Source organism: Setaria italica, chromosome IX, assembly GCF_000263155.2.
Source record: "Setaria italica strain Yugu1 chromosome IX, Setaria_italica_v2.0, whole genome shotgun sequence".
Taxonomy (NCBI): domain Eukaryota; kingdom Viridiplantae; phylum Streptophyta; class Magnoliopsida; order Poales; family Poaceae; genus Setaria; species Setaria italica.
Genome location: NC_028458.1, coordinates 23,962,970 through 24,035,058, shown reverse-complemented (window position 1 = coordinate 24,035,058; position 72,089 = coordinate 23,962,970). Strand labels below are relative to the sequence as shown.

At 43.4% G+C, this 72,089-nt stretch overlaps 4 protein-coding genes across 4 annotated transcripts; 3 read left to right on the top strand and 1 right to left on the bottom strand.

The window, feature by feature from the left end:
- The first annotated feature begins 19,270 nt into the window (after positions 1–19,270).
- On the top strand, positions 19,271–23,789 carry LOC101783506 (mitochondrial outer membrane protein porin 5). The gene is made up of 7 exons (XM_004983202.3): positions 19,271–19,421; positions 19,563–19,630; positions 22,359–22,469; positions 22,552–22,638; positions 22,730–22,813; positions 22,880–23,088; positions 23,243–23,789. The coding sequence occupies exons 1-7, from the start codon at positions 19,376–19,378 to the stop codon at positions 23,547–23,549; spliced, it is 912 nt and encodes a 303-aa protein (XP_004983259.1). The 5' UTR covers positions 19,271–19,375; the 3' UTR covers positions 23,550–23,789.
- Positions 23,790–24,053: 264 nt separating this feature from the next.
- On the bottom strand, positions 24,054–27,015 carry LOC101783101. Its single transcript, XM_004983201.3, has 3 exons — positions 26,564–27,015; positions 25,844–26,080; positions 24,054–24,531 (listed from the first exon to the last, which is right to left on the bottom strand). Exons 1-2 carry the CDS (start codon positions 26,954–26,956, stop codon positions 25,910–25,912), a joined length of 564 nt encoding a protein of 187 aa, XP_004983258.1. The 5' UTR covers positions 26,957–27,015; the 3' UTR covers positions 24,054–24,531; positions 25,844–25,909.
- A 14,096-nt stretch (positions 27,016–41,111) lies between these two features.
- Positions 41,112–43,321, top strand: LOC101755427. Its single transcript, XM_022829717.1, has 3 exons — positions 41,112–41,253; positions 42,602–42,756; positions 42,872–43,321. Exons 1-3 carry the CDS (start codon positions 41,112–41,114, stop codon positions 43,319–43,321), a joined length of 747 nt encoding a protein of 248 aa, XP_022685452.1.
- Positions 43,322–43,486: 165 nt separating this feature from the next.
- Positions 43,487–43,936, top strand: LOC111258451. Its single transcript, XM_022829716.1, has one exon. The coding sequence runs from the start codon at positions 43,487–43,489 to the stop codon at positions 43,934–43,936; it is 450 nt and encodes a 149-aa protein (XP_022685451.1).
- The last annotated feature ends 28,153 nt before the right edge of the window (positions 43,937–72,089 follow it).

The window sequence follows — 72,089 nt, the reverse complement described above, 5'->3', positions numbered from 1 at the left end:
TTGGAGTGCATGAGTTCGATTGCCCGTTCGAGTTCAGGGCTAAGGCGCCTCGGCTGAAAAGATTAACACATAATCGCCTAAAGTTGGATCGGTTTAAAAGGATCAAACTAGAAGGGAAAAGGAATGAAGGCGGATCCCGTACCTAATTGATGAAAGAAGAGGAGAAAGAAGAAGACGAGGAAGACATTTCTGCGAGTATTCCGATGAAAAAGCAATCGGAGGGAAAAAGAATCGAGTGGAGCAAGTACCCTTGAAAGCAATACCAGGGCTGGTATTTATAGGAAGACAAAAGGCAAGGGTTTGGTAAGACGCATCCCATCAGAATAAAAAGGTAATAAATAAAGGGGCACCACGAAGGACGGGTGAAGTTTGAGTTCGGGTATCAAACGGTCAAAGGGTATTAATGTTCTTACAAAATGATCAGTACTTTTACAGATCATCCCAGAAGGGCATTAATAGCCGCAATCACTCATCGCCTGATCTGATCGGCCGAGTCTAAAACCCGTTGGTCGTCCTCCGCTGATCCTGGGACCTCTGGCATGTGGCGATGAAGTCTGAGGGCCTCGTGGGCCAAGTGCTGCCTCTCCTGCTTCAAATCGGCGATGACGGAGGGGAGATCTCAAAGTTTCTGCTCTTCGATGGCTATCTCGCTCCATTTCTTTGGCTAGTTCCGCCCTTCGGCACTTGAGGCGATCTATGGTGCCGACGATTCCGGAGCGGGAGTTCTCGAGGAAGTGGATCCAATGGTGTACCTCTTGGGCCTGGTGCTTGTACAAATCGTCCTCCTCGCGAGTCTTGGCCAGCTTGGCACAATTGGCCATATGGCGCAGAGCCCTAAACACCGGGACCCGCATCAATTCAATGTATGCGGCGGGCGCCAAGGCTTCTTCCACCTCTTCTAGGACTCGGCCGCAGACGTCACCAAAGAGCTGCCGAATCGGCGAGGCATCCTCCACTAATCGGCCGATATCTTCTTGGAGAAGGGTTCGTATGCTCTCCAGTTTGGCGCGAACATCGTCGGGGACGGAGCTCAGGGTAACTTGACGAGAGGCGACTTCTTCGTCATTAGAAAGTGCAACCACAAATGAGAAGAGGCTATTATTGGGAGTGTCCTATTCCTGCAAAAAGGAAAATAAGTCAGCCGACAATGATAGCGAATCGGCCAGTTCAGATAATAAAATTTCTTACTTCTTTGAAGCGGATTTCCTCTATCTGCGCCTGCGGAATCATTACCCTCGGTTCGAGGGCTGGTGCAATTGGCTCATCGGAGGAGGAGGATTCAACAATTATCGACGTCCAGCTCGGGCCGGCCTCTTGAGGAACTTCTCTGGCAGACAGCTGTTCGGAGGGTACAATTAGCGTATCGATAACCTGCATCAAAAGTGGTTAGGTCATTGTTTAAGTGTTAAAGGATTAAGGTAAAAGACCCTGTACCTCAGTGGGAGGAAGCACTCGCACTTCTATTTCTGCATGGGGCGTTGCCGATTGCTGTGGATCCATTGGGGCGGTTTGTGCGGCCTGGTATAAGGGAGGAGTCAGTGTCGGAGGAACAGTCGGGAGGAATTAAATAACAAGTTTACCTGAATAGATTCTACCAACAATGACGCGGCGGCCGCTCCGGCCTCTGTAGCAGCTTGGGGGTCAACTTCCTCAATGACTAGAAGAGTCGGTGCAGCCAAAGACTTCGCCGATGCAGCCGTGGATGGATCGGCCGATTCCGTGCGGGCGCGCACCCGGCGGCTTGATTTCTTTATGATTTTCTTTGGCGCCTGCTTCAATCGGCCGGTGATGTCATCAACGGAAGGGGCATGACAGCCGATGAGGGGGAACTCCGTGTACGGATAACTGTCTTCTATCGGCCGACCGCTCCGGTTGCACTTTGGAGGAGCTCGACTCTCAGACTGAAAGAAAAAAAAGAGTCAGTGGTATAAAAAAAAGAAATCAACAAATCGGCTAAGGAAGGAGCGATACCTCTGCGTTTGGATCAATGTTGTCGGGGTCAAGGATGTTGCAATATATCGCCGGAGAGGCGCAGAAGAGATGTTGTTTCCATTCTGCCCACCATAGCTTGAATTGTTGAACGGCAAAAGGGGCCACTACCCAATTGGTTAAATCTATGGTCCTGGAATCTGGGACCCGATCGTACAGTCGACTGTAATCAAGACCTTTGGTGAGCTCGTCTCGGAACTTTGCCCGGCCGGCAAAATATGCATAAATCGGCAGTTGGCCCAAGCCGAATTGTCGTGCTGCGACAGATGGATTATTAAATTCATAAGTAGGGGCATCTTTCCCCGAGAAGAAATTCGCCGACAGGATCCCTGGCTTGATCAGCTCATCTGTGAGGTCGTCATCAAATGTGTTGGTTGTTGAATTAAAGCAGAAGGGGAGCTCGAAGAGTGGTTCCGATCTCTGATACGGGAACCAACTGGTTGTTTCTTCACTGAAGCCACTGTAGAAGCATCTAAAATATTTGGCTACCTTGGTGGCAGAATATGGGCAACCAGAGAAAGCCGATGCTGCTTCGCCGAAGGAAGTGCACCGGTGCCGAACGATGGGATTTTCTGCCGATTCAATGTTGGGAAAAGTCATGTCCTCTAGTCGCTGCTATGAGATCTTGCTCATATACAGGTTGAGCCATAGGTTAATGAACCACCAGGGTCCACCTGGATTTCCAATTGGCTCTCCCTTGGATAACTTGACGCTGATCTAATGCAGCATATGATAGCCCGATCCTAGTAGATGCTTTCCGAGAGGAACAGAAGCTCCTATCGATAGTGCCTCGGCCAGAGCCTGTGTGTTAGAAGATGGACCAGCTGCTCTCCCGCAAAAGAGGTGTTTCTCCAGCCACATCATCAGGAAGGCCGCGTGCTCCCTCTCTGCGACTGTCCCGGTCCTTTTGTTGCTCTTAATAAACCCTTTCCACCCGCCGATTCCGTTTGTTTCCAGTCGATGGGACGTTTTGACCAGGTAGCGGAAAGGGGTGTCAGGAGAAGAGATGTCGAGACCGGTCAACATTACTACATTGGCTAGAGTGGGAGTCATAGGCCCATGTCCGAAGAGAAATGCGTTGAGAGCGTCGGACCAGAAATAGGAAGCTGCTATCACTAAAGGCTCGTTCCTTTCCATTTGGGACAAAGATAAGTCAATACATGGGCCGATTTTCGGCTCGTCCCATTGAACCCTTTTAGAGGCGGCTATCCTTTGATACTACTCTTTCCAACCGGGGGTTTCATTCAGCCATGATCTGAAGGTGCCTGACCAGTGATCTAGGTCCATGGTCGACTGCTTAAATGGAATTCTATGGGTTTTCAAGTTGATTAGATCAGTTGGATCTGGGTTTCCCATAGGGCCAAGACAGATAAGGCCGGGGGTTTCGGTGAGGCGAATGGTGATTCGGTGCCTAACCGCCTAAAAAAGGTAAAAAGCGAAGAAAATAAGAACGGATCTAAGGTAAATGTCTTGGCATCAAAAAGTGAAAAGGAAAGTTTCAGTAAGAACCTCCGGTATGAAGCTCATCGTGGTTGGCGGGATTGCTGGCGGAGCTACGGACGCTGAAGCTGTTGGTGGGGCCTCCGTCGTTGATGAAGCTCCCGCTCCCGCCGATGGAGCTGCTGCCACTGCCGCTGGAGCTACCGCTGGTGGAGCCGTCTCCGGGGCATCAGGTGTTGGTGAAGTTCCTGAAGGGGTCGCCATTGGGGAGGTGGAATGGAATGCAGATGGAAAAGGTCGCCGGAGGAGGAGATTGGAAGCTAAGGAGGCACCGGAGGAAGAAGGAAACCAGTGCGCCAAAGAAGGAAGACGTGGGCCTGTGAAAAAGAAGTGTGGGACGTGCTGATATTTAAGGACGACCTGAGATGGGGTAAAAGCGGGATTTTTACCGCGTCGTCGATGCGATTTTTCGGGAGCAGTGGTTGTCATAGGCGCCCGTTTCGAAAAGATTGCAATCATCAGGCAAAAGACCGCGAAACGGAAAGATATTTTTAATGTGCTTGTTTCGGAAGGGAAGTTGAAAGGAATTTCGAAGTAAAGATTATGTTTTACTCCGAAACTGGGGGGCATGTGTTGACGCCAGATTTTGACACGTATGGAATCGGCGTCAAGAAAGGGAAGGATTAGCCAATGCGGTGAGATGAAAAGGTCATGATTGGGAATCGGCCGATTGGTGCTACAGTTGGAGATCGGCTGATTGGCGCTGCAGTGTTTTGGCGGATGGAGTTGGTGGAGATCGGCCGATTAAGAGGTTGAGGCAATTGGGCCAATATGGGCTTAAAGTGGATTACGAAGAGAAATTAAAAGGGGATTGGCCCACAAGAGTGCAACAACTCTGATACGAGTTATACTTGTAAATATTCATTTTTGTTTAAAATTAGAGATAGAGTCCTAGTCGGTGAAGAGGTTAGTTGTAACAGGCTATAAATGGCCATTTTTTAGAGATCTGTAAAAAACAACATCAAATCAATACAACAATCTACTATTTCCTTGTACTTTACTTTCAAGTCGGCGACTTCGCAAGTACTTTTCTTCTTTTTACGAGTTCGTGCAGGTTGGCGGGGCTGCATCGATTCGATCTCCGGCCGATTCTGTAAGTTCCGTTTATCGAGTAATATCTAAGCTTTAACTTCGGGCGCATCGCTGTCGTTTCGTTTAGATTTATTCATTAGTTATCCATATTTACTAGAATTCTAGGTTTTACTTTCTGTTCTAGTTTTATCATCAGTTATCCAGCTTGGAATTAGAGTTTTCGGCTTATTCATCTTTATCGCTTATCCACCGTTTTTGCATAGCCGATTAGATCTGTTTCAAGTATTGCTACTCTAGCGTTGTCCAGTTTACTTTGGTGGTTTGTCTTTACAAACGTTACCTAGAAGTTAGCTGCGCCATAGCCGATTTCCTTATTATAGCAAATCGGCCAATTCGCTGATAAGCTTCCTCGAGATCGGAACCTTAGCCGATCGTGACCTCTGGGATCTGACACGTTTCTTTCCTTGCCAATCAACAGATCAGATTGGCTGGCACGCCGCGTGAACCACACCAGGGCGATCACCCGAACAGGAGTTAAGCAGATTCTCCCGGGTCGTTTGTCCGACGCTGAGATTCAATCGGCTGATCTTTAGCGCCAACAGGCAGCAAGCGGGAGCATCGGCCCAAAAAATGCTCCAGAACTTGGTCTATCAGGAGTGCCGTGAGGACGCCGTGTACCTCGTGGTGCGAATCCTATGGAACAACATTGCGCTGCTGCTGGCACCGGGTTGTGGCGAATTCCCCTGCGATGGAGGCGGCTGCGGCTTCCCTAATTGCTGGGGAGAAGATATGCTGTTTTGCAGCGAGGACTACAGGCTACGCCATGAGCTTGCGGCGTTCGAACGGAGAATAGTTGACTAATTCAGTCTTTATATATCTATATGAAGCTGTGAATTATCATTATCTTTTGTGTTTCTTTTGCTTGTGCATGATGTCATCCAGGACTGGTTAATGTAATGGTAGTACTAGAGTTTGATCTAGCGTCATGTTTGATCTATGTTCTAGCGTCGTGTGTTTGATCTATGTCGTTTAGAGGACCACCAGCAGTAGGGGGACGATGCATGCAGCAACACCGGCAGTAATTAATAGCACCAGTGATGAATCTATGTCTTAGGTCAATGTAATAATTTACTGGTACTGAAAAAAACCAATTTACTTGCTTACATATTTCATGTTGCATTGTATGACCTTGTTTTGCTTACATCATCCCTTGGTCGTTGACACGAAGACCATAGTATATGATATGCTAGGTACGAAAGCATGCGAAAGCTATCTTCATAATTTATACTGATGTGTCATGTCCACCATCTACATATCAGGGCGTGTCATGTTTTGCTGTGTCACCGTGTAATGTCATGTCCAGTTTGGTGCTCCGGCTCTTACACAATTTTGGCTCCACCGGCCTGCATGGTTTGTGTTGGAGAAGGTGAGGAGAGAGAAAATAGGCTTCGATGAACAGTGTTGGTACAGTGTGTGAATAGTCAAATAGCAGGAGGAGCCAGAGCTCCAAGGAGCCGCACCAAAGTGTTGCTAGTCAACAGAGTTTTTGAGTACTAGGCCTGCGTCTTTGTGTAATGTCAATTGTAGTAGTGCGGCAGGCCTGCGTTATGCATGCTGCAGCTTGCGTGCTAAATCCCCTCAAGGACAAAATGGTGCACCAGGTAGAGCATCATCTTCCAGATAAATGTGGCCGTGAGTTAATGAGGAGAGAGGTAAGGGCAGTCCCGATGGAAGAAACTGACGCGGTTTCCATAGCACAAGAAAAATCATCTATAGCAGCTGCTACACTGCTGAGCCTACTGCGTGCGTGCTGCAACAGCTGCTGCACTGCTGTGTGCGGGTGTAGCTGCTGCCGAGCAGTAGCAGCCAGCCAAACAGGCTGGTGCCTTTGAGTAATAATTGTTTTTTCTTTCTCTCTCCCAACTCTATCTTCTTCCTCCAATGGGAGTGTGGCACAAGCCCCCTGGAAACTGGTGGTTTCTCCCCAATGGCAATTTCATGGTTTCTTGGTGTATTGGGTGAAGAGAAGACCTAATTTGTTCATGAGGAAACCATTTCGAGGATTTTTGCTCTCTTTCTTCATTAATTATGTTGCCATGTCAGCATTTTGCCTACGTGGCAAGTCATTTAATGAGGATAGAAACCATCATCAATACACCATTGGGACTGCCCTTAAGGGGGGTTTCATCTAGATGTAATCATGTATGCACAGTTACCAACACAATTTGTGTCTTGCATGTAGTGGATATGAACTACACCATGAAATTTGACATTATAAAGGTAGTTTCAAATGCAATTTCATTTTCATGTTGCTTTTACAATTCCAATATATATTTTCTTAAGTCCTAACACAATGTGCATGCATGACTGGAGATGCTGTCACAAATACAAAGGTAAGTGTATATCACTAGCTTGGTTTATCACAAATACAAATACAAAGATAAGTGTATCTTGGTGTCACGAACCCAAAACCTTGGTAAAGATGATGTCCTGCGAACATCAAGAAGGTTTGTGCGATAAATCCTATCATTGAGGAGGATGATTACCAATTTGCACCGAAACATTGTCTTAGCTCCTACATGAAATCACCTCGAGGCAAAGAAGGTGGGATATTGAACATGATACACCTATATCATATATATGTCATATCTATCTATATATTATGTATATATATATATATATTGAAACTTAAATACTCCCTCGGTCCCAAAAAGAATGCAACTATCACTTTTTGAGGAGTCAATCAATTTTTAATTTGACCAAATTTATACAAAATAGTATTAACATTAATGATATAAAAATAAATATCAATGGATTAATCATGTAACAATATAGTTTTGAACTAATTGATTTCGAGATATGAATGTTAGTACATTTTGTATTAATTTGGTCAAACATGAAACTGTTTGACTCCTCGGGAAGTGAGATCGAGTTGTATTCTTTTTGGGACTGAGAGAGTATGCCATACATATGATACACCTATACGATACACATTTGAAATCTAAGAATGCAAAGTAAACTCATCGTCTTTCGTACACACCAATTTTCCAAAACTACAGACTCAGATCAAGATCGGGATGTGAATAATTGAACTCTTGATGTGACATGGCATCTTGGTGTGTAGTAGTCAATAGACGTATAGTAAATACTTCATACTAGTACTCCGTATGTAGGCCTGTTAATATAATTGGGTTGGATTTATTGGTTTTATTGGTTTAGTTTCTATAATAAGCTCATTTGGGTTGGTTTGTAATGGATTGGCCTAATAGATGGTTTGGTTTGGGTTTTACAAATAAATAGTTTAGATGGTGTTTGGGGTGTGTGGTATTGTGTATTTTGGGGTCCAAAAGGCTCTTAACCCGGGGTTGAGACCCGTTAAGAATCCATAAAATCCTAGAGCCTCGCCTGTCAAGAGTCGGAGCCTAAAACTAAAACATCGTGTTCACACCTTAAAGTTTTAGAGAAATCGACCGAAACATGTGGGCTCCGTGTCAAGAGTTGCATACAAACTCAAACAAAAAACTACCTAATAGGTTTTTATTGGGTACCTAATGGGTTTTTATTGAGTTGTAACCATATTTGACAAGCAGTTTGTATAACTTATGCAATGGAAAGTTTGGGGTGGTGTGGTGTGTGATGATGGAGATTTGGTTATATTTATTTTCTTGTGAGAATGGATTGGTGGGGTTACAACTTGGGCTCTAACCCAATTAGTAGGGCTATACGTATGTCAAAATCACATACGATGCCTGTTCCCGGCCACTGTTGCCGATGCTTGCCATACCCGCTGCTCGATTTATCTCCCCGACGGAAAAGGGCTTTTAATTTTATAGCCCCCCCCCGACACCTCCTTCCACCCCACCCCCTTTCCTTCCATCGTAGCATCCGTCGCTCAAGCGTGTGTTCATGGTGGCGAACTAGCAACAACCATCGCTTGCAACACAACCGGTGGAAGTGCTCACTGACATCGCCATCCACAACGCTGCGACCACGGACCGGCCCATGGATGACCTCTGGAACTATATATGTGGTTAATGAAGATCGATCTTGTTACCATCCTATGCTTGTACGTGTTCTCATTCTAAATCTCGGTATAAACTGTGAATTTAGCGTATCTTTTGCTTGTTGCTGTCCACACAGTCACACGGTCACCTGTATCCGAGAAACAGCGGTGCCTCCTTATCTTCCCGTCCCCTTGCCTACAGTACGATGGGACGTGATTGAAAATTGAAATGAACAACAGCGGTTGTGTGCTCATGGGAGATGTGGCATCCTTGGAAATAGTACAATGAAACCTTGCACTATTTGAAGCATTCCGCGGCCACTCATGAGATAGCAAACCAAAATTGCTCAACATCGATGATTGTTGTTTTCTCAATTGCATTATAGTTAAATAAATTGCTTTAAGAGATATAGACATAAGCAATTACATCATTTTCTTTTTACAAAACACATACACAACGTATGCCTATGAATGCATGTACACATACACATGCATACACCATGCTAACTGTACCCCTTTGTATGCCTATGAGATTTGGATGGGTGCGGTTAATACTTTTGCTTCATACTTTTTGCAAGGCCGCGCATTATTATCGGACGGGACGTGATTGAAAATTGAAATGAACAGCAGCTGGACGGGACGGGATGTTGGGAAGTTATTGCGGGGCCTGTTCCAGCGCGCGGTTGCCTGCCATACCCGAGAAAAGCCTGCGCCGCTTGATCTCCTCATCTCCTCCGCTTCTTGTTCAGCAGTTCCCAAGGCACCGGCAGCGGGGAATATCAATAACTCTTCCTGTGCCCCTCTCCGTAGTCTCCTCGCCATATCGCAAAAAAGAGCTTTTCAAGAACTCGGCTTGTACCCCGCTGTCGCCTTCTTCCACCATTCCCCCTTAGATTTGGTGACCCTCCACCTCTCCACATTCATGGCATCGGGGAGGCAATGCCTATTGCTCATAGACCTCCCTATGGAGGTGCTCATTATCATCGCCGGCGACGTTGCTGTGACCTCCTTCAAGCCCATGGAAGACCTCAGCGACCTACGGGCAGTCTGCAGGGTCATGGAACGTGCGTGCGGTGACCCATCCATCGGACAGCGCGTGGCAATGCTACGAATCTACATGGAGGGTTTGGAGTGGCTCGATCCTGACAAGTAATACAACCTCCTCGCTCTTCTGGTTGGTGTGGCGAACCCGCAGGCCTGCACCCTCAATGGGATAGCAGATTTCTTCGCCGGCACCCACCCATCCCTCAACGAGCTCTCCCGTGCCACGACAGGTGGGCACAATGTGGGGGCCTATCTGTACGCTCTGATGCTGTACAGGAATAACACCGGCGCCGCAGATGACGACATCACGAAGATGTACATTCGTCGCCTCAAATGCGAGAATGATTCGGTGGCGATCAGGAGCGCAGGCCCAAAGAAGCTGCGCCTACCTAGTCAACTGTGTTACATGATGCATGCATGATGAACCGCTTCCACGGGCACTAGTTCATGGCGACTTCCCGTGCGCTCGAGGCGACTACGGCAAGGATAAGGGCTGCGAACAAGCTGCGCTATTTTGCAACGAGGACTGCAGGATACACCATGAAATTGTGGAGTTTGAAAAGATAATGGGGATCGATCAGTAATTTTGTCTTTGTATGCAGGTGTGAAGTAGCATAGCTTTATCATTTCTTTTGCTTTTTTCTGATGATGTTCATGACTGGTTGGCTCAACTTGTAGTGCTGCAACTATGTTTGTGATTAATTTGGCTCATTTCTCCTTCGTTTTCAATTGAGGGATCATAGGTACATGGTGAGATAGTCATGCATCCTCCAACTGACATTCATGAATAATAATTGCACAAATTCAAATAAAATTGTAGGTAGGTTTGTTGAAACCAAACATGAGTGCAAATTGTAGATAGGTTTGTTGAAACCAAACATGAGTGCAAAAAACTATGAAATCAAAAGGATAGGTGGGACCCACTACATCCCGCCAAGGTTGTGCCTCAAATTTTTAGTACTAGTACAATGTTTCCCTCCTACGTTTTTCCAAATCCTCAAATATCTCAACCTCCTTCCCACTTGCCCCCAAAACGGCGGCTCCATCCATGGCGACTCCTAGTGCAAAAAACTATGAAATCAAAAGGATAGGTGGGACCCACTACATTCCGCCAAGGTTGTGCCTCAAATTTTTAGTACTAGTGCAATGTTTCCCTCCTACATTTTCCAAAATCCTCAAATATCTCAACCTCCTCCCCACTTGCCCCCAAAACGGCAGCTCCATCCATGGTGACTCCTCCTTCCATGGCTAGCGATGGAGAATATCGTCAGGGAGGACGACGGTTCCTCTCTACCCAAGTGACTCCATCCATGGCGGCTCCTCCTCCTTCCATGGCCGGCGATGAAGAACGAAGCACACGACCAAGTACGACAGCTGCATCAGAAGGGCGATGGTTCCTCTCTGCCCAATCGACTCCATCCATGGCAACTTCTTCTCCTTCCATGACCGGTGATGCAGAACGGAGCACACGACCTAGTACGGTCGTAGTCGAGGAGGAGGCCGAGATTGAAGACTGACGTTACAGGTTTGCATCCACCTTTAACGCCTTGTAGGGTTAGGGCAGAAAATATCTAAAGAAATAATGCGTACAATCGATTTGATGCTGCCTCATTGGCGCATGCTTTTATAAATCATAGAGCTGATTACTACTAATGATTTTTTCACGTAGCACTAGTAGTACTGCATCTTCATTCATTGATGTGGGGTTTTGATATCTATGTGCACATACAGATCATGCGAGTTGATAGGTGACTGGGAGGTAACGGTACATTGCTTGGGGGCAGATGGACAATTAGTGCGTCGGGTTAGGACTAAATTTGATAGGAAACAAGTAGACTTAGTCTGGTTGTTGAGTTTGAAAGAAGAACTTGGATTTGGTCTGTGGGACTACTACTACTACAAGAAGAGAATAGGAAATGCTAATGCATCTATCCTACCAATTGATTCCACCAAAGATGTAGAGTGCTTGCTTGAGAAAATGAAATCATCTGAAGAAAGGAACCTAAGGTTGATAATATCAAAACAAGAAGTGGTTGGAGCTGCCAACATTACACCCCTGAAACGACCAAGGGTGAATGAGTCTAATGATGTTAGTGATGCTGATGATGATTCTAGTAATGATCGTGACGTTGATGAATACAAAGATTGGCTTGATGCCCAAGACCCAGAATGTGGTATGTATTCTATTTGTACTACACTATGCACATGTGTCTATAACTATACAATGTAGTCACATAATTGTATGTGTTGGTAACTTGCAGGTCTATACGATGAATACAGGGATGATACAATAAAAGCATACTCTAAATGGTTAAGGCACAAAGGCCTTCTGAGAGATATTTGTAAATCCTTTTGCCTCTGAACTAATTCTTATTTTTGATGAAAATTGTACAATCCATTAAGTGCACCTATTTTTCATTTGTTCAGTGGCTTATAATAGAGGTCAAGAAAAGCCTACAGAAGTACGTGAGGAAAACAATGGTAGTAGAACATGCCGCCACAACAATGGCCAACTCATGCTAGGAAACCAAAGTAGACAAAAGGTTGTAAATGCTTCACACCTTCTGCAGTTTTTTATGCTCTTATTGTGCATAACTTAATGTATATATGTTTCTATTTTTGGATTGTAAGTAGGTGGCAAGAAAGTTGGCCGAGGATGCTTGAAAGGGCTAGCTGCGGTGGCCAAGCGATCGAAGAGTGGCTTGGAGAATAAACTGAAAATTGAATTTTTCGAAAAAGTGGGTGGTCCCTGTGGAGATAATAGATGTACCTTTGTGGATGAGGTTGTTCTGTATACAAAGCAGAAGACTCCAATAATTGGAGTTAGAAATTGGAAAGATGTGTGTTCATCTGTCAAGGAGGATATCGCAGAATCTGTAATGGTATGTCAATGGCCACCTCATGCTGCATTATAATATTTTATATATATTAGTCTTGTTCCCTCTATTTTCTTGGAAACATATATTATGAATGTAGCATACATAACAAATTTTCTTTTGAACTAGGATAATTGGGACCTTGAGACCACTGGGAGTCCAAAAAAAAAGATATGGAAGGTTGCCAATGCACGCTACAAATGTTGGCGATCCGTTTTGCATTCTACATACAGGGCATACAATAGTTATGATGAGAGAATGAAACATAAGCATGAAGACATAGACATTGTGGAGTGACACTATTTGAACATGTACTATGCAACTAAGGACTTCAAGGTACGCCCTCTTTTGTAAGTAAAAGAACACAATCATGAGTTCAACTTCTCATCGCTAACCATTACTTTACGGGATGATTGTGCAGAATAAGAGCAGCACGAACTCTTCGAATCGCGGCATGCTGAGAACAACTCACTCGGGGGTTCCAAACCTTTCTCGCAGTGGAGTTGGGAAAAGGTAAAGATTTGTTTACTTATTCTCAAGTTTCAGTACATTACACAATGATATATTATTGGCGTTTAATGTTGCAATCATAGAGAGATCTAGTAACTGGTGTTGAGCCACCACTTTTGGAACTTTGGAAGACTACTCACACTAGGGAAGGAAGATGGACAAATCAGTTGGCTGAGAGTATTTATGTGAGTACTGAGTGCTAATTTGATCATAACATTGCCTGTACATTACCAGCTATTTTTTGTATGAAACCATGACCAAATTAATGTTACAATTAATTGTTTCTTGCCATCAGACTAGTACAAGCAGAAAATTATCTCTAGCACAATCAGATGAAGAAGAACAAGTTTTCCAGAGTAGTCACACTTCTGGACCTGCTAAGGAAGACCAAGTTTTCCAGGAAACGTACATGGAAACAACAGGAGCCAAATACAGTAGGTCACGTGGCCATGGTTACTTGTTGAATCCAAAACGAAAGCAGGCAACCCTTGAGGAGAGAATGATTCAGGAGAGAATAGAGTGGCTCGAAGAACAAGAACGTTAGTTACAGGAAAAATTGCAGAAGCATGAAGCTGAAAAGGAAGTAGAGAGAGAAACACTTAAAGCCGCACTTAGAAAAGAATTGATGGGGGAAGTTGAAACAATGATCGTGCCTTAGAGAAAACTTTTGCTCCAGCCAACTGATCAAATAGCAAACCAATCCTTCGCAATGGATACTTGTTCTTGATGGTTACTGCATTCACAGGGCAATAATCCACACATAACCTCAAGGTGTGATACTTCTTAACAAATATTGCTGGACAACCCCAAGGTGATGCACTACGTCAAATAAAACCTTTGTCCAACAGTTCTTGTAGCTGTACTTTTAATTCTGCCAATTCTTTATGTGGCATCCTATACGATCTTCTCGAGATAGGCACAGTACCAGGTTCTAACTCAATGGTAAACTCTATTGCTCTGTTCGGTGGTAAATCAGGAAGATCTTCAGGGAAAACATATTCAAATTCATTTACCACTGGTATGGACTCAAAGTTCACAGCTTTAGTTTTCTTTACCATCTGATCAAAACATGGGTGGGTGGGAAGTTGTATCTCAAAAGGATTGTCTAGCATATCCTTTAGATTAAGGGTCCGATTGTCCACATCAATCAGAACCTTATACTATTTCATCCAATTTACTCCCAAGATAATATATATGCCTTGGTCTTCTAAGATTAAGGGAGTAGCTCCAACTTTCTTACCATCTAATTTCAAGATGACATTCTAGCTATGTGGTCGGTGTACTGTGTGGCTCTAGTGGCTTGAATGGCATATTTCATATTCAAGGTATGTACCTCTAACTGATTCTTTTCCACGAAAGTTCTACTGATGACAGTATGTGAGGCACCGGAATCAAACAAAACAACAACAGTATGATCATTGATAGAAAACATTCCAGCCATGACTGGTTCACCTTCAGGAATTTCCTCCACCTTCATATAATGCACACGTCTAGTCTTGGCGTAGAGAAACTTTTTCTAAACAAACTTTTGACTAGATCCTTGTCCAGAAGTTCGAGCCTTCACATTTATGTTTCCTCCTTGCTTGGGTAAATAGCAGTCCCGAGAAAAATGACCAATTCTTCCACAACTATAACACGACTGCGGGTTTACTAGAGCAGCGGTGTTTTGATTTCCAGTAACTGGTGGATTCACCGGGCGTGGACCATTATATGGTTTCCTAAGCACCCATTGCTGCTGTGGTGGCTGTTGCTTAGGCATGTAAGTTGGCTTGGGAGGTCCTCGATAAATCACCCTCAGACGTTGAGGAGCGCTTCCCAAAACTTTGAAAGAAGTATTCTTCCTTTTAAGGGATTCCTCCTTTTAAGGGATTCGTCCAAAGCTCTCATCTTGTCCTCAGCTGTGATAGCCATACTCATGGTGGAACTAAAATATGCAAAGATGCTGGTTGACAACTTGTATTGCATCTTTTCATTCAACCCTTGAAGATAGTAGTCTCTCTTCTTAGGTTCAGTATCCACATGCTCCAGAGCATATTGAGCCAGATGATTGAATTCATTTGTATATTCCAGAACACTCTTGTTTCCCTGCTGAATCTTTTGGAATTGCTCCAACTTCATCCTCATAATCCCTTTTGGGACAAACTGAGCACAAAATGCTCTCTTAAATTCATCCCAAATGATAACTCTTCCAGGAGGTTGCTTGGCAAGATAATTGGTCCACCAAGAACCTGCAGGATCTTGGAGTTGAAGTCCCGCAAATTCCGTCGTCTGAGTATCTGTGCATTGAGGAATCACAGGGAATTTCTGCTCTAGAGTCTGAAGCCACTCATTAGCTTCGATGGGATGTTCAGACTTCAAAAAAGATAGGGGGATGAGTCTCCATAAAATTGGTGTAGTTGACCCCATGTTTTAACTCACATCGTCCATGTTGATTTCTAGTGTTCTGAAAAATTAAGCTTAGAAGTCGAGCCTGCTCAGCTCCAGTGTTCATGAGACTAGCGATTGCATCTATTAAAGTGGGATCTTGAGGTGGCACTTCACCACGAGCCCCTATCCCGAATGGCAAGTATCCTATTGGGTCCGACATTCTACAAAAAATCCAACAAGAATCCATTAAACTCCCTCCTTCGTCTACTTGTTGAAATGACATCTTCAAATTTAAGCCAAAACAACATCTTTAACTTAATTCCTAAAAATTCATCATAAACCACCGAAATCTCAGATATGCTTGAAACCTTGTCCTTCCATAGCATCTTAGTGAAGCTGGTTGCATCAAAGAATCCTAGATCTATCCATTTGGCTTGGTCCTTCCTTCTTCGGTCATCCATATCCATTGATTCTGACTACGTCTAACTTCTATCACACGGAATGGATTTACGTCTAACGAGACTCCCCCAACCCAAAACTTTTGAAAACATGTTATGCAAGCAGGATGCAACGGTTTCTACGTCCTTTCTGACATATATTACTCACACGCGTAAAAATTGGTGGTATCGTAGTATTTCGCTCCCTAATAAATTTCTAATGATACTAGCGACACGCAGCAAACAGCTAGCATCTGCAAAACAATCAAACAAATTAACACTACTGCCACCTATAGACACAACTATTTTATAATTTATAGAAAAATAGAGTCTCAAGAGTTTCAAAATTGTAATATTTGTTGATTATCCCAACCTATGGCTCTAATATCAGCTGTGGCAGAAGCGTCCAACTTAAACTAGCCTAAGTGCACCTAATCACTGTTGAACAGTAATTATTCACAAACGCACTTAAAACAGTTTAACTCCGGCAATCGGTCGAGTGTCCCTGGGACAACCCGAATCATCCATGTACAACTTGAATCTTAACCATACATCAGGATCGCTTCCACGATGGGAAAGCTTCAACAAACATTACCTTTTTACATAAATAGCTTAGAGGTACGAATTATTACAAACTATAGATTGAAACAAACTTAGATGCATGTTAAACCGTTCTAAGGAGTTTTGAACTTAAACAAGTTAGGGATAGTACCGTTACAAAACTTAACTATACATATATGGCTAAATTCTAGAACACTTGAGACTCAAAAGGTGTTCTGGTTCTTCAGGATCTCTTCCTTGGCACACTGCTACAGAGCTTCTGAAAAACAAAAAAGGAGGATCCCCTGAGTACGAAGGTACTCAACAAGATTGACCCATCTAACCAGTATAAAATAACTAAGACCTCAAGGAGTATGAAAGCTTTTTGGTGGATTGGCTGACTCAACATTTTGCGAAAAGCTTACTACTTGTGATTCCTTAGTTTTGTTATTTTAACAACAAATTATTCTTACCTAACCAGTCTAGGTGGATAAATCATTTTTCTGAAACAAGTGGTGCTAATCACCATAAAGCAATATTAATTAAAGGAAAAACATCATATTCAACTTATTACTTCTACGATGCTTAAGTAGTGATCAAGTGCATTCATAACCAAGAATTATGGCGATCCGGACTAATTTACATCCTGTAGGAGATACCTAATCACCAGCCATGCACAACTGCGCGGGTTGCACACAACGACCTCTCGATTAGTCATACCCAAAGACTGGAGGTCATCGGTGGGGGATGCAGGGTGAAGCGGTGAGGAGGCCATCGGCGTGTGCCAGCACAAAAGCAACCTCGCGGCGGAGCTGCAGTGCATGTAGGTGTCGTCGCTATTGTGCGCGTGCGTTGCACGTGAGGCCGCGGGAAGGAGAAAGGGGAACAATTTCCCCATGCCCGCTGACAAGTGGGGCTCGGCTGGCAGCGACTGCGGAAGAGACGGGTCTGGAAGGTGTGCCGGTATGCAGCGGGCTAGGCCGGTTGGCTTAGCAGGCCTCCGGCCGGGTTGGTTTCACAAGCGGAGCAAGCCGGCGGGGTTGAGGGGGCCAGCAGGGTTAGTGGGCTAAGGGGGTTTCGGCCTGGGTTAGGATAGGTAGTTTAGTTTTAATTCAGATTTGATTTCTAGAATTCAAATTTGAATTCACTCAATTAAAATCCAAATAAAGGCCAATAAAATCCAAATGGCACACTAACAATTATCCAATCCTAGGTTTTCAATTTAATTCAAATTAATTTAGAAAGTTTTAGGGAGAGAAATAACGAAAACATTCTTTTAGTTTGGAAAATTCTTTTACTCGACCATCCACAAAATTTTGAAATTCACATTTTTGCAAAAACAAACATCTTGTAAAATACGGGATGTTACACTCTTGGTTTGGGTGTCTCGTATCTTTTGATCCAAAATCTTGATTGGTCTTTCTTCATAAGTTAAATCTTGTTCCAACTCTAGTTTTGGATCCTCTAGAATTTCTTTAGGAACTGACACACTTCTTGAATTAAGATACATGAAACATATCATGTACAGAGGCAAGTTGGTCTGGCATTGAAAGTTTGTAGGCAACAGGACATTTTTGCTCTGAAATTTCATACCGACCAATATACCTTGGAGCTAATTTTCCTTTGACTCCAAAATGTTGCACTCCTTTTATAGGTGATACTCGGAGATATACAAAATCTCCAACTTTAAAGACCAAAGGTCATCTTCTCTTATCTACATAACTTTTCTATCTTGATTGAGCTATCTCCAAATGTTTACGGATCTTTTGAATTTTTGCTTCTGCTTCAATAACCAAATCTGGTCCAAGGTTTGCTCTTTCTCCTGCTTCTGACCAATTCAAAGGTGTTCTATATCTTCATCCATATAAAGATTTAAACGGTGTCATCTTGATGCTATCTTGGTAGCTATTGTTATAGGATAATTTTGCTAGAGGCAAACATTCATCCCATTTCATTGAAAAAGTGATGACACAAGATCTTAACATATCTTCCAATATCTGATTAACTCTTTCGGTCTGACCTCCGGTTTGTGGATGCTATGCTGAGCTTCTTATTAATGTGGTACCCATGGCTTCATGCAAATGCTCCCAGAATCTGGAACCAAACTGAGAATCTCTAAGGAAACTTAACTTACCACCTACGCTACGCTCAATTTACAATGCATGATAGCTGTATTTGAAATGGAAAAATCTTACAAAGTAGATTTTGACTTTTAATATAATGTCAATTGCTAAAGACTAATATCATCTCAAGACGACTTTGATTCAAATATATTGATGAGAATTTTGTACGCTACATATAGTTATAATTTAACTAATTATTGATCATAATTTATAAAGTTGTCTTTTTTTTTTATCAAAATACATCCATCATTAACGAAAGGAAATATAAGATTTTGAATCTAAGTTAACTTTACACATTAAAGGGGGTGTTTTGACACTAGGTGCTAAACTTTAGCAGTGTCACATCGGATGTTCGGATGCTAATTAGGAGGACTAAACATGAGCTAATTATAAAACTAATTGCAGAATCCCTTGGCTAATTCGCGAAACGAATCTATTAAGTCTAATTAATCCATCTTTAGCAAATGGTTACTATAACACCACATTGTTTAATTAGGGACTAATTAGGCTTAATAGATTCGTCTCTCCATCTGTGCAATTAGTTTTGTAATTAGTCTACATTTAATACTTCTAATTAGTATCAAACATCCAATGTGATAGGTGCTAAATTTTAGCGGGTTGTATGAAACACCCCCTAGATCATCTATAATAATCTAAGAACACGAATAGAGAGACGAAAGATGCTACCAGTCAAACTCAAGCAGGTGACTGCCAGGCTGTCATATGGGCTCATGGCTGACGAAACTTGACGGTTACGGCTTTTGATCGACCTTGGCGGGTTCTGAATGGAATGGGCACGAGGCAGCGCGCGGGAGAAAACTGGGGCCACCACAAAACCGTCACGCTCGTGTTGTCTGTGTGTGTCCTGTGCGCTTCCTGCTGTTGCCGGCCTCCACCCCGCTCAACTCCATCCCAAGCCGACGACCCCTCCTCTCCCCGCCTCCGCCTGCAGCCATGAAGGGCCCTGGCCTCTTCTCCGACATCGGCAGGAACGCCAAGGGTACGCGCGCCTCCTCCGCCTCCCTTGCGGCCCAATTTGTGTTCTTGGTTCGCTCGATTCGCTGCTCGATCTCCTTCCGACGAGCATTTCTTGACCCGTTTAATTTGCGCGTTGCTTGGGTGTATCGATGATCCGCCGCAGATCTGCTGACCAAGGACTACACCTGCGACCGGGAGGTTACCCTCTCCACCGTCACCGCCTCCGGGGTGGTAAGCGTGCCTCGCGCCCCTCTCTCCCCCACCTCCGATCACGTACGTTGCGGTTTTCTCTGTTATCCCCTTGCGCTTCGGGGCTGCTTACGTCTATAACAATTCGGAAGTTTCAAGGGTTCAATGTATCGAGGCTTTCTTGATTCTTTTACGGCTTCAAGGTTGATGGTGGTGACGCGGTGGCTGCTCTTGTCCTTAGTAGCGACACATTGTTGAATAATTGAATGCAGTTACAATGCTGCTGTCCGTGCCTTGTTGATCCTACGTTCTTTATTTTTTTCTTCTTCTTTTGAGAGCAAAGGCAGGAGCTCTGCCCTTCATTTAAGAAGGGAGCAGCAAAAATAGAAGTATGGCATTCTTGATTTTCTTTTCTGAACTAACCTGTTTGTGTTGAACCATGTGGTAGCATATTGGAGGCGTGTTTACTCTAAGATTGAGGCGTTTTTCATGTGATATGTCGTGAAGCACGGGGATTTAGTACCCTGTGCTCATTTCGTGGCTGCTTATGATTTTGTTGTTCTTGGTGCTGTATGTGGTCTCTGAATTTCTTGGGTCAATTGCGGCTTTGTATATTTGTTGCAAATGTTGTAGTGGTTTTGCATCCAAATGATAATCTTCTTATGCGTAAATGGATAGCATGATTGGTGCTAATCTGTGGAATATTTTTTTGAGAAACAGTGATCCAGGGCTATCTCTATGCAGCTTGGTTAGATTGGATTGAGAGATTCTTATTTGCATGCTAATGAGAGATAAATGCTGTTCTTATGTATAGTCAGCTATGCAACCAAACAGCAGGTGAATACATGATAAGATACTGGTCCATCTATCTAACTAATGCATGCTGCCATGCGTATCTATCTAACTAATGCGTGCTGCAGTGGCGGCTGGTGGTTCTAGGGATGGTTTTACAGCTATTGCTTCTTGCCTCACAACACAATAATTGTAACAGTACTGATGTTTCAACCATATCGTGCAACTTTTTCTAATTAGATAACAATATTAATCAAATCTCTTTCCTAAATAGTGTTTTCTCTTTATTTTGAACCTAATTAATAACCAAGATTCTTGTGCACTCATGATACAAATGCCTGTTGATGAGTGAGAAACTCATAATACAAATGCCTGTTGAGTGAGAAACAGTCTCTGTATACAAAAACATGGAATTATAGATACTGCAGTGCCTCTTCTATCATTTCAATATCCAAAAATATCACATGTTCTCGCAACATAAGTATGCTTAAGGCCAAAATCATTTGTGTAGTGTACTTACTGCTTGAGTTCTCATATATCTGGTAGACTGCTAGTAAAGCCGCTATGTGCTAGTACCTGCAAGCCTTACATAAAAGCCTGGGAAAAGTCTTTGATCCAAATGTCGTTACTAGTAGATATAAGTGTTATTTTTATAGAAGTTGCTTGCCTGTGTTCCCTGGTGTATCCCAAGTTTCAGCTGGGCCAGAAACTTCAGACATAGCCTTCTAATGCCTAAACCTATAATTTTGGGCCACCTAACACCAAGCTGGTCTTTAAGGTCGTTCTGGTATCCTAATTGCCCTTTATGATCTGTTTGTTTAATGCAATGGTGTTACAACCTCTGGTTACATAAACATGTTGTTATTTTTTACATACATCAACCATGCTTTTAAACCTTAAGCTACCCATACTTTTTAAAGTACGTAAATTAGGAATATAATAATGTGTAGATTTTCTTTTAAAAGTACTTACGTAATATAATTATTGTATTGGTTTTGATAAATACATAGTAGAAATTACTTGTCAAACTTGTCTTGGAGACCTTGTTTGCTTTGTCTGTTACCATGAATTGTTTTTTCTTCTGAGGAATGCAATAGTTCATGAAGATCTACTATGTTGCCCAACAATTCAGTATATTGTATATACACCCACCATATTTAATATTTGGAATTCCATGAGCATGTGTTCATAAATATATTTTAATGAATCTTCTCTATAGCTGTCATATTGTCCTTTCACCCATGAAAAAACAAGAACATGCATCAATTAGCCTTTCTAGCATTGATTTGAGCTTTTCCATGTCACACGTGTCGATAGCTTGCCTGAAGTGGCTTCTGACATAAATCTGAATTGCAAACCCCGATTGTCCCTATAAGCTTGAATGGCATGTTTCTAATTTGGAGAAAGCTATGCTTGGACATATATGTTCTAAACTATTTCGTGGAGGAAATTATATTTAGAGTCACATGTTGCTATCTTGCTTTAAGTGGTTGGCTTCTGACGTAATGTGAACTGCAAACCCATCTGTATTAAGTATTAACAAGCTTGTAGCATATGTCTCTATGCAGAAAGCAATATGAATTACACATATGACATATATGTTGCTTTGTGTTTCATAATACCTGAATAGCTGATGTTTCAGTTATTCCTTATTGCTGCTATTCTTTGTTCTGGCATCATGTGACTTCATACCCATAGAAAATTGTTGCTGAACTATTTTATCCCATAGTAGGATCATGTCAATGCATCAAAATTTGATTTTGCTTTTCTATTTGACTTCGGTGTTACACCTTTACATGGGCGCATATCTCTTTTTTTCTTCTAGCTGAAAGTTACTGCATTGCAATGCAATTATTTTTCTTTGCATGTGTAGTTTACCACTTTGGCTTTTTGTAACTTGAGCAAGCACCTTGCTACCTTTAATAGGTACAAAATGATAAATGAATGTTTTATGATGATTTTTTCCTGAACTTTTCAGGGTATCACCTCAACTGCTCTGGAGAAAGGAGGACTTTGTTATCTTGACATGAGCTCAGAGTATAAGCACAAAAATACGCTCATCAGTGTCAAAGTGGACACAGAATCAAATGTGAGTTCTTTGGAGTTCTCAGTTCACCCTATCTCCCATACTGGCACGTTGCTAACCACAATGCTTTTAATGATCGGTGCAGATCTCTACTACTTTGACTCTATTGAAAGCCCTGCCATCGACAAAGCTTGCGATTTCTGTTAAGCTGCCTGACTGCAATGCTAGAAAGGTGATCACTTTTTTCCCCATCTTTTGATGCTATTGCACTAATTTCTGACATTTCTTGCTAACAACAGTGCTTATTATTATTATTTGCACAGATCTCTACTGCTTTTAAAGTATCAGAAGCCCTGCCATACAGGAAGCTTGCAGTCTCTGTTAAACTACCTGATGATCCTTTAAAGGTGACTAACTTTTTCTTGATCCTCTTAATGTTAGTGATAAGTACTAATTGCTGCATTTCTTGACAGTTGAAGTTGCAATACTTCCATGAAAATGCAACTTTTGCTACTGTGGTTTGCATGAAGCCCTCCCCTGCTATTGAATTTTCGGGTACAGTAGGTGCTAAAGGTGTTTCCTTTGGTGCTGAATGTAGATATGACACAGCAAGAGGGAAATTTAGAAAGTACAGAGTTGCGATTGGCATGACTAGTAAGTACTATCATGCTGCATTCATTCTGTAAGTTGTTTACTCTTGATCGCTATATATTCACAGAGTTGTATGTTGGGCTAGCATTTCTAAATGAACTCTGTTTCTTGTAGTCATGTTGATCACTACATATTCAGAGTTGTATATTGTGCTAGCATTTCTAAATGAACTCTGCTTCTTGTAGTGCCGACAGAGGTGACACCATCAAAGTGTATGGCCTGTACCACTTTGATAAGAAGCAGAAGGCGTCAGCTGTAGTAGAACTTACGCGGAAGCTCTCAAAGAATGAGAACACGCTCACTGTTGGCGGCCTGTACACTGTTGATGCTCAGACAACAGTCAAGGCAAGGCTCAACAACACTGGAAATCTTGCCGCTCTTCTTCGGCTTGAGGTGAAACCAAGGTCGCATCTGATGATCTCGGGTGAATTCGACATGAAGGCCTTGGATAGACCTCCCAAGATTGGTCTGGCTCTTGCTCTTGTACCCTGATCAGGTGCTCTATGGTAGAGACCTTACAGAACATTGAGTTTTGTTTTTGGCGGCTTTGCAAAGCTGAGGGAAATGACTTGGTTCAGTAGACAGCGATTACTCCGTTGACGTCTTGAAACTTGAAAGTGGGGCAAAATACCGGATTTGGCAAGTTGTTGACCACATTTGTCTTGAAGGCATCAGACACTATGTCGCTCGCTGGCAGATGCTATTTCGCGATTGAACCACTGTCTATTATTACTCTATCCACGTGACGATCTAACCAGTCTGGGTTTGGGATGCAGTTCCTTTTGCTCTTCCTGTTTCAGGACCTAGGTCCCTGCAACAGATATGGTTTTCTTGCTATGAAATTTCTTCATAACTTAACGAATCCTTCCCTGATGTTGAATGTTTTAAGGTTAACCTTCGCACATAAATTCAGTATTGGACAGTGAAATTGTGTGCGCCGCAACTTGAGAGTTTTGTGGGGGAAGACAAGATCTAAGCGGCATGTGGCTAACAAAATAAGATCGTTATTTTACACTAGCAATATTATTAAAAAGGTATCGTGGGAATCAAACATCCTTGTGTCCATTGTTGGTTAAGAGGCCAGATATTACCTCAATTATCTATAAAGAACATCCTTTTGCGTGCAGCTGAAACTTTACAGCACAATAATGGCGCTTCTCTCTTATAGCGAGTTTAAGGATGAATCGAACCATGCTGCAGTGCTCACCTACACTCCTTTTACTTGAACTGTCATAGATAGGACCTTGGATGCTTCCACTCTTCTAACTTATCCCCTTAGAAGCTGCTCTTCCAAGTGATTGCGGAGCCTCAACGAGCTTCGTTGTACAAATTCTTGTTGGCGTCTGACATCACCAGCAAAATAGATTTGCTACACAGAAGTGGTTTTTGGTTTTGGCCTATGATACAAATCAGTATGTAGTCCTAGTAGTGATCACATTGTCAAATGGCCAAGGAAAAATAGCATCATCTTAGGCTGCAAGTTCCATCAGACAAAAAGAACAATTGTGTTAGTTTCATATCATCCGCAAAGAATTGGACATAAACAGTCAGGTCAATGCAATCCAAAGCAGAGGAGATAATAAACACTACATGGAGCACGCTACCAAAATTTCAGCACAGGTCACTGTACGATTACCCCGTTTCCAACACAACTCCTAATTGCAGCAACGGAATAAGTAGGCTAACAAAATCCTATGCTATTAAGACAGGAATTACTGTGATATTCTGAGTGTAAAATATCTAGAATAGAGATAGATAGTTTTGGGTTATTGAGATATATATCTTGTAGTTGTTAGATCTACTAATCGTGCATGTAGATAAATGCATTGTAATAAACTTGATCTTTGTAACCTAGCCGGTTGATGGCCCGTTATAGAAACATGACGCAGCCCTAAGCTAGGTTGACATTTGACAGCGCTTACACATTTTACATGGTACTAAGAGCCAACCTCTACAATACATTTACATGGGAGACTCTGGCTCATCTTCCGCTGGAGCGGTGCTTCCATCGTTGCTCAGTCTCCCGATCACGGACAAGCTTTCCAAGAACAATCTAGTTCTATGGCAGGCGGTGCCCAGCTGAAGGGCATCTCGATGGCAAGGAATCAGCACCAGCGAAAGAGATCAAGTTGCGGATGGGTTTAACAAAACTGATCACAGTTCGGCAACTAGAAGATTTAGACACAATCTCAACTTAGATAAGTTGTGATTGAGAGGGAATGTAAAATATCTGGATTAGAGATATATAGTTTTGAGTTATTGAGATATTTATCTTGTAGTTGTTTGATGTCCTAACTGTGCATGTAGATAAACACATTGTAACGAACTCAATCTTTGTAACCTAGCCGGTTGATGGCCCTCTATGGCCCTGAGCAACGGTGATAACACTTACACATTTTACACCGAGGGCTTGGGCTTTAAATGTGACATTTTAAATCATTAATTGGATATGAAAATGACGTGTACTTAAGTCCCTCCTTTCATATTGGGAAATTTTGGCCCCTACTCCTTTGAAATGCTAAAATTCTCAGAGCAAATTTGCTCATTCAAACACCCTCATGTTCATGTCAATCCAGAAAATGGGCAGTTCAATCAAGAAGTAGCTACTGCCACAATTTAGGATTTAAGGAGCTAAATCTTAGGAATGAACATTTTGGTGCATTGAAAACTCTATCGTAAATACAACTTGATATACTGATTACTGAATGACTGCAACATAGTATTGTAGTAAGATCTTGAAGTGAAGGAAATGCATGTCAGGACAGAAATTGAAGAAAGGCCTGTACCTCATTGTGTCCAATCAAGATTTGTGTGCTGCAAAAAGTGCAAGTCTCAACAAAACTAATCAATCTTTAGTCTTGAGGCCTGAATCTTTTTCCCCACTTAATGAGAAGCTCTTCAATATCAGCATCCATTCTTGTACCCCTACCTCCCCACACCAACATGTGAGCAAGATCTGTGATTGATGATCCATCCACTTCATGAACTGCTTTGAAGCCCATCCTTGTATAGAATCTAATGAGCTGAGAACAAAGAAAGCAAAGTTTCAAATTTGCTGATCAAACCTCCAATACTAAAAATATCATGTAAAATGTCAGCATGTTGTGCTGAGACCCAGCACTAAAATAAAAGCACCAATTTATGAATCTGAAGTTATCTAAATATAACAGTTGCAGATTGGTTTCTTCTCACAGCAAACTGCAACGCTCCTTGTTCTTTCTTTTTTGACTGCATTCCTTGCTTATTCTCCATGGGAATCATACGAGAGAGCAATCAAACTCATAGGCCACATTCAGTGTCAGACTGCAATGCTGTTTGTTTGATGCAGCGAACGAATTTAGTGTCATAACAAGTGAATTTTGGACACCACACTGCAAACTCTGAAGCCAATCAAGTATGCAAGTATAAGGAATTAAGGATTCCATGGTATGCCAACATCACCAAATCAGCAATGAATACGAGAGTTGTACATCTATGGAGATAAGAATTGCACCCCGTTGGTATACCTTGTCGTGGTAGAGCGGCGTGTCGTTGATAGCCAGCAGCTCGGCGCGCTTGCACCCAGCGTCGAAACCATGTCGCACGGCGACGGCGCCCAGGAACATCCCCAGCCCGAACAGCGGCCGGTCGGAGACGCTCAGCGTGGCGCGCGTCATCCGCATGGAGTCGAGGTGCAGCACGGCGCCGCCGGGCCATGGCCTAACGCCGCCCTCGGCGCGGCCAAGCTCCACCGCGTCCTCCCCCTCACCGCAGGTGGCCGTGACGCGGAAGAAGGGGCCGACCGTGCGCAGGCGCACGCGCAGGCCCTGCGCACGCGACGCCGCCATGATGTCTCCCATGGTCGGGAGGGGCGCCTTCAGGCCCGCGGCGGGGCTCGCCGGGGAGGTAGGCGCGGCCATGGGAGCAGCGGAGCCGGGTGTGGTGGGTAGAGTGGGCGCGTGTGCAGTCAGTTGGAAAGTTGGATATTCTCTCGATTTTTTAAGCGAAAGCCCACGGAAAAAAAAACCCGTATAAAAACATTTTCGTTTTTTAATATCCCCGTTTGGAACGTGGGAAAATTGTAGGAGAACTGGTCGAAACAAAACCTGTTTGAAATATTGGATATTCCCATGATTTTTTAAGCGAAAGTCCACGAAAAAACCCACATAAAAACCTTTTCGTTTTTCAATTGATATTAGTTCCCATTTGGAACGTGGGAAAATCGTAGAAGAACTGGTCGAAACAAAACCTGTTTGGAATGTTGGATATTCCCATGATTTTTAAGCGAAAGCCCACAAAAAAAACCACATAAAAACCTTTTTTTTTCAATTGATATTAGTTCCTGTTTGGAATGTGGGAAAATTGTAGGAGAACTGGTCGAAACAAAGAAATTTGAAAAAGGAACGGCTCCCAGACATGTGCTTTTGAGGAAAAAAAAATAATCTCGTAGCCCACGCCCAATTTGAGTTAGACTAATGTTTGTTGCTCAATATATTCGAGGAAGAGGCATAAATATATACGGTGGGATGGTAGAAATGGAATGGAAAAGGAATGGAATGATGGTGAATCCTAACGATTATTGCAAAAATTGTATACGTTGCACCTAAGTATGTATGTCAACACAAATCAACAAGGCCTACGAACTTAGAAGTTATAAAATAATAAGACAAGAGATTGAAGTGTGACAAAGTTAAGTGTGCAATTGAGTAGGTGAATATATTGTGCACTGCCAATAGTCATATTCAGTTACTAATGGATGGTCCATTCTTATATTATTAAGCTACATCCTATCATGTCTCTTTTTTATCAAAAAAAAAAGCTACATCTATCATGTGTTTGAAAAATTAAGATCATCCTATTTGCAGCTGCTACTTGTGCCACTTGACACTCTCAAACGCCTGCCTCTTGCTGATTTGAGTCATTATGGCTACATTTGCATGTCATGTTAATAAGTGGCACTACTGTAGCGGCTCCCTTGTCGCCTGCAGCAAACAACAGCAAAATCAGATACTTATATGGATTTATCAACTAATTCAAGTTAAAAAGGAATGGCTATAATATTGCTTCGAGCACAGGTGATATCCATGGATTGCTATACTAAGTTTTAAGATTGTGGATAAAAAAAGCATAAAAGTTTTCCTGACATAGAAACTCCAAGCATTATCCACACACCACCTCCATCCGTGTTGTCAATTTGGCAATAGCAACACTCCATGGATCTCAGCAGATAGTATGCCATGATCCCTCAAAATACATCCTCACAGTATCACAAAAATCGACCGGTAAATCTTACAGTACAAATGACCCAACTTCCAACAGAATTCTTCTGAATGTATTTTTGGGAGAGTAGAATCGAAGAGCTTACCTGGAGAAGACATGACCACCATGAGTGTGGCCTGATCAGATTAGCAGATTTACAGAACTCCCTTCAAAGTAGAATGATCAACAGAACTCCACCATAATTTGTTTGTTCATAAACAAATTGGATTCAAATTAGAATGTTTCACTTTGTTCTATATGAGTATGCAATAACAGGGGAAATTTTCTTTTTCAATACCACATGTGGATTTGAAGTGTGGGTTCTTAGGAACTCATATCTGCATGCTATAGAAAAGTAATTTGTCTATGTTAATGTTACATGAAAAACTAACCTAGCCAACCTAGCTTGTTTTTGTTTCTTCTTTCTTTTCCTATCCTTGTTATGATATGAATTGAGTAAAAAACTGAGAATTTCGCTTTAGATCTTGCAAATACAGCACTACTATGGAAATGGACTTACCATCAGATAGAACATTATTAATTGAATAAAAAATTGAGAATTTTTGTTTAGATCTTGCAACTACAGAACTACTATAGATTGGTAGATTGGTGTACGTAAATCCCAATGAAGGTGATAGATACTACCTTCGGGTTCTGCTGAACCATGTTAGGGGTGCAAACTCATATGATAGCTTGAAAACATGACGTGGTATTACATATGACACTTTTAGGGCAGCCGTAGAAGCGATGGTGTTTGTAGAAACTGATAAGTCATTAGATGACTGTGTGAATGAATGTGCCATGGTCAGGTTTCCTTGTTCTCTCCGAAGGCTTTTTGCCACTATTATGGTTTTCTACTAGTACGCAAACATACGCCATCTTTGGGACAAGCATTATGAATCATTGGCTGAGGATTTCCATTGTACTAATGACAACAACACTATCATAGAGCAGTTAGTACTACATGATATATCATGTCATCTAAAATCCATGGGAAAAGATATCAGACACTATGGTTTTTCAGAGCTGCATGAGTCAGGTATGATTGTGTTGACGCCGGATTTTGACACGTGATTGAATCAGCATCAACGGAGGAAAAGACTCGCTGATGCGGCAAGCTAAAAGCTACAGTTTCCGATTGAAGCTACAGTCTTTTGGCCGATTGACAACAGGGGTCGGTAAGGGTTGGCCGATTGGGAGCTAGAGCGGCTTGGCTAGTATGGGCCTAAAGTGGGCCGGAGAAAAGATTAGCTAAAGAAGGAGATTGGCCCGTGGGATATGATAACCAACTCCGATACGAGTTGTGTTTGTAAATATTTATTACCATTTAAAATTAGAGATAGATCCTAGTCGGTCAGGAAATCAGTTGTAACAGGCTATAAAAAGCCACCTCTAGAGATTTGTAAACAACACATCAATCAATACAACCAATCTACTTTTTTCTCGTACTTTACTTTCAAGTCGGTGACTTCGCCAAAGTACTTTTTCTTTCACGAGTTCGTACGGGTTGGCAGGGCTGCATCGACACGATCTCCGGCCGATTCTGTAAGTTCCATTTACCGAGTAATATCTAAGCCTTAACTTCGGGCGCATCGCTGTTATTTTGTTTAGATTTATTCAACAGTTATTGATATTAACTAGAATCGTAGGTTCTACCTGTTATTTTAGTTTCTATCACCTGTTATCCAGCTTGAGATTCGAACTGTCGGCTTTTATTGCTTTCTTTCTTTATTATCATACAACCGATTAGATCTATCCCAAGTGTTGTTTTTCTAGCGTTGTTTAGTTTCCTCTAGTAGCTTTTCTTTATAATCGCTACGCGGTATCGGCTGTTTTATAGCTGGTTACCTCTACAGTGATTTGGCCAATTCGCCGACACGCTGTTGAAGACAGATTGGAACTCAAGCTGATCAAAACCCCTAGAGTTTAATACTTTTACTTCCTTGTCAATCAACAGGTCAGATTGACAGACACGCCACGCGAACCGCAGCAGGGCGATAACCTGAACAGGAGTTAAGCATATTCTCCCGGGTCGTGTGTCCGACACTGAGGATCATCGGCCGATTTTCAGTGCCAACACACTTTTGGCATGCCCGGTGGGACCAAACAACATCCAACATGTCAAAGGCTGCCGAGATCTCCGAAGACAACATCATCGAAATTACTGAAGCAGATCTCAAGGACGACCAGAAGGAAGAAGTGGCAAGACATCTAGAAGAATACAGAAAAACATGCTTGCAATCCTTTAGTCGTACCAGAAGCAGAGAGACCGTCAAGAAAGCTCCTCTTCCAACTCCCCATCACATCACCATCGCTGAAGACTCGGGGAAGATATCTGACATAGTTCAACAGTCTGTTTACTAGGCTATGATTGACCAGTCCATAGTAATGACCAACACGGTATCAACGCCGTCATCAGTTCCTTGGTCAGCGGAGTAGCTAAGGGGTATTAGGGACCAGCTTACACCCTCGCCCATCATAGCTCCAATCAAAGGCTTCTCAGTGGTACCGAACGCGTCTCACTCGGCTCCTCAGCCGATACCGATGCAACATGGAGGGTAAAAAGCTTCAATACCCCTAAGATACAACGACGGGCCATGCTACCAATCACAAGTGCCATCTCAGCCTGCCCAAGTTTTCTCCATGCAATCGCTACCCTCAAACTCAGTGCCTTGGGGGGCACCAGCAACGACGCCCGGGCTGGATCAGTCAACCAGTTACGGGAGCTCTCCAGTCCAAGTATCATTCCAATCAGCCATCCGGTCAACGATCCCACAATATCAGCCAGCTACGCTAGAAACCGGCAGGAGGGCAGACACTGCAGAAACACTCAGGGGTGTAACGCCGATAATACTATATGACGGAGTGGCAGATTCCCTACGCCATCAACCATCAGCTGCCCAGCCGACTACACAATCGAAAAATCTGCAGCACGCTCTGATCCACCACCCACCCATGGCGCCACCGGTCCAGCAGCATGTACCGGTTCCTCAACCGGTCATACATCAGTAGCAGATGGATTGGACCACAAGGATAGCGGAAGTAATTCAAGATCAGTTCGGGTTGAAACCAAAGGTGCAAACCTATACATACAAGACACCATACCCACCTGCCTACGACCTGCTACCATTTCCCCATCGGTATAAGGTTCCCGATTTCACCAAATTCTCGGGACTGGATGACACGTCAACGGTAGAGCATGTGAATAGATTCATTATCCAGTGCGGGGAAGCCGCCACACAAGATGCTCTCCGAGTACGATTATTCTCGTTATCCCTATCCGGAGCGGCCTTCCAGTGGTTCACTACAGTGCCGCCTAATTCCATCGTTACTTGGGCCGATTTGGAGAAGCAGTTCCATAAGTACTTTTACGTAGGAGTCCATGAGATGAAGCTCTCAGATCTGACCAGCCTCAAGTAGAGGAGCGATGAACCAGTGACCAGTTACGTACAGAGGTTCAGAGAGATCAGGAATAAGTGCTACACCCTGGTCCTGACTGATGCTCAGCTGGCCGATATCACCTTCCAGAGTCTCCTGCCAGACATCAAAGAGAAGTACGCCTCCCAGAAGTTCGGCTTAAGTCAGATCATCCACCGTTTGTCTGGCCAAGAGGTGCGCCCTTTCGACCAGCAAAGGAATTTTCAGAAAAGGGTGGCATACCTGGAGGGGCCTGAATCGGAGGAAGAGGTCGAAATTGGCCTAGCAGAGTGGGTAAAAGGAAAAAAACTGATATCGTGCCCGTTTGGAAAGAAAGAACCAGAAGCATTCGGTTTTGATACGTCAAAGGCCCACAAAATCTTCGATTTACTTCTCAAAGAAGGAAAGATCAAGCTTTCGCCTTATCACACGATTCCATTGGCCAAACAGCTCAAAAAGATGAAATATTGCATATGGCATAATGCCACATCCCACGACACGAACGAATGCAAGATCTTCCGACAACAGATACAATCGGCCATCGAACAAGGGAGACTCAAGTTCAAAGTTTCGACAAAGCCAGTAAAACCAATGAAGATCGATCAGCATCCTTTCCCCGCCAACATGATCAATGCAGGAGGAAACGCAATCAAAACCAAGGTGCTGACGTCAGAATCGACCAGGAGAAGTGGCACTGTGGACTCTAGAAATCAGACCACAATCGAGGATGTCAAAGGAAAAGGACGGATCGAAGACGGGGGCGAAAAATCGGAGAGGTCACGTAGGCCTGTCACCTCCCAAGACCTACTCAGCAAGTACCAGCGACAGCAAGAAAGCTCGAGACGCCGTGAGGAGATGAGTGCAATGGTCAGTATCGTAGCGGTCGCCCGTTCAAGAGGTCACGCTCCAGGGATCGCGGACTAAAGCCGATCAGCAGATACAGGCGCGAACAAGAGGATTGGCACGTTTCAGTGTGTGATCGGTTGGGGGGCAGAGTTGACTAGCGTGGCCGATCAGCAGATACAGGCGCGAACAAGAGGATTGGCACGTTTCAGTGTGTGATCGGTTGGGGGGCAGAGTTGACTAGCGACGAGAGCCAGACTAGGAGTGTGCAAAACCGCCAGGTAAACCGGTGAACCCCATATGGTGCCCAGACGGTTTGACTAAATCCCAGAAACGAAGGGTCTAGCGTCTACGCCAATGGGAACAACAGGAAGAAGAACAGAGGCAGACGATGGATAAGAAGGAGGGCAGGTCTCGAGTCGGGCTCCCTAAATTGGTGAAGAAGACGACAATCAAGGATCGGCAGCTGACGTCAGCATGGTGTTCATCTTGCTGATGGAGTTCATGGCTTGCGCCGATTGAGACGACGCAACAGAAATAGAGGAGCAAATGGCACAATTGGCTTTGGAGCCAATTATAGCCACTTTTGAGAAACCCGAGGATGAAAAACGCCAGCATCTCAAGGCTCTGTTCCTCAAAGGACACATCAATGGACGGCCGGTCACTAGACTACTGGTGGACGGAGGCGCTGCGGTCAACATCATGCCGTATGCTATGTTTTGGAAACTGGGCAAAGGTGAGGAAGATCTGACCAAGACGGATATGATGCTCAAGGATTTCAAAGGCAATGTGTCCCCGACCCGAGGAGCACTCTGTGTCGACCTCACCATCGGCAGTAAGACTCTACCCATTACCTTCTTTGTTATTAATGGCAAAGGATCCTACAACATGTTGCTCGGGTGAGATTGGATACATGCGAATTGCTGCGTCCCGTCTACAATGCACCAGTGCCTCATCCAGTGGGTCGGCGACAACATCGAGATAGTCATCGCCGATTCTGCCTATAGTGTTGCCGCGGCCGACGCGCAACAATGGAGCTGCAAACACGTTAGGTGCATATCTGGCAGAACCTGGGACACCGATTTCCTGAAGGTGTCCAATTTTGGCCTACAGCCGATCCAAGCAGTCGACTCTAAAGAATCAGACTAGATGGATCAGTTCGTCCGAGAAGACGGGAAGCTTGGGCATGGATTTACGTTGGCCGATTCATTGGAAATGGTGGACTTAGGAGATGGTAGCAAGCCAAGGCCGACGTATATTAGTGCTAGTCTAGACCCCGAGTATAAGCGTGAATTGACGAGTTTGTTAAAAGAATTTAAAGATTATTTTGCTTGGGAATACCATGAGATGCCTGGTCTGAACCGGTCCATTGTTGAACCTCGGTTGCCTATAAAACCAGGGTATTGGCCGTATCAGCAGCCCACACGATGGTGCAACCCTAAAATCCTACCTGATATAAAGGCCAAGATTACAAGATTGATTGAAGCAGGATTTATTCGGCAATGCCATTATGCCGAGTGGATTTCCAATATTGTGCCCGTATACAAGAAAAATGGAAAATTGTGTGTATGCATTGACTTCAGGAATCTTAATAAGGCTACGCCGATGGATGGGTATCCAATGCTGACAGCCGATGTTTTGATAGACGCCGCCGCAGGACACAAAGTCATCAGTTTCATGGACGGTAATGCTGGGTACAATCAAATATTAATGGCCGAAGAAGATATTTCAAAGATGGCTTTCAGATGTCCAGGCCACCTCGGTTTGTTCGAGTGGGTAGTGATGACCTTCAGTTTAAAAAATGCTGGGGCTACATATCAACGGGCTATGAATTATATTTTCCACAAGCTTATTGGCATCCTGGTAGAGATTTACATCGATGACGTCGTGGTCAAGTCAAGAGGGCATCAGGAGCATCTGGTCGATTTGCGAAAAGTATTAGAGTGCACAAGGAAGCATGGATTGAAAATGAACCCAAACAAATGTGCCTTCGGTGTTTCGGCTGGACAATTTCTAGGATTCATGGTCCATGAGCGCGGGATAGAAATCAACTGGAAGATTATAGCTGCCATCAATAAAGTTGTGGCCCCGCAGAACAAAACTGAGTTACAGTCCCTAATCGGCATGGTTAACTTCATCCGGAGGTTCATATCCAACTTGTCCGGGCATATTCAAGCCTTCACTCCTTTGTTGAAATTAAAACCCGACCAGCAATTCATGTGGGGAGAGGAACAACAAAAGGTGTTGGAGGACATCAAGCAGTACCTCATCTCACCGCTGGTTTTGGTTTCGCCGCAGGCTGACAAGCCATTCAAATTGTACTTGTCGGTCAATGAACAAGCTATTGGGTCGGCACTGGTGCAAGAGTTTGAAGGAAAAGAACGAATAATTTATTATGTCAGCAGAAGACTCCTAGATGCCGAGACTAGATATTCCCTAGTGGAACGGCTCTGTCTGTGTCTATATTTTTCATGTACTAAACTCAGGCACTACGTGTTATCGGTAGAATGCATAGTTGTGTGCAAGACGACGTGGTCAAATACATGTTGTCATTGCCAATTTTGAAAGGAAGGATTGGAAAGTGGATTCTAGCTCTATCAGAGTTTGACCTAAGATACGAATCGGCCAAAGTTATCAAAGTCCAAGTAATGGCCGATTTCGTGGCCCAGCATTGTGGACCGGAAATCGCTGTCGTTGAGCCAGTCCCATGGACACTGTACTTCAACGGTTCTTCATGTGGGGCCGAATCAGGAATCGGCATCGTCCTCATATCGCCTCGGGGGGCAAGTTATGATTTCTCTCTACCGATAGAGGCGTCCGCCACCAATAATCCGGTGGAATACCGGGCTGTTCTAAAAGGTATCCAGTTATTGAGAGAAATCAAGGTTAATGCGGTGGAATTTTTTGGGGATTCCATGCTCATTGTCGATCAATTAACTGGGAAGTCTGATTGCAAAGATGATATCTTAAGGATTTACTATGAAGATTGCCTCCAATTATTGAAGGAATTCAAGTCCACGATTATTGAACACATCCTCAGAAGTTATAACGAGGAAGCTAATAGGCTCACCCAACATGCCTTTGGGTATCGGCCGATTCAAGGGGTTATGTCTCTGGAGCCTGCAACCGATGACTGGAGAAAGGAGATCGCCGATTACTTAAATGATCCGTCCAGAAAAGTGGATCGGCGAGTGCGTTTTCAGGCCATGAAATATGTGTTACTTGAAGATGACTTATTTTACCAGACGATTGATGGAGTACTACTTAAATGCCTTGGGACAGAAGAGGCAAAGGTTCTGATGGGAGAAATTCACAAAGGCGTATGTGAGGCTCATCAGGCAGCTCACAAGATGAAGTGGATGATTAGGAATAATGGTTATTACTGGCCGACGATACTTGAGGATTGCTTTAAATATTATAAGGGGTGTCAGGATTGCCAGAAATTTGGTAATGTGTAGCGTGCACCAGCCTCGGCTATGAACCCAATAATTAAGCCATGGTCGTATAGGGGTTGGGGAATAGAACTCATCGGACAGATTTACCCTCCATCAAGCAAGGGACACAAGTTCATATTAGTAGCCACTGATTACTTTACCAAGTGGGTGGAGGCAGTTCCCCTAAAAATCGTGACATTGGCCACTGTGATCGATTTTGTAAGAGACCACATTATTTATCGGTTCGGTCAAACCATCACAACCGATCAAGGGACAATGTTTACTTCCGGAGAGTTTGAAGAGTTCACCGCCGATATGGGAATTAAATTGTTGAATTCTTCTCCGTATTATGCTCAAGCTAACGATCAGGCCGAATCATCCAATAAGGGGATAATCAAGTTGATCAAGAGAAAGATAGAGGAGAAGCCCAAGAGGTGGCACACATCCTTGACTGAATCTTTATGGGCCTACAAGATGGCTTGCCATGGAGCTACTAAAATATCTCCTTATCAGTTGATATATGGTCACGAGGCGGTGTTGCCTTGGGAATTAAGGACGGGGTCCAGACGCACGTCACTTCAAGATCAGTTGACAACCGATGATTATTCCCTACTCATGAAGGGGGAGCTCGACGATTTGGCGGGTCAGCGATTGATGGCCTTGATTAGCATCGAAGAAAATAAGAAAAGAGTGGCCAGGTGGTACGACAAGAAGGTCCAGGTCAAGCAGTTCTCCCAAGGAGACTTAGTATGGAAGTTGGTGCTGCCGATAGGGTCTAAAGATCCCAAATTCGGTAAATGGTCACCTACTTGGGAAGGGCCGTACAGAATCGGCCGATGTGCTTTGGGAAATGCGTACATATTAGAGACCATCGAAGGAGAAGAATTTACAAGAGCTTTAAATAGAAGGTATTTGAAGAGATATTATCCTAGCATATGGGTGGATGCGTAGTCGACGATATGGCATGTCGAGTCATTGTGGCCGACTCCTATTGACTCATGTTCATATAGCCGATGCAAGGAGACATCGCCTTAAGGGCGAAACTTTTGACCAGTTTGGCCGATTAATTATTCGGTACAGCAATGGGATACATGGCCGACACGGTACAAGTCGCCCTTAGACTAAAAAGTACCAATACATTTACTGGGACACATTTATTAACCACATTTTAGCTGAGCTTTGTTCTTATTAATCTCTCTTTGGATCCGGCCTAGTTCTATTAAGAGACGGATGTTCTTTTCCTCCAAATCCTCCATGGCGGCTTCAATGGCAACTTGATGAGGAAGTTGGTGGCTTCTTTCGAGAGGCGGTTGGGAGGTTCCTGCCATGGCGTCCTCAAGAATGATTTGAGGAGGTAGCTAGTGGCTTTTCTCGATCGGCACCCGCCTGGAACAGTTGGTTTCAATATGATCCAAGATCTTTTGGACATGGGCAGGGATGTGATCTTTGAGTCCTTCGCGATGGGCATCGATCAGATCTTTGTCTGCCTGCGTCAGCAGTTCCTCAGAGTGCATAATCTCAATAGCCCATTCCAGGATAGGGTTAAGGCATCTGAGCTAGGAAGATAACAAATAATCACCCATTGGTAGATCAATGAGCGTCGGGCAGAAGAACGAAGGGGGATTTCATACCTGATTGACGGAGAAAGAGGAAGACATCTCGTTGCCTGGCTTAAGAGTATGGAAATAAGACAACTTAAGAATGGAAGGCTGGGCAAGGTGCAAATGCCCCTAGAAGAAATACGGGGGTCTCATACTTATAGAAGGAGAAGATGAAGGGTAACGGTTGGTAAAACGCGTCCCATCGGAGTAAAGGACTATTAAATGAAAAACTGCGAGAGAAGATAGACCAAATTTGAATTCGCACGGCAACAACAAAAGAGCATTAAATGTTTGTACAAAAGCATTCAGTGTCCATTACGTTCACCCGAGGAGAGTATTAATGGCCACGATCGCTCGCTGCCGAACCTGATCGGCTGAATCTAAAACCCTTTGGTCGTCGTCGGCCGATCCAGGGACTTCTGGCATATTGCGGTGAAGTCGGATGGCTTCATGGGCAAGGTTCTGCCTCTCCTGCTTTAGATCAGCAATGACGGATGGAAGGTCATGGAGTTTCTTCTCTTCAGCGGCTATAGCCTTCGTCATCTGCTCCATCTCTTTGGCAAGTTCTGCCCTACGTCGTTTGAGGCAGTCTATGGTGCTGACGATGTCCGGCCGAGAGTTTTCAAGGATGCCGATTTGCTGGTGTACCTCGTGGGCTTGGTGTTTATAAGAATCTTCCTCTTCATGCGCCTTGGCCAGCTTGGCATGATCAGTCATATGCCGCAGAGCCCTGAACATCGGTATTTGCATCGATTCGATGTATGCTGCGGGGGCAAGGGATTCTTTTGCTTCTTCTGGAACTCGACCTCTAATTTCGTTGAAGAATTGCCGAATCGCCAAGGCATCTTCCACCTGTTGGCCGATGTTGTCCTGAAGAAGGATCCGTATACTTCGGAGTTTAGTGCGGACTTCATCAGGAATCGAGCTCAGGGCAACTTGGCGCGAGGCGACCTCCTCATCATCAGAGATTGCAACCGCAAAAGAGAAGAGACTGTTGTTGGGGGTGTCCTACTCCTGGTAAAATAAAGAAACGAATCAGCTGACGGCGGTAGAAAATCGGCCGATTTAGACATCAAGTTTCTTACCTCTTTAAAGCGGATTTCATCTGTTTGTGTTGGTGGGAGCGCTGCCCTCATTTCAGGAATCGGCACGGTTGGCTCATCAGAAGAAGAAGATTCGACGATTAACGGCACTGTACTCGGACCAGCTTCCTGGAAAGTCACAAGAGGTAGATCTCTGTAAGTATGAAGCAATGGTTAAAACTGGTGATGAATGGAAATTTCTTTACCTCTGCGAGTCGTCCGGCCGATGGCTGTTGGAAAGGTATGATTGACGAACTCAAAGTGGCCTGCATCAGAAATCAGTCAGGTTTCAGTTAAGGACTAAAAGACTGAAGTAAAACAAATATTCTCTACCTCAGTTGAGGGGATTGCTGGTGTTTCGGTCTCTTCTTGGAGTGTGGTCGATTGCTGCAGAGATTGCTCTTGAATGATTTGCGCAGCCTGACAGAGAGTTGAAATTAGTACTGGTAGTGTACTTGGATAAATACAAGGCGTATAGAGTTACCTGAACAGCTTCTAACAATAAGGACGCAGCTGCTGATCCGGCTTCTGTAGCAGCTTGAGGGTCGACTTCTTGGACAATCGGCGGGGTCGGTGTGGCTAAAGACTCAGCCGGTACCACCGCCGATTGGTCGGCCAGTTCTATACGGGCGCGCACCCGACGGCTCGTCTTCTTTGAAGAAGATATCTTAAGATTTTGCTTCAATCGGCCGGTGGAGATGTCTTCGATGGATGGAGCCTAGAAACCAATGATTGGAAATGCAGTATATGGATGGCAATTCTCTATCGGCCTTCCGCTACGGCTGCGCGTTGGGGGGAGTTGGCTTCCAGATTGCAAGAGAACAAAAAAATTAGCGGTAATCTTGCAATACAAAAGGAGTGACGTTAAAATTGACCAAAAAGGATAGTACCGCTACATTTGGATCAATGTTGGCTGGATCCAGATCGTTGCAGTATGTTGCGGGAGATACACAGAAGAGATGCTGCTTCCATTCACCCCACCATAGCTTGAATTGTTGAACGGCAAAGGGGGCCACCACCCAATTAGCCAAGTCAATGGTATTGGAGTCTAGCGTCAAACTGTATAGCCGATTATATTCAAGCCTTATGGTAAGCTCATCCCGAAACTTCACGCGGCCAGCAAAATAAATCCTAATCGGCAACTGTCCAAGGTCGAATTGCCGTGCTACCACTGATGGGTTGTAAAACTCATAGGTCGGGGAGTCTTTCCTTGAAAAGAAGTTTGGTGGCAGAATCCCAGGCTTCATCAGGAAATTCGTGAGCTCATTGTCAAAGGAGTTGGTGGTTGAATTGAAGCAAGTAGGGTTTTCAAAGAGTGGTTCAGTTCTCTGGTATGGATACCAGCTTGTGGTTTCTTCACTGAAGCCAGCATAGAAGCATCTGAAGTACTTGACGGTCCTGGTAGGAGTGAATTTACTGCCAGGGAAAGGCGATGCTGCCTCACCAAAAGAAGTGCAACGCCGACGTACTGTTGGATTTTCCTTTGACTCATTATTGGGGAATGTTTTGATCTCAATTCGTTCCCGGGAAACTTTTGCAATGTATAGGTTGAGCCAGAGGGTAATGAACCACCAAGGGCCATCGGGGTTTCCAATCGGCTCTCCAGTTGATAACTTTACGGCAATCTAGTGCAGCATATGGTAGGCCAATCCCAGCAAGTGTTTCCCTAAAGGGACATTAGAACCCCTTGCTAATGCTTCGGCTAGAGCTTGCGTGTTGGATGAAGGGCCAACTGCTCGGCCACAGAAAAGATGTTTTTCCAGCCACATCATCAGGAAGGTTGTGTGCTCTCTTTCGCCGATGGTTCCGGTTTTCATATTCCTGTCAATATAACCTTTCCATCCACCGATTCCTTTTGTTTCTAGACAATGAGTTGGTTTGATCTGAAAGTCAAAAGGTCTATCGGGCGAAGAGATGTCAAGGCCGGTCAGCATCAGAACATCGGCCAGAGTTGAGGTCATGGGCCCGTGGCCAAAGAGGAATGCGTTGACGGCGTCAGACCAAAAATAGGACGCTACAATGACTTGGGGCTCGTTCTTCTCCATTTGAGAGAAAGACAAATTTATGCAATGGCCGATTTTCTATTCGTCCCATAAAACCCTCTTAGAATTGGCCATCCTTTGGAACCATTCCTTCCAGCCAGGGGTCTCGTTTGGCCAAGATCTAAATGCGCCCGTCCGCTGATCAAGATCCATGGGTGATTGTTTGAAGGGGATTCTGTGGGTTTCCAAATTGGATCTGGGTTCCCCATGGGACCAAGGCCGATGATACCAGGCGCATCCAAGATAGGGATGGTGATTTGCTGCCTAACCTCCTAAGGAAGATGAAAAGGGGAAACTAAGAATAGATCTAAAAGATGCGAAAAGTAAAGGGTGAAACTTTAGATATTTACCTCTGGAATGAAGCTCATGGTTGCTGATGGAGCCGCCATTGGGGAAGATGAATCAGGGTGGTTGGAGAATGGAAGAAGGATCATCGGAGGAATGCGGCTGGAAGGTGAAAGGGCGCCGGAATGTGGCGGAAGATGATTCGCTGGAGAAAGAAGAATTTTTGAGCTCGTGGAGAAGAAGCGGCGGCGGATGCAAGTATTTAAAGACAGTTCAAGAGAAAGGGTAAATGTGAGATTTTTACCGCGCCGCCTACACGAATTTCGGAGGAGAGGTTGCCTCAAACGCCTAGTTCGAAAAGGTTGTAATCATCAGGTAGAAGACTGCAAAACAGAAAGGGTTCTTTGCCGCGCTTGTCTCGGAGAGAGAGTTAAAATTAAGAAGAATTTCGAAGCAAAAGTTAAGTTTTGCTCTGAAACTGGGGGCATGTGTTGACACTAGATTTTGACACGTGTTTTGAATCGGCGTCAAGGGAGGAAAAGACTGGCCGATGCGGCAAGCTAAAAGCTATAGTTGAGAATCGGCCGATTGAAGCTACAATGTTTCGGCCGATTGAAGCTACAATGTTTCGGCCGATTGACAACAGGGGTCGGTAAGGGTTGGCCGATTGGGAGCTAGAGCGGCTTGGCCAGTATGGCCTAAAGTGGCCCGGAGAAAAGATTAGCTAAAGAAGGAGATTGGCCCGTGGGATATGATAACCAACTCCGATACGAGTAAAATTAGAGATAGATCCTAGTCGGTTAGGAAATCAGTTGTAACAGGATATAAAAAGCCACCTCTAGAGATTTGTAAACAACACATCAATCAATACAACCAATCTACTTTTTCCTCGTACTTTACTTTCAAGTCGGCGACTTGCCAAAGTACTTTTTCTTTCACGAGTTGGTACTGGTTGGCAGGACTGCATTGACACGATCTTCGACCGATTCTGTAAGTTCCGTTTACTGAGTAATATCTAATCTTTAACTTCGGGCACATCGCTATTGTTTCATTTAGATTTATTCACCAGTTATCGATATTAACTAGAATCGTAGGTTCTACCTGTTATTTTAGTTGCTATCACCAGTTATCCAGCTTGAGATGCGAACTGTCGGCTTTTATTGCTTTCTTTCTTTATTATCATACAGCCGATTAGATTTATCCCAAGTGTTATTTTTCTAGCGTTGTTTAGTTTTCTCAAGTAGCTTTTCTTTACAATCGCTACGCGGTATGCGCTGTTTTATAGCTGGTTACCTCTACAATGAATCGCCCAATTCGCTGGCACGCTGTTGAAGATAGATCGGAACTCTAGCCGATCGAAACCTCTGGAGTTTAATACTTTTACTTCCTTGTCAATCAACGGGTCAGATTGACTGGCACGTCGCGCGAACCGCACCAGGGCGATAACCCGAACAGGAGTTAAGCAGATTCTCCCGGGTCGTGTGTCCGACGCTGAGGATCATCGGCCGATTTTCAGCGCCAACAGATTGTTATTTAAATATGGTTATAATTGGCTATTGGTTAAATTTTGCCTATAACATTCCATATTTTCCTTGTGTGCAGATGAACTACGTATTAGAGACCATTACAGAGAGCTCACTAAGGAGCAGAATCTTGGTTATGAAGAGGAACAACTGGCGATCATAGATACACTAAATGCAGAGCAGATGGCAGATTTCGAGGAGATATTTGACCATGTTATGAATGGCAAGGGTCAGGTTTTTTTGGATGGTCCTAGCGGCACCGGTAAGACATATCTATATAAAGCATAGCTTACAAAGGTCCGCTACAACTGAATTTCTTAGGAGAGCATCTCTCATTATTTGGGATAAGGTTGCAATGACCAAGAGACAGTGCGTTGAGGCACTAGATAGGTCATTGCGAGATATAAAGGATTGCATGCAACCATTTGGCAGTAAGGTCATGTTGTTTGGAGGCGATTTCAGACAGGTTCTTCCTGTCGTGGCTCGTGGTATAAGAGCACAGATAACTGATGCTACTTTTCTCAAGTCATACATATGGGAAAGTGTTCGGTGCATCCAGTTGACCCAAAACATGAGAGCACAGTCCGACATGTGGTTTGCAGATTATCTGTTGAGGATCAGTAATAGCACTGAGGAAACATTTGGCAGTAAGTATGTGTTGTTGCCTGATTACATTTATATTGATAGCCCTTCAGAAGATATTTGTATAGATACGGTCAGTGATCGTGTATTCCTGGACCTGCCCGATAATCGTAGATCAGCATCCTACATGTGCAAGGGTGCTATCCTTTCAACATGAAACGAGCACATTGATGCGGTCAATGCACTGATGATTGATAGGTTTCCAAGTACTAAGCAGGTGTATTACAGCTTTGATTCGGCAGAGGATGACACGCGGAATAATTATCCCCTTGATTTTCTGAATTCAATAACACCAAACAAGTTGCCTCCACACAAGCTAACGATGAAGAAGAATTGTCCTGTTATCCTTCTACGTGATCTAGATCCTTACAACGGCTTTTGTAATGGCACCCGACTGATCATTAAAGGATTCCAGAAAAATTCTATTGATGCTGAGATTGTAAGTGGACAGCATGCAAGAAAGAGGGTATTCATACCAAGGATACCAATGTCACCTCCAGAAGATCTTTCTCTTCCCTTCAAGTTCAAGCACAAGCAATTTCCTGTCCGCTTGAGCTTCACCATGACCATTAACAAAGCGCAGGGCCAGACAATACCCAATGTTGGTATCTACCTCCCCGAGCCTGTCTTTGCACATAGACAGCTGTACGTTGCACTATCTGAAGGTGTTTCTTGTGAGACGACGTGGGTTCTTGCTAGAAAGAACAAGGATATGGACCCCACTAGAAGAGGAACAAAGAACATTGTCTATAGAGATGTTTTGGAGACTTAAGGTGTGTTATTTTTAAAAATTAAAATAATTATGTTCCAATTCTAATGTGCATTGTTGTAACTATAGGTATTGTTCATGCAGGTTTGCATGCTTCCATCTACGTGATGATCAGCTTATTATGCTACTGGCAGTGTCTCTATCAATGCAGGAAACGACTACCTTGTGTGTTTTTGTGATTTGTTAAGCTTCGGCTCATGTATGATTGATTATTTTTGGTTTCAGGGTACCAGCTGTGTATACACAAATTTTTTGTTCACACTTGTATTGATTCATTTGTTTGCAATCATTGTGAAATATTTAGTTAACAAGCAAGGTCAATTTTCTCAATGACATAATAAGAACTGCCTCCGGGTCCCCTTCCATATTGGGGTAGAAGATTGTTGAACAATCTAGGACATATAACGGGCCATCGACATGGGCTGTAATAATATTTTACCTTTCGACTTTGAAATGGTTGTAATGGGCTGTCGTTTATGTGTTTAAGTCCGTCGGTTAAATATTGGCCCATGGTTTATCAAAAAAAAATGCTAGCCTAGGCACAAAGAACATTGTCTATAGAGATGGCTTGGACACTTAAGGTGTGTTATTTTTAAAAATATTATGTTCCAATTCCAATGTGCATTGTTGTAACTGTAGGTATTGTTCATGCAGGTTTGCATGCTTCCACCTACGTGATGATCAGCTTATTATGCTACAGGCAGTGTCTCTGCCAATGCAGGAACGACTACCTTGTGTGTTTTTGTGATCTGTTGAGCTTCGCCTCATGTATGATTGATTATTTTTGGTTTTAGGGTACCAGTTATGTATACAGGAATTTTTTGTTCACCCTTGTATCGATTCATTTGTTCGCAATCGTTTATTAGAAAGTTCTGTATAATGTCGCTCCCTTCCCTTTGTCCCTACTAGGATCCAAATAGGGCCCAATTCATAGCATAGGATCCAAACAGGGCCCAATTCATAGCAGTTCAAGATATATAGCACATCCCAATTCATAGGATCCAAATAGGACCCAAAGTGATTCCATACATACATACATACATACATACATACATACATACATACATACATACATACATACATACATACATACATACATACATATACATATACATATACATATATATGTTTATATATACTGGTGGACACATATACATGTGATAATAACCCACTCCATTTCTTCTTCTTAACGACAACCAACTCAGTCTTTTTCCACATAGCTGTAGTCACCCATCTTCAGCTTCCGCTTGATAGCAACGCGAAGCTCCTCCGCCTTTGCTCGAATCTAAAATTTTACAAGGGGGTCAGTTAGCATGTGGATAAGATAACATGCATTCATACCACATATACTAGGAAGTTATTATCAGTTGGTACATTTATCTTGGCAAATTCAAAACCGAGTTTTCAGGAATTTCCCACATGACACAACATACAAGTACATTTACTGTCTACTAGATCAACCAAAAATAGCTCACAACATGGAACTAAAAGGGAAGGAACATAGTGATGATTACAGTAAGGGTAGGAACCTGACTAGAAGACATAACTGGTCCATTGGTTTCATCATTGCTCTCTTCATGGAGTATCATGGTACATGTCATCTTTGTGAATGCGATATCATACTTTATTCCTTCAGCCTTCATTATAAGCAAAACAGGGTCACAATATATAGAACATCATTATCAATGATTTACCATTCCACATTATGCTCTACAATCAGGTAAACATCTGCCTAGCTTACTCCATTTCAACTAAACATTATGAATCTAAAATTTTAATGAATGGAAGTTAAATCATTAGGACAGCTGTCTGGTTTATGAAGTGGTTGCCGTGACAGTCTGGTCTAACAACAGGATGAACTTAAAAACAATCATACTGGTCTGTTTTTACAAATTTGTGGTGTGCACTAAAGGTACATCAACGGTTCATGAGAACAAACAAGTTTATATTCATGATAAAAACATAAGGTTCCCATAGACCAGAGAAAACAGTTCTTTATGTGTCACTACTGGAAAACACGACATTAGTCTCGGTTGGTATTGGTCAAATATCCCAAAAATCCATCTGGGACTAATTATTCGAGACAAAAGGGGGGGTCCTTTAGTCCCACATCATCCACCCAGGACTAAAGGCCCCCTTTAGTCTCGGTTGGTGTTACCAACTGGGAGTAGTTTCCAAAACAAAAATAAAAAAATAGGCCAGCAGCCTCCGCCCACCTTGGCTCCGCCTCCGCCCCTTCGCCGCCCGCCCTCCGCCTCCGCCTCCGTCCACCTCCACTTCGCCCTCGCTTGCCACCGCCCACCTCCTCCTGCACCGCGCTCGCCGTTGGCCTTGCCCTCACCCCACTGCCGCTCCTCACTGCTAGTGAGGGGTGAGCAGAGGGGGAAGGGGTGGGGCAGCGCGAGGATTTTCTCGAGGACATAATAAGAACTATCAATCACGTAACTTGTCACACATACAAACATTCCCAGATTGAACTACGCTATGCACACATTGACAAGTTAACATGACATAGTCTTTCACTGCATCACATTACATGACTTTAGTTTCTAAAAACAGGTTTAGTGCGACCAAAATAGACCAGCAGAATGCACTCCCATGAGCAGTACGAGTAGATTATAGGCTTAAGAAGCCTATGGAGGTATATCAGCTTCTATACTAATGTAGAAGATTGTTGAACAATCTAGGACACATAACAGGCCAGGCCATCAACATGGGCTGTAATAATATTTTACCTTTCGAGTTTCTAATGGTTATAATGGGCTGTCGTTTATGTGTCTAAGTCCATCAGTTAAACGTTGGCCCATGGTTTATCAAAAAAAATGGTGGCCCAGGACTAGTCATCCCATGTGATGTGGGCGCACCAATGACGGTGTTGGCGTCTATTGGCTGTACTGCTTGCACAAGATTTTTTGTGCCCAACAATGTCCTTTCCATGTTGAGTGTACTAACTATTTCGGTATGATTATAGTATGTAATTGGAAATCGATATATTGATTACTTATGAAAGGTATTATACACCCGTTAATTCAGTATTCCTTGTCAGACCCTCTAATTCTGGCTTTCCTAATTCAATATTAATCGCCTAATATTGGATCCATTAACTTTTGGAAATAAATTGACCAGCCAATCACCTTTCAATATGAGGTACTTGGAGGTAAGAGGCGTTAGGTATATATACACCGAATTTCTACTGCATGACGCGTGACACCAAATTTGTCTCCATCTTCACGCGTAGGAGTACACACTAACGGTTGAGATTGAGAGAAATTTTGTGAAGAACACGATGGTTTCATGTGGCAGTTTCTTGACTATGCAGGAAGCCCCTGCAATGGAGCATGGATCCGAGGTAAGTTTGTTCACGGTAGTTGCTTCTGTTGGCCCGGTGACCCCAAGTTGCTCCTTTGAACCATACTGCAGAATGGAGATCTGCTTGAAAGATGCGAGGTTTGTTTATTCCATTGTGCTTAATTAACAGTTAAATTATGCCTTTCAATGTCATTTCAAATTGCTGTGTGGGTTGCAGTCACATTAGATTTCTACGCATCATATCTGACTACGATCATATGGCCTGTGGAAAACTCATTGGTGCTGAACTAAGCAATGATTTTTTGGTTGCAACAAGAGTTCATGTTAACCGAGATAGAAGTGCGTATGGAAATACATGAACTCATCAAGAGCTCACGTGTAGATCTGTGATCCATTTTCAAATCTGAGATTTTGCAGCTTGCTTCGAAGAGTGCTAAAACCACTACTAGATTTTATGACTATTGCCACGGCCATCATCCCATCAACTCAAATTACAGCCATCATCCCATCAACTCAAATTTCATTGCAACAGGAAGGGGTTATTGCAACAATTTTGAGTTTTCGTTGCAACCAATAGGCGTTATTACCACCATTTGAAAATTCGTTGCAATAGGTAGGCAATATTGCCATGTGTGTTTTTCGTTGCAATAATTAATTTTTTTCGTTGCAATATCGATGAGTTATTGCCACGAAATATGCAATGTTGCAAGGCTTTGACATTTTTGCAACGAATTTGTCATGTTGCCACATAGCCCAAGGCAACAACGGAAAATTTGTTGCAATAGGTCGGTGTTGTCGCAACGAGTTGAAAATGGTTGCGAGTTGCTGAACAAATTGCCACGTTTTTTGCGTTGTTATAAAGTTTTTTTTGCATTGCAATATGTAAGGGTTATTGCCATGAAATACGTAATGTTGCAAGTAGGAAGCAATATTGCAACGAATTTGTTACATTGCCACATAGCCCATGGCAACAACAAGAAATTTGTTGCAATAGATAGGTGTTGTCACCACGAGTTGAAAAATGGTTGCGAGTTTTATTTCAGAAAAAATTAAAAGATGCGCAATGAGGGAATCAAACCAGGGTCTCCAAAGTTTGGACTCGAGCACCTCACCACCACGCTATGCAATAGTTGGGTGATGGATAGGAGCCGAAATAAAAGAAATAAATTCTATGTTAGTTACAGAAATAAATTCTATGAAAATTTGTTGCAACAGGTAGGCAATGTTGCAAGGCTTTGACAATTATTCTAGTAACCTCATTCAATCAGTAATTTAATACTGTAAATGTATTTGTCAGCTACACCAACAGATTGATCAAAGGTAACATGACAGATGGGGATCATAGCAAACACATTGATCAAAATCAGGCTTATTAAGCAACGTTTTTCCACCATGCACACAGGCAGTCCAAAAGAACATGACAGATGGGGATCATAGCACTAGAGGTTATGTTACAGACGAAACTAAACACTTTGTGAACCAAGACCTACTTATTGTCTACCTTCTTCTTGCCAAGCGTCTTAACTGCTGCAACTAATGTTTTTGCCTTCTCTTTAGTTATGTCAAGCTTCTTGGCAAGATCATGGCGCTCCCGCACCACTTTGTTGTACTTTTCATTTGCATGATTCGTGTAGTTCTTGAAAGTAGATTTCAACTCATCGAAATCAGTCTATAATACATCAAACAGTTAAATAAAATCAGTCTGCAATACATTCTGACATTCAATGTTCAGATTCTTTTAATGTTCAATGATTAATGTTTTAGGGGTTTATGCATGATTGACATTCTGACATAGATACATAGATAAAAACATAGACATTCCCTTGTTCACATTCCTGTCATGTTCAATGATCAATGTTGAATTAGTCTCCCAAATATTGCCTAAACGTTCCCTAAATGTTCAATGGTTCAGGGGTCAATGTGCAATACATAGCTACATAGATAAATGTTCAATGGTTCAATGACTATCTTAACCATCTTTGAATTGTAGTACAAATGAGGGATACATAGATAAAAACATAGAAGAAAGTAAGAACATTATGATTTCATCAATGCACTGGTCGCACATGTGGTCAATATCGTCATCCATCTCTGTGTTGGACTCAGTTTCAGAGTTCAGGCCGATGATGTTTGCTGTTTTCATGGGCGCAATGATAACTACATCGGAATTGTAGTCAGAGTCGGCAGTTATCTTCACCTAAAAAGATTTCCCCGGGGTAAACCCCCTCGAAACCGACCACGTGGTAGGCCGCCTGTTCACGCCGCTGTGCAATTGTTGATGATGTGAGGAAGAAGCCTCACCACAGCGGCCCCGACCTCCCATGGTGTGGGCCTTCGATGACGTCTCCAACTTTATGACCTTGTTGCTCCAGGCAAAATGACCCTTAGCGTCATGATGGTACTCCTTCATTGACCCGGGCAGTGCGGATGGGGAGCGGCGAGGACTTGGGAGGGGACCGGATCTAGGGGGAGGTGTGCAGATCTTGGCGGAGGATGATAGGAGGAGAATGGGGAGGAGGACTTGGCTCGATGAGAGGAGGCGGATTGGACGAGGATGGGAGGGGAAGCGTCGGAGGAAAAAACGGTTGGGTTGGGCTTTCATTTTTTCATGGCACTAGGCTTTGCATTATCTTATGACCTTGGTCGTTGTGTTAGGATATTATTACGTTCGTGCCTGTTGGCTGGGGGAACGAAGGGACAGAGCAGCCAAAGGACCAGTTAAAGGGCGGCTGTGCGCCGAGAAACGGTGCGAGGTAGGGAATCAACTGCTGTGTTAAATGGGGTCTGCATGGGGAACCTGCGTGCGCGACGTACTCATGGCACGGGCGTAGTACCACAAAGCCGCTGACATTGGCTGACACATGCGGCGCAATGGCACAGTTTCGAGGAGAAGATCTTTGATGCTGGCTTGTGCATGTGTCATCCATTCAGATTCGTACACTGCAGGCTTGTGCACGTTTGCATCGCTTAGCCTAACAAGGATTTTTCATGCTGTACCATATTCTAGCTTGCCTACCAACTCCTTGGGGCTACTGGCATGCTACAGTAGGCAGTGACAGGTGGAGCCGGACCCACAACGAGCCAGACCAAACACATATGTATCCTTGCTCAGTAAAGCTAGGCAAGGTTGGGCAATGGTTGCAAAGTGGCCTCTTGATATCCTATATAGTTCCTTGCCTATGACTTTGCACACGGTTGGGCAATGGTTGACTCTTTATATGTATAAGTCATTCCAAGAAACTTGGAGTTTGATCAAATTAGGGCACATTCAATAGTTTAAGCGGCTGCCGTCTGTAAGTCACATAGGATCTTGGAGAGTCAAGTATCTCAAGTTTGACCAAATTGTAAGTCATTCCAAGATTCTTGGAGAATCAAGTATCTCAAGTTTGACCAAATTATAAGTCATTCCAAGAAACTTGGAGTTTCAAAGTACGTAATTGTAAGTCATTCCAAGAATCTTGGAGAGTCAAGTATCTCAACTTTATGGTGTCAACTTAGTTTCATTAGATTGTAATACATAATAACATGAATTCTACATTTATGATTTCAAAAAGTATCTCATTTCGACTTTGGCTTCATCTCTATTCCACGCTAATCGATATACTTTCCAATGCAATCCTAATGCTTTCTCTCTCACTAAGGGATATGCCTAATGTTTTTTGGCTTCACAGGCATTGGCTTCACCGGTGAAGCCATTTTGGATGAGCCATGCCAAAGGGTTATATATGTTCATTGTGTGCCACACTATCTTTAGTTATATATGCTCATTGTGTGCCACACTATCACCATGTAGATCCACGTGAATATATACATGTACAGATGAAGCAATGTGCATAGTGATTTCAATATTGAACACATTGCTCAAATGTTCCAATTAAACACGCATGAAACATAACACCTCCTCCTTTTCCCCAGCCAAATTTTTCCCGCTTGCCCTGCCCAAATTTCTCTCCTAGCCCCACCAAAATAACCCTTCCATATATTTTTACCAATCCCCATCTACTAAAATTCCGGCGCCATTAATCACGTTTCCTTGATGTTCGTGGGGGAGAGGGGGGCGATGAGCCGATGACTCTCGGTTCCTTGTGGAGATGGCGACTGAAGACGACGATAGGAGGCTGAGTCCACCCCACACAGTTGGCAACCAACAGATGGTGACTGGATTTGACGGCAGGAGGCCGATTCCACCCCACACCGCCGGTGACCAAGAGATGGCGACTGAAGACGATGGTCCTGATGAGTTTCTGTTTCAACCTCCCCAAACCAGGTATGTTTTCTCAGGCTATTGCAAATCCAATCGAAAATTCGCATAGGGTTATAGTCCTATGTGATATTGGATGATCTGGATACATGCCTAGGGTTATATTCCTATCTAAAATTGGAAGATCTCAATACATGCCTAGGTTCTAGTCCTAGGGTTATATATAGTCCTCTATTGAATATATAGATTAATATTCCTGTGTAAGAGTAAGGACATTACCTTGGTCAGTGAATGATTGCATATATGTTTGATTGTAGACTCACTGGTGAGAGGTGGCGTGTAATTATTGATTGCGTCGGGGCACCTTCGGGTCATGAAACTGCCCAGTTCACTTGTGATAGGTCTAATATCACATTTTTAAACTTGGTTTGTTTGAAGTCAAAGCTCAGCTACTATGGATGTGCCTTCTTGTACTATAAGGAGTGATGTGGTAGGAACACAGCAGCCCTCGTCCCTCTTGATTATGACCAGCAAATCCTAGCCATGTTACAAAGAAATTCAAAAGACAGGAAAATCAGGATCCTCCTAACAAGGGATCAACAGACTAACTTGCAGGTAACCATAACTCCCTTGAAGCGACAAAGGGAAACAACTACAAAAGGACGAAGGATAGGAGAACAAATAGATGCTTACAAGATATGGCTTCAAAACCTGCAGCAGGATGAACCAGACACAGGTAGGTACAATTCCTCCAGTCACAATTTATATAAGCTATGTGTTGTATTATCCATTGCACTTACATATTCATTACGTGCAGAATTTAAAGATGATTACAAGGAAGAAACCATCAAGACATATAAAGAATGGTTAAGGCGTAAAGAGTATCTTCAAGACATTAGTAATTTCTATTCAATCATTCAGCAATCAAAGTTAATATTACTTGTGAACAAAAAATGTTTAGACTGATGTGGATCCATAATATGATATGCAGTATCTTATTTAGATCAAGATGACAATGATGAAGTTGAAAACCTTCCTGATGACGAAGGTCTTGCAGCCATGCAATCAGCACCATCAGATAGGCCATCTCATGCTCGGCATGATAAAAAAGCGAGAAAATGTGTGTTATGCATTGCAAATTTTTTTTTAATGTAATCTACATTGCTGCAATTATCTGACCATTTTTTACTTAATGGATTCATAGGAGACTCCAGTGAAGGGCGCAAGCAAGGAGGACGTGGTGCCCTCAAGGGTTTATCAGTAGCCATAAAGAGGATAAGGAGCGGCTCACAGAAACTTAAAATAGAATTTTCCACAAAGCTGGGAGGTCCTGTAGGCCCTAACACTCGGTCATATGTGGATGAAATTGTAATGTTTACAAGGAAAAGGGCTCCACTTATTGGAGTCAACAAATGGAAAGACATACAGGAAAATGTGAAAAATTCTATAGCATCCGACATACTGGTACGTACGATGTTTAATTCTGTTGCCAGATTGCTATAATAATCCTCAAATAGCCAAATACTTCTCCTTCTGAATGTGTTCTCACATAAATAGAATATGTGGGAGCTTGTAGACATTGATGATGAAAAGGAAAAGATTTGGGCCATCGCGATGGTGCGATACAAAGGATGGAGATCATCACTCAGTGCCACGTACAAGGCGTACGATAGTTACGCAGCAACAATAAAACACAAGCAAGAAGACATTGACATTGCTGAATGGCACTACCTGATCTTGTATTTTGGATCTCCAAATTTCAAGGTCTCATAGCATTTCCTTTTTGTACTTCCATATATCACATGTATTTATTACTAGTTCGATCAATGCACTACTGATGTATTTTTTTACTTACACCCTGTACAGAAAGCTAGCAACCAGAACTCCAAGAACCATAAAGAAGCAAAGACGAACCATGTCATAGGGTCTAGATCATTTTCCAACATGAGCCATGAGCAGGTAATGTTTAGACTTGTTGTATGGTCTTTTTGCATACATGTCAAGCTAATGTGCTTCATTCATGCCATCTTAGGGAGACCCGGATACAAGAGAAGAATCAAGTGATTTAAATCTTTGGTTGAGTACTCATATGAAGAATGGGCAACAGTCAGATGAAGCATCTAAGGCTGTGTATGTAAGTAATCTACATAGTTCACTGTTAACAACATGATTCTTATTATTTTTAATGTCCAATACGGACACCAATGCTGCTGTTTAAATTAGGACAATGCATGCCTAATCTTTCCGAGAGAGAATGCAATGATGATACAAATCCCATCTCGACTGTAGAGGAAATTAATGTTTTCCAAATATGCTACAAGCAAAGTACAGGATGCAAAACCCACAGAACCCATGGTCATGGTTACGTGTCTAAAACTTCATCACGTAGTGAATTGCTGAAAGCTCAAATCCAAGAGCAAGCCCATGCTACAGAAGTGGCCAACCAGAAAAGGAATGCGCTCCAACAAAAGGTTGACAAGTTAGAAGAACAACTTGCAAATGAAAAGGCCGAAAGGGAAAGGATATTGGAAGAAAAATTTCTACAGATTCAAGAAGAGGAAAATAACAAAAGGCAAGCACTTAGGGAAGAAATCATGAAAGAGATGCTATCAAAGTTTGCTGAAGAGAGAGAAACCCCATTACTACAGGTAAAAGCAATTTGGATATTTGTTACACAAATTAGCATATTGGATTGTGTTTTGTCCCTAAATTACTTCCACCTATTTTTCCTATGCAGACTAACCCAAGGAGCATCATCCCAAGTGATGCTACGCCAACAGTTGAGAAAAATGCTAGCAAACATAGAACTCGTACAATGTCTCGAGATCATTTTCAAAACAGCAAAAGCAACAATGTGGCAGGAGCATATATTAGTACACGGCAACTACTGAATGCTGCTACAAAACGTGTGCGCACAAGAAGCCAACAGGTATGCAGAAGTAAACCTGATTTATAATCTATGTTTAAGTGCATCAGTAAACTTAAAGCTGTCTCTTGTGTGCAAATAATATGCTCTGTTTGTTCACCACGTGTCCACAAGCACAAGAAAAATTACCATGATCATGTTTGTTTAGTACATACTACTGCACTATGAGACCCTTTTGCTGATGCACTGCATTCTTTTTTTTGGATAGGAACATTCTTCTTCAATGGATCGCACGGGCTCGGAGTCATGATATGGTTGACACAAGGAAAATCAATGTATTGCATGATTTCTGTAGCCTACATTACAAGGATTTAGTATTGTTGATATACCAATACTAGTTATGAACTATTTTTGATTTGGAATATGTATTTGGCACTTTGACTTTATGAATGTCGAGATGGCTTGGTTTCATATTAATGATGATGCAATTCATATTTCGGTGAAATCATTTCATTGCACAAACAATTCAATATCCAAATATATAAAATGCAATCCGTTGCGAAAAACATCTTCCAGTTGCGAAAAGAAATACATCCACCTGTTGCAAAAACAAATAATTGCAACAACCCCAATTCGTTGCAACATCTTTTATTGCATCTATATACTTTCAATTGCACAACAACTTATTGCCACGGAAGATAAAAGTTGCAATAATACATAATAACCTTCACCGCTAATTTGTTGCAACATATTATGTTGCTTCTAAATATTGTCCGTTGCAAAACAAATTATTGTCACCACATATGTTTCTATGGCAATATAGTTTATTTCGACGGAACCAATTGTGTTGCCATATGATCTGTCACAATGTAATATTTTTTGTTGCAAACCGAATTATCACCACCAAACATGTTTTCGTGGCAATATAAGTTATTGCCAAGAAAGCAATTGAGTTTCCATAGAAACAATCCCCATGTAATAGTTTCCGTTGCAAAACTAATTATTGCCACCAAAAATGGTTCTGTTGCAATATAGTTTATTTCCACGAAAGAAATTTAGTTGCCATAGGATATGTCAGAACGTCAAATTTCCGTGGCAATATATTCTATTGCCACCATGTAAATCGTTGTGAACTACCATATTACCACAGAGTTTGTACGTTGCAACTACGTACTATAGCAATGACTACTTGCGTTGCAATACATGTAATGCAACAAAATCCTCCGTTGCCATACTCTATAATGCAATGAAAAAGTGTGTGGCAATTACCCTAAGTTGCAACGGCCCACAAAAAACATTGCAAAGAGCTATTGCAACGCCAGTTCTTGCCACACCTGCCAACCAACCAGTCGCCGTTGCAATTGCTAGATATTGCATTGATTTTGGGTATTGCAACATTTTTCCGCCGTTGCAATGGACCAAAAATCTAGTAGTGAACACATCAATTACCCTGATTGATAATGGCGCATACCCATGCATTCCTAGCCTGGAAGGTGCTGCATATATATATTTGGGCGTCATAGGTTTGCTAATCTTGTGACTTCTTGTACAGATATTAGAGCTGGACTGCGTACGGACGTCATGGCTCACGATGGCAATTGCTGTTGCCGTTCTCGCCATCGAGATCAGGGCACTAGATATAGGCTAAAGGAGAGTGTGCGTTCCACATTCCATAGCTGATGTGTACGAGTACATGATAAATGGCAACCGTATGGAACATGGCATTGACAAGTATAAAAATGTCTGCAGTTGTGGAGTAGACCTTGATTAGGTCCGTAGTGTTAAGTTGACAAGTATGAAATAAGGAAGGAAAATTTTTAATTTTTCTACAGGCTGCTTTGCATATTTTTTTAACGGTTTATATCCCCGCATTAAATAATCATACAAGCACGCCAAGAATTTACATATGGTGAGTTCATCAATTCATGATATGATAATTTACATATGCCAAGGAAAATATGGATATAGTATCTGATAACATTGCATGCAAAGAATTGAAAAAGACATGACGTGCACACTATGCATCTTATTTTTCATCATCAGATCCATCGAGGTTGATTGGAGACTCAGCGGTGTCTCCAGGCTTGTTGCACAGTTCCTCTCTTGCACCAAACACACGATCGCATCCGGAGCAGGCAGGAGGAGTGTCGGGGACGCTGTCATTGTTGGTTGATGGGCCAGCGGTGTCCCAAGCAGGTGCACTCAAGCAAGTCTTGATTCTTTTGCATGGTCGGTGCTCGTAGTCCTTGATGCCAGCTTCATATCCCTCACCTTCCCCTTCATATGTATCCGTCTGCCCTTCTTCATCTGGTGTGATGGAGGGGTCCATCTCCATCAAGGCAAGAGCTGCACTGATGTCACTGTCGGTCTCTGATGGGGGCTTCTCCTCCCATTCATCGTCCATCGATAGAGGTGACGATGGTGGAAGAGTCGCTTGGGTTGTCATCGGTGCTGACCTGTTCACCGGGAAGCAAATGTTCTTCCTCCTCGGAAGATGGTTCCAGTGGCCCGCGGAAGTTGTTTAGCATGGCGGTTGTGGTGTTGTGTGTCGATTCTGTGGGAAAACAAAGGTTGCAAGATTCGGATCCTAGCTAATGGAGAGCGTAAAAAAGGGATGAAGTGCATCGTGAAGTTTCTGAGTTTCCTCGATCAAAGGCGTCCTTGCCAGATAGCGCTGCTTGTGCGTATCCTTGGTAGATCCGTGCTACAATGTGGAAAGGGGAATCAACAACGGCTTCTAGGAGGTGAACAGTCGGTCCCCTTCTATACTGGGGTTATCTAGATTGTTGAACAATCTGGGACATATAACGGGCAAGGGCATCGACATGGGCTGTAATAATATTTTACCTATCGAGTTTGTAATGGTTATAATGGGCTATTGTTTATGTGTCTAAATCCGTGGGTTAAACGCTGGCCCATGGTTCATTATAATGTAGTTATTATATACATGGAATGGATCACGGTGCGTGTGGTGAAATGAATCGACATCCATTCATCTTCTTGTACGGCACCCCCGCTGATTGTGTTCACACCTTCCTTTTTTCTTTCATACTATCCTTAGTTTCGTATTTACAAACCAATACCCCAATCACATGGATAACCAGCCTAATTCCTGGAGATGCATTTAGAAACATACAATAAATTAGTAGGGAGGGTAAAAGGTTGATTGATTGTTTAGATAAGATTACACAGCCAACATTGTAGTGGCAGTTTTAGTTATTATATTGATTTAAGATCTAAATGATTATGGATGTAAATTGTGTTTTGAATTAACATGTAGACCAATATTATTATGTATATAGCGCATGAATCAATCATTAAAAATCACTTGTGAACTTAAATTATCCATTAAATCAATCATCAAGCATTACAATGGAGTGAAGAATGAGCAAAGTAACAAGAAAATCTATACTATAAATATAAACTAATTGTTTCCTTTCACATGAGCATTGTGGTGCGAATGGTCCATCCTTGGAGCAAATGTGCCTTCTCATCAACTGGAAAATCTTGATTAGTAATGAAGACTTGCCCTTCTTTACCCAAGCTGCATATGCCAACATCAAAGTTCCCCACGTCGGCCACGTAGACGCTATTACCCTTCAAGTCAATTGAAGTGACAAAAAGGGGTAGTTTAGCCCAATGAATAATGACTGGTCCTTCCCAATGGATGAAATCCTTCTCCATGTCACATCTGTATTGTCAAATTCAAACATGGAAATGCTATCTAGTTGCTCAAAACTGTCATGTTCATTCCACACCATTCTGCTCGCTTTGTTATTGTGTCCAAAATCATGACGATACAGGCATGCCAAGATTAGCTGATCAGAAGGGGAGATGGCAAGGTAGAACACACGTTCAAGTTCCTCCTCACTTGGAGTAGTTTTCAGCATTGGCAGCTGCACTGGTGTCAAGTCCAGACTGCTCATGTCCCATGCAAATATGTCACCATCCTCTTCAACAGCAATCACCCATCCATGGTAAACTATGACATCCAAGAAAACCTCTGGATAATAATTGTAGGCGTTGTCATCGTGGTCAGTTGGATTCTTGAACACCCTCCAAACATGTTCACCTTGTGCTATGTATGTCAATAACCCATCAGAGAAAAGTGCGATGGCCTGATAGCCATCCACGTGGGATGGCGTCCGGGAAAGGGCGACGCGCCGGACATCACGTGCAAATGGAGGAAATATTACACTATGTTCCCTGTATGATGGCAGTTCTATACCGGATAGATTATTACCAAAGGATGGTAGTGGAACTTGTTGGCGCTAAAAGTCAGCTGATTGACTCTCAACGTCGAACACACGACCCGAGAGAATCTGCTTAGCTCTTGTTCGGGTGATCGCCCTGGTGCGGTTCGCGCGGCGTGCTAGCCAATCTGACCAGTTGATTGGCAAAGAGGAAAACGTGTCAAATTCCAGGGGTTCCGATCGGCTAAGGTTCCGAGTAACATTGGCCAATAATATCTGTTATTCCTAATCATCCACTTCATCTTATGAGCCGATTGGTGAGCTCCGCACATGCCTTCGTGGATTTCTCCCATCAGGATCTTTGCCTTTTCCGTCCCCAGACATTTGAGTAGAACCCCATCAATCATTCGGTAAAGCAAGTCATCTTCGAGTAATACATATTTTGTCACTTGAAAACGCACTCGCCGATCCACTTTTTTGGACGGATCCTTTAGGTAGTCGGCGATCTCCTTTCGCCAATCGTCGGCCGTGAGTTCCAGAGTCATGGTGCCTTGAATCGGCTGATACCCGGACACGTGTTGGGCAAGCCTATTAGCCTCTTCATTATAATGTCTAGGAATATGCTCAATAACCGCAGACTTGAATTCCTTTAAGAGTTGGAGGCAATCTTCATAGTAGATCCTCAGGACATCGTCTTTACATGCAGATCTTCCCGTTAACTGGTCTACGATGAGCATGGAATCCCCAAAAATCTCCACAGCATCGGCTTTGACCTCTCTCAATAATTGAATACCTTTTAGGACGGCTCGGTATTCTGCTTGATTATTGATCGCGGATGCTTCTATCGGCAGAGAGAAATCATAACTTGCCCCCTGAGGCGATATGAGAATGATGCTGATTCCTGATCTGGCCCCACATGACGAACCATCAAAGTATAGAGTCCATGGAACCGGCTCAACGACAGTGCTGGGCCATGAAATCGGCCACGACTTGACCTTTGACAGCTTTGGCCGATTCGTACCTTAGGTCAAAATCTAACAGAGCTAGGATCCATTTTCCAATTCGCCCTTTCAAAATCGGCAATGATAGCATGTACTTTACCACGTCATCCTTGCATACGACTATGCACTCTACCGACAACAGGTAGTGCCTGAGCTTGGTGCATGAGAAATAAAGACATAGGCATAGCCATTCTACCAGGGAATATCTTATCTTGGCATCCAGAAGTCTTCTGCTAACATAATATATTACCCATTCCTTTCCTTCGAACTCCTGTACCAGTGCCGATCCGATAGCCCCTTCGTCGGCCGATAAGTATAGTCTGAATGGCTTGTCAGCTTGTGGTGGGACCAATACAGCTGGCGAGATCAGATATTGCTTGATGTCTTCCAGTGCTTTTCGCTGTTCCTCTCCCCACACAAATTCCTAGTCGAGCTTTAACTTCAATAACGGCGTGAAGGCTTGAATATGCCCGGACAAGTTGGATATGAATATTCTGATAAAGTTAACTTTGCCAATTAGGCATTGCAACTCAGTTTTGTTTTGTGGGGCCACGACCTTATTGATGGCCACTATGATTTTTCGGTTGACTTCTATCCCGCACTCGTGAACCATGAATCCTAGAAATTGCCCAGCCGATACACCAAATGCACACTTATTCGGGTTCATTTTAAACCCATGCTTCCTTATGCACTCCAATACTTCTCGCAGATCGGCCAGATGCTCTTGATGCCCTTTTGATTTGACTACGACATCGTCGATGTAGATTTCCACCAGGACGCCAATGAGCTTGTGGAAGATGTAATTCATAGCCTGTTGATATGTAGCGCTAGCATTCTTTAATCCAAAGGTCATTACTACCCACTCGAATAAACCGTGGTGGCCCCAGCACCTGAAAGCCGTTTTTGAAATATCTTCTTCAGCCATTAATATTTCATTGTACCCAGCATTACCGTCCATAAAACTGATGACTTTATATCCTGCGGCGGCATCTATCAAAACATCAGCTGTCGGCATTGGATACCCATCCATCGGTGTAGCCTGATTAAGGTTCCTGAAGTCAATGCACACGCGCAGCTTCCCGTTTTTCTTGTATACGGGTACAATATTAGAGATACACTCGGCATAACGGCACTGCCTAATAAATTTCTCTTCAATCAGTCTTGTAATCTTGGCCTTTATATCAGGTAGAATTTTGGGATTGCATCGTCGTGCGGGCTGCTGATACAGTCAATATCCCGGTTTTATAGGCAACCGGTGTTCAACAATGGACCGGTCTAGACCAGGCATCTCATGGTATTCCCAAGCAAAACAATCTTTAAATTCTTTAAATAAACTCATCAATTTACACTTGTATTCGGGATCTAGGTTAGCACTAATGTACATCGGCCTTGGTTTAGTGCCATCACCTAAATCTATCATCTCTAATGAGTCGGCCAACGTAAACCCATGCCCCAGCTTCACATCTTCTCGGACAAACTGATCCATCTAATCTGAATCTTCAGAGCCAACTGCTCAGATCGGCTGTAAGCCAAAATCGGACACTTTTAGGAAATCGGTGTCCCAAGTTCTTCCAGATATGCACTTGACGTGCTCGCAGCTCCACTGCTGCGTATCGGCTGCAGCAACACTGTAGGCGGAATCGGCGGTGACTATCTCGATGTTGTCGCCGACCCATTGTAAGAGGCATTGGTGCATTATAGACGGGACACAGCAATTTGCGTGTATCCAATCGCGTCCGAGCAACATATTGTAGGACCCTTTGCCATTAATGATAAAGAAAGTAGTAGGAAGGGTCTTACTGCGAATGGTGAGGTCGACGCAGAGTGCTCCGCGCGCGGGAGACACATTGCCCTCGAAGTGCTTAAGCATCATATCCGTCTTGGTCAGATCTTCGTCGCTTTTGCCCAATTTCCGGAACATGGCATACGGCATGATGTTGACTGCAGCGCCTCCATCTACTAGTAACCTGGTGACAGGTCGACCGTTGACGTGTCCTTTGAGGAACAGTGCCTTGAGGTGTTGCCGTTTTTCATCTTCGGGTTTCTCAAAAGTGGCTGTCATTGGCTCCAGAGCCAATTGTGCCATCTGTTCCTCCATCTTCATCGTGTTGTCCCGATTGGCGGGAGCCATGGACTCCATCGGCAAGATGAACATCATCCTGACGTCAGCTGCTAATTCCTTATTGTTGCCTTCTTCCTTGTCATTTCTTTTGGGGCGCCAAACCCGAGATCTATCATCCTTCTTATCCACCATCTGTCGCTGCTCTTCTTCCTATTGTTCCCATTGGCGCAGATGTTGGATCCTTCATTTTTGGGATTTGGTCAATCCATCAGGGCACCATCTAGGGTTCACTGGTTTGGCCGGTGGTCTGGCGCGTTCCCAGTCCAGTTCCTGTCCTAGGGGGTTTTCATCTGGCACCTTGGCGTCAGCCATCTCCCCTAGCCAATCATGCGCGCTGACTCTGCCCCCCGGTCGCTTGTGCTGGTCAAACCTGCCCTCCGACCGATTGTACTGTTCAAGTCTGCCTCTTGGCTGATCATACTGGTCAACTCTGCCCCCCAGCCGATCACGCACTGAAAGGCGCCGATCCTCTTGCTCGCGCCAGTTTCTGCTGATTGGCTTTGACCCTCTGTTCCTGGAGCGAGACCTCTTGAACGGGCGATTGTCACGGTATGGACCGCTGCATTCCAGTCAATTGTCGGCTGATGGCAACCTGAGGTTGTCTTCCCAGCAGTGGATGAAGAACAGACACCGCCAATGATCTTCGTGTCGTCGCATTATTTCTTTGCGATATCTTGAACTTTCCTGCTGTGGCTAATATTTGTTGAGCAGGAATTGGGAGGTAATAGGTCTACGCGGTCTTTCCGATCCTTCACCCTCATCGTCAACCCGTCTCCTCCCCTTGACGTCTTCGACCGTAGCTTGATTTCTGAGGTCCACAGCGCCGCTCCTTTTAGCCGATTCCGACGTCAGCACCTTGGTTTGAAGCGCGTTTCTTCCCGTATCAACCATGTTAGTGGGGAAAGGATACTGATCAATCTTCATTGGCTTTGCTGGCTTTGTCGGGACCTCGAACTTGAGCCTGCCTTGCTCGATGGCTGATTGTATTGCTGATGGAAGATTTTGCACTCATTTGTGTCGTGGGACGTGGCATTGTGCCATTTGCAATACTTCATCTTTTTTAATTGCTCGGCCGATGGGATCGTATGATAAGGTGAGAGTTTGATCTTCCCTTCTTGGAGAAGTAGGTCGAAAATTTTGTCGGCCTTTGACGTGTCAAAACCGAACGCCTCCGGATCCTTTTTCCCGAAAGGACACGATATCGGCTTGTTTCCTTTAACCCACTCTGCTAGGCCAATTTCCACTTCTTCCTCAGATTTAGATCCCTCTAAGTATGCCACCTTCTTCTGAAAATTTCTTCGCTGATCAAAGGGGCGTGCTTCTTGACCGGACAATTGGTGGATGATCTGACTCCGACTCTCGAACTCCTAGGAAGCGTATTTTTCCTTGATATGTGGCAGGAGGCCTTGGAAGGTGATGTCGGCCAGCTGCGCATCGGTCGGGACCAAGGTGTAGCATTTGTTTCTGACTTCCCTGAACCTTTGCACATAATTGGTCACGAGCTTGTCGCTCCTCTGCCTGAGGCTGGTCAAATCTGAGAGCTTCATCTCATGGACTCCCGCGTAGAAGTATTTGTGGAACTGTTTTTCCAGGTTGGCCCAGGTGATGATGGAATTGGGCGGTAGTGTAGTGAACCACTGGAAAGCCAACCCGGACAGGGACGATGAGAACAGATGCACCCGTAGAACATCCTGTGTAGCTATCTCCCCGCATTTGATGAGAATCGGTTTACGTGTTCCACAGTTGAGGTGTCATCCAGCCCCAAAAACTTAGTGAAGTCGGGAACTTTGTACCAATGGGGAAACGATAGTAGATCGTAGGCAGGCAGGTATGGCGTTTTGTACGTGTAAGTTTGTACCTTTGGCTTAAACCCAAATTGATCTTGAATCACCTCCGCTATCCTTGCCGTCCAATCTACTTGCTGCTGATGAATTACTGGCTGGGGAATCGGCACATGTTGGTGGATTGGCGGTGGGATGACCGGGTGATGAATCAAAGCATGCGGCGGATTTTGTGGCAACGTGGCCGGCTGAGCAGTTGACATTTGATGGTGCAGCGAACCGACTGTCTCATCGTAGAGTATCATCGGTGCCGCACCTCGGAGTGACTCAGCAGCGTCTGCCCCCCTGCCGATTTCTGACGTGGCCAGTTGATACTGTGGAACCGTCGGCCGGGTGGCCGATTGAAATGGTGCCTGGATCGGAGAGCCTCCATAGCCGGCCGATTGATCCAGAACGGCCGCTATCGACGGTGCCCCCCAAGGCACTGAGTTTGATGGCAATGATTGCACAGAGGAAACTTGAGCAGGCTGCGGCGGTGCTCGTGATTGAAAGCATGGCGCACCGTTGTATCCTGGATGCATTGAAGGCAGTGAAGTGTTGTGTCCTCCATGCTGTGTTGGCATCGGCTGAGGAGCCAATTGAGATGTGCCCGGTAAGCTCCTGACTAGGGCTGCGATGGGTGGGGCGTACGCCGGCCCCTGATATCCCTGAGATACGCCGTTGGCCAGGGAGCTGATGACGGCATTGTACACTGTGTTGGCCATCACCGGAGATTGATCGATGAAGGCCTGGTAGACAGACTGTTGGATCATGTCGGACATCTTGGCCGAATCCTCAGCGATGGTGATCTGGCGGGAGTTGGAAAAGGAGCTTTCTTGATGGTCTCCCCGCTCCTGTTATGACTGAAAGATTGCAAGCATGTTTTCCTGTATTATTCCATTTTCTTTGCCAACTCTTCTTTCTGGTCGTCCTTGAGATCTGCTTCCGTCACCTTGATGACGTTGTCTTCGGAGATCTCGGCAGCTTTTGACAAGGTGGATGTTGAGGTCGTCCCACTGGGCGTGCCAAAAGTGTGTTGGCGCTAAAAGTCAGCCGATTGACTCTCAACGTCGGACACACGACCCGGGGGAATCTGCTTAGCTCCTGTTCGGGTGATCGCCCTGGTGCGGTTCACGCGGCGTGCCAGCCAATCCGACCTGTTGATTGGCAAAGAGGAAAACGTGTCAAATTCTAGGGGTTCCGATCGGCTAAGGTTCCAATCTCAAAAAGTGTATCAGCGAATCGGCTGATTTGCTATATAAAGATAATCGGCTATGATACAACCGACAATCACATAGCGATTGCGAGGGAAACTACTAGAGTAAGTTAGACAAAGCTACGAAAGCAACACTTGAAATAGATCTAATCGGCTATATAAGAATGATGAATGAAAATAACAAATAACAGAGCTGATAGTTCAAATACCAAGCTGGATAACTGGTAATAAAACTAGAACAACAGATAAAACCTATAATTCTAGTAAATATCGATAACTGGTGAATAAATCTAAACGAAACAACAGCGATGCGCCCGAAGTTAAAGCTTAGATATTACTCGATAAACGGAACTTATAGAATTAGCCGGAGATCGTGTCGATGCAGCCCTGCCAACCCGTACGAACTCATGAATAAAGAAAAGTATTGGCGAAGTCGCTAACTTGAAAGTAAAGTGCGATGAAAAAGTAGATTTGTTTGTATTGATTGATGTGTTTTTTACAAATCTCTAAAGATGGCTATTTATAGCCTGTTACAACCGATTTCCTAACCGACTAGGATCTATCTCTAATTTTAAACGAAAACGAATATTCACAAACACGACTCGTATCGGAGTTGGTTATCGTACTCCCATGGGCCAATCTTTCTCTATCTTCTTTCTCTGATCTTCCTTAAGCCCATATTGGCCCAATCTCTCTAGCCTTCTAATCGGCCGATCTCCATCAACTCCGCCCGCCAAAACACTGTAGCACCAATCGGCCAATTTCCAACTGCAACACCAATCGACCGATTCCTAGTCGTGACCTTTCAATCTGCCGCATCGGCCAATCGTTTCTTCCCTTGGCGCCGATTCCATACGTGTCAAAATCTGGCATCAACAGAACCTTAGTTCTGGTTATTGGGTTTAGGAGCTCCAAGTCGAGGCTTGTACTTGTAGTAACTAGCCAATCACCCTTGCCACCTAACCGGATCCTACGTTGCAACCCCTCATTCACACAGCAAAAGGACAATGCATTCGAGACATCGTGCAAAACAAACTTGCCTATTTTTAGGTTGTCCTCAACCCCCCTGCCATCTTGATCTAGTTGAGATGTGACCAGTATTACACTCCCTAACTTCAGAATGGTAGCTCCGAGGGTCTTGCAAACCAACTCCAGTGACTTGCAGGTCCAAGAGAAGCTCATGACGTCCAACACGTCAATGCCGCTGATGATCTTGCTGCATATCTCAGTAGGCAGCTCGCACCATTGGACAGTTGGCACTACAAGCATGATGAAGGACGGCATGATAGAGTTCTCAAAGGTGCTGCTAAGGCAGAGATGGCGAAGAAGCTTTTGTGTTGGTTTCTTTGGGCTAGGAGAACTAGGAGAATACACAAGAAGATAGCGCTGACAAGTACTCAAATAAATGTGTGTATGCACCTTGAGAAAAAGGAAACATGGGGCTGATTTGTCTGGTGGGAGATTCAATCATCCTTTCCTAATTCGAGGTGCGCGTCCTTGATATATAACAAAGAATGTGGCGGCCAGTCCTGATATATGGCAAAGTTTGAGTGATAGATATCGGCGATTATTCTCTTCTACCCCCACGATTTTTTCCCCTGATTATGATTATCAATTTTCTATACTTCACATTTCCTTGTATAGTGCATGGTGATTTATCTCCATTATAATCACTCCGCCTGACCTCCGGTATATCCAATTTTGTCATTCCTTTCCTTCTATAAAGCAGACAAGACTTGCCCACGCATATCACGTGCGTGTCGGACATGCACGTCCACTAGTTTTTGATAAAAGAAAACTCTTTCAGATCACAGATGAATAACGGTCAATGCACATTGTAGTAGGTTGCCAAAATCAAATTCCAACGATAGATTCAGTCCAACATGTACGACTTCACAAGTTCACACTCACAGATTGTTGATCATGCAAGAAATTTGATATCGGCTGGCATCGTTTCCGTGCCTCGTGCTTTATTCAAGAGATTTGAAATTCCGAATGCAATATCGAGCGAAGCATATTCTCCCTTTTCACCGTAATATTGATGCAAAATGGAAATGACACACTTATTCACAACAAGAAAACCTAATATTTGTAATCATTGAAGGATAAAGAAACAATATATTTGAATTGGTAAAAAAAACAACTACCATATAACCTAATATTTATAACGTTGGCAAGATATTAGTGACCTGCATGCTAAAAATCATATTAAAATTAATTGTGTACAATAGAAATAAAAAAGGAAAAATGTGTAATCCATTTTCATGCGTAATCTATTTTCATGTGTAATACGATGCAGATGGACCGGCAATGCATGTTGTTGGTGCTAAAGATCAGCCGATTGAATCTTCAGCGTCGGACACACGACCCGGGAGAATCTGCTTAACTCCTGTTCGGGTGATCGCCCTGGTGCGGTTCGCGTGGTGTGCCAGCCAATCTGACCTGTTGATTGGTAAGGGAGAAACGTGTCAGATCCCAGAGGTTGCGATCGGCTAAGGTTCCGATCTTGAGGAGGCTTATCAGCGAATCGACCGATTTGCTATAATATGGAAATCGGCTATTATGCAGCCGACTACCAAGTAACGTTGATAAAGAAAACTACTAAAGTAAACCAGACAACGCTATAGTAGCAACGCTAGGAACAGATCTAATCGGCTATGCAAAAGCGGTAGATAAGCGATAAAATATAAGTAAGCCGAAATCTCTAATTCCAAGCTGGATAACTGGTGATAAAACTAGAACAGCAGGTAAAACCTAGAATTCTAGTAAATATCGATAACTGATGAATAAATCTAAACGAAATGACAGCGATGCGCCCGAAGTTAAAGCTTAGATATTACTCGATAAACGGAACTTACAGAATCGGCCGGAGATCAAGTTGATGCAGCCCCGCCAACCCGTACGAACTCATGAAAAGAAGAAAAGTACCGACGAAGTCGCCAACTTGAAAAGTAAAGTGCGAGGAAATAGTAGATTGTTGTATTGATTTGGTGATGATTACAGATCTGTAAAGATGGCTATTTATAGCCTGTTACAACCAATCTCTTAACCAACTAGGACTCTATCTCTAATTTTAAACGAAAACGAATATTTACAAGCATAACTCATATCGGAGTTGGTCGTCGCGCTCCTGTGGGCCAATCTCCTTTTATCTTCGTAATCCACTTTAAGCCCATATTGGCCCAACCGCACCAGCCTCTCAATCGGCCGATCTTCACCAACTCCATCCACCGAAATACTACAGCACCAATAGGCCGATCTCCAACTGTAGCACCAATCGGCCGATTCCCAATCGTGACCTCCTTGCTTCGCCGCATCAGCTAATTCTCTCCCTTCTTGACACCGATTCCATACGTGTTAAAATCTGGAGTCAACAGATGTATAATATGGACAGACGGAGCAAGGTGTTTATTGATGGCTTGCATTATTTTCTCGAAGTGGCCAAAGCGAATAAGCTAGAGAACGGGTTCATATATTGTCCATGCTTCCAATGCAGTAATAAGAAGGACTATTCACACGCTTCCTGGGGGACTATTCACAGCCACTTATTTAGATACGGTTTCATGCCTAACTATGTGGTTTGGACCAAGCACGGCGAAAGAGGGGTTGCAATGGAAGACGGTGAAGAGGAGGAGGATGATGACAACATTCCAGACTGGGTTGCAGGCCAAGCTTTTGCAGATACCACAATGGGCGAGGCTGATGAAGATGAATTTGCAGAAGATGGCCCTACTGATGACCTTGGTCAGGTGCTATGGGATGCACACAGAGATTGCGAAACTGAGAAGGAAGCAGCAAAGTTGCAGCGCATGATAGATGATCACCAAAAATTGCTGTACCCAGATTGCTAGTAGGGTCATAAAAAACTGGGTACCACACTAGAATTTATGCAATGGAAGGCAAAAAATGTTATGTCCGATAAGACATTTCAGAGGATGTTGAAAATTGTCAAGAAAATTCTTCCCGAGAATAATGAATTGCCATCCACAACATATGAAGCTAAACAGATTGTTTGCCCTTTGGGATTGGAGGTTCAGAAGATACACGCATGCCCTAATGATTGTATCCTCTATCATGGTTCCGAATATGAGAAACTGGATGCTTGTCCCGTGTGCGAAGCGCTGTGGTATAAGATCAGGCGAGATGATCCTGGTGATGTCGAGGGCAAGAAGAGAGTTCCCACGAAGGTGATGTGGTATTTCCCTATAATACCACGCTGGAAGCGCTTGTTCAAGAACAAGGCGAATGCAAAGTTGATGCGATGGCACAAAGAAGAATGTAAGCAAGATGAGATGCTGAGACACCCTGTTGATGGGCCCAGTGGAGATCAATTGATAGAGCATTCCCGGACTTTGAAAGTGATGCAAGGAACATAAGGTTTGGTTTAAGTACTGATGGATTCAATCCATTCGGTGAGTTGAGTAGTGGTCATAGTACTTGGCCTGTGACCCTATGTATGTTCAACCTTCCTCCTTGGCTGTGTATGAAGTGGAAGTTCATTATGATGCCAGTGCTTATCCAAGGCCTAAAACAACCCGGCAACAACATTGATGTGTACCTAAGACCATTGGTTGAAGAACTTTTACAGCTCTAGAAGGAAGAAGGTGTACGTGTGTGGGATAAGGATAAACAAGAGATATTTAACCTATGAGCATTGTTGATCATAACCATAAATGATTGGCCTGCATTGAGTAACCTTCGGAGGCTAACAAACAAGGGATATCGGGCCTGCACCCACTGTTTAGATGACACTGACAGCATGTATTTAAAGCACTGTAAGAAGGTCATCTATATGGGTCATCGTCGATTTCTCCCTGCTCACTACCAGCTGAGAAAGAGCGGGATGCATTTCAAAGAGGCATCAAACAATCGTAAAAAACCTACACACCATAATGGAAGCTATGTCTTTGAGATGATAAAGGATGTAATGGTAGTCTTTGGAAAGGGTCTTGGTAGCCAACCTATTCCGAACGATGATAACGGACGTGCACCCATGTGGAAGAAGAAAGTCAATATTTTGGGAGCTACCTTACTGGGAATCCTAGAGGTCCGCAATGCAATAGACGTGATGCACCTGACGAAGAATCTTTGCGTGAACTTAAAAGGCTTCATGGGTTTTTATGGGATCTCAAAAGATACATTGGAAGCACAATAGGACCTAAATGCCTTGGGGTAATGAGATGACCTACATTCGGAAAAGAGAGATAACGAAAAACACTACTTATGTCCTCCCAGTTACACTCTCAGCAAGGAAGAGAAGGATAGCATGTTTGAATGCTTGAATAGTACGAAGGTCCCGACTGGGTACTCCTCGAATATAAAGAGAATAATAAATATGAAAGAAAAGAAGTTCACAAATCTCAAGGTCCATGACTGCCACATGTTGATGACCCAGCTGCTTCAGGTTGCACTGAGGGGTGTTCTACCAGAGAATGTCCGATTGCCGCTCGTAAAGCTATGCGCATTTCTCAATGCGATTTTGAAAATGGCAATCGATCCATCCAAGCTAGCAAAGCTACAGAACGATGTGGTGCAATGTCCTGTCAGCTTTGAGTTGGTATTTCCACCATCCTTTTTCAATATTATGTCGCACCTCCTGGTTCACCTATTAAAAGAGATTGGTATTCTCAAACTATGTCAGTATACCTGCACAATATGTGGCCTTTCGAGAGGTTCATGTCAGTCCTAAAAAATTATGTTATTAATCGTGCACGTCAATCGTGCACGTCCAGAAGGAAGCATTGCCAAGGGATATGGAATAGAGGAGGTGATCGAGTTTTGTATTGATTTTATTGACTCAATTGACTTGATTGGGGTTCCAACTTCACGCCATGAGGAGAGGCTGTGGGGAATGGGCACCCTTGGAAGAAAATCAAGTTTGAGCAATGATACTAATTTGTTCAGTAAGGCACACTACACTATTCTACAATAGTCATCATTTGTGGCTCCGTATATCGAGCAACATAGGAAGATGCTAGTTTCCAAAAACCCGATGAAATCTGATGCCTTGCTTACACATCATCACATGGAAGCTTTTCCCTCCTGGTTGCGCCAACAACTTATGGGTAACTCTGAGATTCACCCACAACTCGGTTGGTTAGCTAGGGGACCTGCTAGCACAATCGTGAAATTCCAAGACTACGAGATAAATGGTTATACATTTTACACAAGAGCCCAGGACCAGAAAAGCACGAACCAGAATAGTGGTGTCCGCATAGATGTCATAGACAGAAACAGTAGCAAGGACTTGTATTATGGTTTCATAGAGGAGATATGGGAACTTGAATATAGACCGTTGTACATCCCTCTATTTTGTTGCAAATCGGTGAAGCTAACTGGCATAACCAAAGATCAGTATGGAATGACAATAGTGGAGCTGAGCAAGACTGGATACAATGATGAACCATTCGTACTTGCCAATGATGTGCATCAGGTTTTCTATGTGAAGGACATGTCTAGCGAACCCAAGAGAAATCCAGAAGAGCCATGGGAGCCAAAGCACCACATAGTTCTTCTAGGTAAAAGAAAAATCGTGGGAGTCGAAGACAAAACAGACCAATCAGATGATAATGATCAGTTTGATGGCATGCCTCCATTCGTTGTTGAAGTTGACCCAAGTATCTTGCTATCCAAAGAAGAGGCTACGTACTTACGCAACGATCATGATCATGGAACTTTCGTGAAGAAGAAATTTTTTAACGTTACATTGTAATGCGCTAAATTTGCTTCACCTTTATGTAAAGTTACATTGTAAAGTTCTATGATTTCATGTACTACTTGATACAATTTTTAATTTAATGTATGTATGATTTCATGTATGTTTAAATTAGTTGAGGTGAAGATTTATTAGATCAATATGAACAATGTTAACCACATACATAAATTGATTTGTTCACGCGTTGAAATTATTTAATTGAATAATTTCTTGATGATAGCAATGCAGTAAAATAATTATTTTAGAAGCTAAAAGAACTGGTATAAAATTAATGAGTCATTCAAACTTATTGTAAATATAATTGTTAATTTAATATATTTTTGCATGTTCGAAACATTTAAAGTTTTTACTTTTTGCATCCTGAAATTCAGTGAAAACACAAATAAAATCCATTTCCAAAAAATAGGCGGGAGACAAAAAATGGGAAAAGGCCCTTTTGTCCCGGTTGCAAACTGGAACCTAGATAAAAGGGTATTTTTCGATTCCTGCTCGGAACGTACCCTTTTATCCCTATTTCAGTTTGGAACCGGGATAAAAGGGGGGTCTTTTGTCCTGGTTGCTATTGGCACCCGGGACAAAAGGCTCCTTTAGTCCCGGGTTCAATTACGAACTGAGATAAAAGGCGGGGTGATTAAAGTAGTAGTCCGTGTCCACCCTTCAACACTTAGGTAAATTTTTCACCACCACCAAGATCCGTGCCCGTCCGCCTGCTC

Bases quoted from the DNA above. Each gene is read 5' to 3' on its own strand.
- LOC111258451 (XM_022829716.1), top strand. From the start codon at position 43,487: ATGAAGAAGAATTGTCCTGTTATCCTTCTACGTGATCTAGATCCTTAC.
- LOC101783506 (XM_004983202.3), top strand. From the start codon at position 19,376: ATGAAGGGCCCTGGCCTCTTCTCCGACATCGGCAGGAACGCCAAGG. The intron at 19,422-19,562 runs GTACGCGCGCCT...GATCCGCCGCAG, and splicing joins CATCGGCAGGAACGCCAAGG to ATCTGCTGACCAAGGACTAC. The intron at 22,814-22,879 runs GTGACTAACTTT...ATTTCTTGACAG, and splicing joins TACCTGATGATCCTTTAAAG to TTGAAGTTGCAATACTTCCA.
- LOC101783101 (XM_004983201.3), bottom strand. From the start codon at position 26,956: ATGGCCGCGCCTACCTCCCCGGCGAGCCCCGCCGCGGGCCTGAAGGCG. The intron at 26,081-26,563 runs GTATACCAACGG...CTTTGTTCTCAG, and splicing joins CGCCGCTCTACCACGACAAG to CTCATTAGATTCTATACAAG.
- LOC101755427 (XM_022829717.1), top strand. From the start codon at position 41,112: ATGAATCAGGGTGGTTGGAGAATGGAAGAAGGATCATCGGAGGAATGC. The intron at 41,254-42,601 runs GCAAGTATTTAA...CCTTGTGTGCAG, and splicing joins GAGAAGAAGCGGCGGCGGAT to ATGAACTACGTATTAGAGAC. The intron at 42,757-42,871 runs GTTTTTTTGGAT...ATTTGGGATAAG, and splicing joins TTATGAATGGCAAGGGTCAG to GTTGCAATGACCAAGAGACA.